Here is a 72,089-nt window from a genome sequence, read left to right as displayed (position 1 = left end):
ACAGCTCCATTACAAGCTGAAGAGAATCTTTTATTCTTATTTGAACTTTGCTGACAGCATGAGCTATAAAGAAAATAAGAGCTGTGTTGTAGAAAGCATTTTTTATTCTCTTCTAATTTTTTCATTGAATAGTTTGGAATAAGTTTCCATCTCACGTAGTTCGACCAAAAAATTCATCTGGATTTAAGAATCATTTCCTCACTTTTTGGTTAAAGCAGTTTTTCTGAAAATCCATCAGAGTGTATCAGTCATACAATCTGCATGAATGTAGCTAGTAATTTTAAAAATATTTTTCTTACAAGAAGAATAAAAGATAGCTAAGGACAATAACAATGAATGAATTAATTAGGAGCCTATACAGTAGGTTAGAAGTCTGTACTGGGAAAAGCAGTGCATAGTAACACAGATCTAGCTACTGACTATTAAAAAAATAGCAGAAATCAGTCCAACTGCCTCTTAGTAGGTTCTCACTGTGTAAAATTAAGGTGCAGATCTCCTTGTCAGAAGGCATTATGGTTATTATAAATTTATGGAGGAAATAATTCCCTCGATGACCATTAGAAAACAAAAATATAACTTCAGGCTTGTGAATTCGCAGATTGCTGGAGGCTTGCAGAATAGTCTGGGAAAATATCACTGCATGTGGGTCCTATCACTATGTTGCTTCACAGTAATCTTTCAGCTCCTGTTTAAGGCAGAATACTAGACTGATGGGCCTCTGGGCTGACATGCTGCGTGGCTTAGTCATTTGTATGATTGCTTGTAATTGCCGTTTTTTTGTTGTTGTTTTTTTTTTTTAATAATAATAGCTGAGCTGTCCTTAGAAACAAGAAGTTTTCTGAAAATGTATGCCTATGGATTCTGAAGACATCAGGGTAGAATAAAGCCATACTCTATTTTCAATTAAAGTTCCTTCCTCTTGAAGATTTTTCAAGTTGTCAGATTGGCCTTCTGCTTGGAAAAACTGTCTGTATTACATTAATTGCCTACTTTACATCATGAAGGCTTTGCAAATTTTAATCTGAAAAGGGCTGATATATTGCTGAAATTGGTGATACCATTCTATGTTCAACAGGAACAGCCTGTGTGACAACAGCCTCACACCTGAGGGTGGATTTTATTTTAGGGTGTATCAATTTCTACTGTAAATGTTTCTCCCTGAATTCATTTGCTGTTTATTCACATTCAAAAGACTGTGGGTGTCTCCCCTACTTATCCAGACCAACATGGAGGAAGTGTCTGTACACAGGCCAGCCCAACACAGTGTATAAAACCACATGAGCAGGACAAGAACCTTGAAGAGAGCAAGGGGCTTTAGGTGGGTTAAAGGCATGTGTTCCCCTCTGGTGACTGGATCTGCCCAGCTCTGTGGGAGTGAGCACATCATGAAGACCAATAATGGGAATCCCATTGTTACGGTGATTGAACTGTACATTGCAATTCCTGTATCTTGTAATTTTTGTTGTGTCATTGAATCACTCTGTATCACACATAAATCAGAAATACTGTGTAATATCAGCTATCTTTAAAATAAGTGAATTTGATATTAAGTAGTGCTCTCCATGAAGGATGAAGTACTTTGTCAGAGACTATTGGAGTCTGACATTGATGCTGAGGTCTGTTACTATTTTTTGTAATGAACAACATTCCTAGAAAATTACTTTTTTGGGACATGGAAATAAGTCCCAGAAAAGCAAAAATAAAAGAAAAATCATATGTGTATCTGTGTAGGCTTGTATATATATGTGTATATGTATGCATGCACATGCATATGTACACCATTTTGTGTACATTGTGTAGGATAGAGGGGAAGAACTAACTCTGATAGCTGTGTAAAAAGACTGTTTCTGACTTCTTCACAGTCTCTAGGCAAAAAACCCCCTCTGATATCTACACTTGGTCTTTGTTTACTGTCATTTCTATTCACAACACTTCCCTATCTAATCATGGTGTAGTAAAGAAAAACCAATGAGTCATTATGAGATAAACAAGTCTGCAAGAGCATCATACAAGTAATAGCATTAACATTAACTTTTAATTTAGCATATCGACATTAAGAGACAAAGTCTGCTTTGTGAAATTGGAAAGCTTGCAGGTTAAAATCAGTATCCGCCCACTAATAAAACAAGGTCACTGTAAACACGGTGCATTTCCCACACTTTGTCCCTTGCAGAATGATTTTGTTGTTCTTTGTTTTTTGTTTTTTTTTTTTTTCCTTTTCAAAATAGAAATGTAAACCTTTTTCAGATCCCTATGCTCAATGACTGTTTCCTTTCATAAAAATTGCCCAGCATTAGCAGCTTGTTGTGCAATTAATTATTTTTTAATACTGAACTGCTTTTATTATCTGTTGTCCCAATTACACAAACAATCTAAAAGTTTTTAAATATAGTTGGATATTTGCTAGTATTTACTACAGCTTCAAATTTCATGCTAATTTGAATGCTGCTTCCAACACCATTATCCAAGATCCTTATGGGGCATTCTTTGTAAATGTACATACCCTGTCAAAATATATTGTGGTATTACAGGGTTGCAAAACAAACACTTCCATGGATATAAAGTCAGTATAATTTTGTTTAGAAGAGACCTATGGACATCTGCTAGTCCAATTCCTGCCCAGATCAGGGTCAGCTAGAACAGGATGCTCAGGGCCGTGTCTGGTTGAATTTTGAGTATCACCAAGGATAAACTCCACAATGTCTCTGAACCTTTTCTGAGTTATGACAATGACATATTGAAAAAATTTTTCCTCTTATCTGTATCTTACCTATGTTTTATAGGAAAAAATAGTCCTGACTTTTTTCTATATATAGAAAAAAATCTGTTGAATTTCTGCTCAATTTTATCATATTTTTGCCAAAAAGGCTTCTATTTGTGAGGGGGGAAAAAAAACAAATAAAACATTAGAAGAGAAATAAAGAGGTGGAATATGAACAATCATATTAAATAAAACCTAAAAATAAAGCAATTTTTAGGTCTTGAACTGAAAGATAAAATGGATCATAGGCCATCTGGCTGGATTCAAGGAATTGTATTATCTTTTGTTAACAGATTAATTCTTTGGTACAAATCTATCCTCTAGCATAATTTTGTAATGATCCTTCCTAAAACTGCAGTAAATAAGATAGTTTATAGTGAATATTAAAAAAAAATGCTTATTGGGAAGAATCAGATAGGAGAAAAATAATAAAATCTTCTCTCAATACATTTTGGGTAGTTTTGCTTTTTTCTTTTTGGTTGCTTGAGGGTTTTTTTTGTTTTTTAAATTTGTTGTTTGGTTTTTACTTTTTTTTTTTTTGGTTGTGGTTTCTTTGTTTGGTTGGTTTTTTTTGCAATATGTGCAGCACTTACAAAATTACTTCAGAGGTTTGACATAGAAGCCCTGTAAATTTCAGTAGTCTAAATGCTGTGTTTCAAATGCTGTGTTTTGTGTGTTGACGATGCACATCAGGCTTCAGAAAGCTCAAAACTCAGTAAATTAATGCAAAGGTGATAATACTGTGCTTTTTAAAATAATTAATAATTATCCTCATCACAAAATTGCAGAAATAAATCAGTGTATACAGGTTTTAATGGTGTATGACAAAGGTTTTTGAACTCAGTTTTAACAATCATTTATAACTAATATTTTTGTTTATAAACCACAAACTTTGTGAGTCATCACAAGTAATTTATTTTATACCCTATTGTTTTATTTGTTGGAATAAAATACTATGTGTGGTTGAATGAGTAAAGCTCAGACCCTTAGTTTTACCTACACCTTATGATCGTTTTAAATACATTAAATACATTAAATACATCCAAGGGTTGAGAATTGTTATTTCCACAGTGTAGCCAACAAAATAAACCTAGTAGCTCTCAGCATTTCCCTGGAAGAGACTCACCAATATTTAGGCCAAAATTTAGACATTCTTCACTGATTACATTGAGACTTCGTATACCTGATGATTCACGGAAAATGAAATTTAGCCTCAGAATAAAAGACATAACTTTAAGGGTCTACAAGCTTCTTGTACATATATAATTGAAACACTAAGTATATGTTGCTTGCAATTATAAATGATATACATATATATAAAAAATATTCACCAGGATATCTATGTCTAACTTATTATGACAGTAAAACTATATGTTTGTGCCTAAATAAGTAGAAGACATAATATGCAGTAAAAGGTTATGTTCAGCCTATCAATATAAACCTATATGACAGTCTTAATTCCTTCAGAGGCAAAAAAAGAGTATTTTTGCAAGAAGAGGTGGTACTAAATTTTTTTTTAATTGAAACATATAAAATGCAGATTTTGTCTCTACATCAACATTCAGTCTTCTGTAAGAAACCTTAAAGGAGTGAAAAAAAAGTTGAAATACCTCATAGTGCAGAAGAAGTTTTGATTGATTAAAATTTTGGAATATTCCTGAGATTTCCTTTTGTTTGTACAGGTATTAAAACTTTCTGTCTATAAATAGAAATAGTTAAAATTACATTCTTCATCTCTGAACTAAATATGCCATTTATTTTCTAGATGCATAATACTCCAGTTATAATGACTATGGAAATACTTAAGGTAATACAGCCTTTCTTTTCTAAAATACCATTTATAAGCTATGCTCATTCAGTTCTGTATTTAAAAAAACAATTTAAACATTTTCTGACTGGAGAAAGGTGTGATTATTCACAAGATGAATTCAGACATTCAGATTCAATATTTCTACAGAGACAGAACCTCTCTACAAACAAGCTAGGCAAATCTAATTTAAATAAGTTCTGCAAATCATCTTCTACAGTAAATTCATGGTTCCTTATATCTATTAACATCCTGATTGCTTTAGCTGATTGAGAATACATGAATGGAATAATATATAAATATTTATTTGGAATATATATAAATATTAGTTTATTGGTTTGAGTCTCTGGCCATTTTACCTTTGGTATACTTATGGTTTATGTGCAGAAACTGCCTCTGCATTTTTATTTTTTTAGTTTCTCATATCTAATTTTTCTATTTGCACCTTTTTTTTACTCTATTTCCAACATACACAAACACATTTATGATAAGTATTTAAATAATTCTGAGATATATTTGTGTGTACTACAGGTTTCAAAGTGAATATGATTATGTTGGAGACGTGACTCTAATCCTCAAGTTTACTTCTGTCTCCATGGGAAGAACAAACTGCAAAACAGAATTCTGTTTTCATATTATGCAGGAAAGACACATGGATCCTTGGTCACCAAGATTTTGTCATTAAAACGTTGTAAATGGGGCTTTTTATTGAGTGCACTGTCTAAATCAGCTTTCCCATCAATTTTGCAGCCATTTGTAGTCAAAAGTAATGAGTGTCTCAGCTCATAAGTTTCAAAGTAATATATTAGAAAATCAAAGTAAGAGTGCACTCAATGGAAACTGCATTGAACTTCAGAAAGCAATATTGATAGTATTTTTCCTGCTGAGGCAATTATGGTGAACAGCAAAACCTGGTTTTGATGCTATTAGCTGTTGACAATTTAATTATTCCAAGGATTTTCTTAAGAAGTTTCTTCAAAGTATTAATGTGTTGCCCAACACAATATTAAGCTGCTTTTTTTTTTTAACAAGGAATTATAAATTGCTACTAGATTGCATTTAAAATGTAATATGTATGAAAGCTTTAAAACTAGGAATATGTTTTCTCTGAAGGGAGCTGAATTAATAATGCCAATACAAGGGGTCCAATATTTAAATATGTATATTATGTCCAGAAAATAAAGAAAGATTAGAAAGGGATAAATAGAAAGTCAGTCTTGTCAGTCTTGTTAGTGCTGTTGGAAAATCCACAGTGTCTTTTTAGACTATGATTCTGGAGATTTCTTAATGGCCATCAAGAATGATCTCTATTTTAATGAATGAATGAATAAATTTTAAAATGTCACCTTGCCATGATACAGCAATTATTATTTTCTGTTGCATTTTGGTTTTTCTTGTTGTAGTTATTTTACCTACAGCTGTCAGAGGCAGAAATACTGCATAAATCATTGTCTAGAAAAATGACCTGTATTTGCACAGAAGTTCATGAATGAAATGAAAAAAAAAATGTGCTGAAAATATCTTGAGAAACTTATATGATTTGAAATTTTCATTCACTTAAGATCTGAAATATGGAAAAGTTGGAAGAGTCTCCAGGTAGGTATCTGTTGATTGCATATACTCCTGTTCTGGAGACTTTGCAAAAAATTTATCCTTAGGTACCTGAGTGTAAATATACGAATGGTCTCAGAAGACGACAAATTTATTGTGTCCTGTTTAACAGTGAAATTAAGATACTTCATTATCTCTGCTGGACTCAGTTGGAAACTGATAACCTCTATGAATCATGTCACCCCAAAACCAAAAGGTTTAAAAAACTTTGTCATCAAATTTTGTCTCTTCTGAAGCTGCTTCCTCCTTTCTCTCAAGCCATATCAATTTTTACTGTTTGGTTTTGGTTTTTTTTTTTAAGCCTGCTTTTTCATCTAGACCAATGCCATTTGTTCATGGGATTCCTGCTTTCCAGACATGCATGTTTATGAATGATGTGACCCCGAGATTAGCTCAGTTGGTTAGGGCTGGTTCTAAAGGTGATGGGAACACCACGGTTGAGGGGTTAATCTCTGCATGGGCCATTTACTTAAGAGGTGGACTTGATGATCATTCTGGGTCCATTCCAACTCTTAATTACTGTGATTCTAAGATGATTAGCTAAGCATAATAATAAATGCTGGAAGGTCATGCTTCCCTGTGCAAAGCTATGATAGCAATATTCTTTGTGAAATTAGTAGTATCTTCCATCATAACAAAACATCAAGTCAGTGTTGCCACTATTAGGGAAACAGGCTCAAAAAATACTGTAACATTACAGAATACGAGCAATCTGTGTTCCAGGTGAGACATGAGGAAGGGTTTAATGTAACATACTTAAATGCTAAAATTATAAAAGGTATTCTGTTAAGGGTATTAGGCATTCTCCTAATTGAAGATGTGTTACTTTATGTAGCAGCTAATTAAAAAAAAAAAAAAAAAAGGGATCTGAGACCTTGAGTCAGCTGCTATCGAAGTAAAGAAACACAGAAATTTAAAAGCACTCACTATGTATGCAGTCCCAATTCACAAGCCTTAGAAAAAAAATTTCCTTTCTTCACAGAGCATTGGAAAAATCCTCATAGGATTCTGGAATCTATAGATAATAACTCTCTAATCACTAAAAAAAAAAAAAAAAAAAAAGAAAAGCACTTACAAATCTAATTTTTTTCTCTGATAATATTCTTCCTTTATTTTTCAGAAGTCATGAAAGAAAAGAGAATAATTTGTTTTAATGTGAATTGTTTTCAGATTGCTTAATTTGCCAAATTGTTCCAGTAAATATAAATATTAATTTATATGTGTTTTTTGAACTGTAAGTTATAATAAGTTTTAAATCTAAGTTCTTTTAGCAGGGGAGTTGGTTCATAGTTGCTGAATTTCAACTTAAAACCATCACTGTCATAAATATAGACTTTCACAGGACGTGAAGAAAATGTGCTAATTAACCTTTCCTTACAATAAAATCTAGATTTATGAAAGCATTAGTGTCGCTATGTTAAGCAGATCCACCAGGGAGAGCAAGAGCTAAAATATTGAAAATTCAAGTGGATCTCAGTATTAATTTCAGACCATACTTGCAACTGTATTAACAGTGGTAAAGAAACTTTAAGTTATATTGGCCATCTTCTTTAACATTCAAGTTTTTTTGGGTATTAAGTTTTTAAAAAACTCAGCTAAATGAGCCATCTCAAGGTTGAACAGTCTCAGCTGTCTATGACTTTCCTCACTGAAGGAAATGCTCCAGTCCCTTTATCATCTTCATGATCCTTTGCTGAACTGCCTCCAGTATGGCCATGTCTCCTTTGTACTGGAAAGCCCAGAACTGCACACAGGACTCCAGGTGTGGTTTCATGGGTGCGGAATAGAGAGCAAAGACCACCTCACTTGACCTGCTCTGCTTAATGTAGTCCAGGATACCATTTGCCTGCTTTGAAACAAGGGTACATTGCTGTTTCATGATCAATTTGGTGACCAGCCAGAAACCCATGCCTTTTTCTGTCAAGCAGTACTCCCTCTGGGTGGTGCACAGCACGTACTGGTGCCTTGGGTTGTTCTCCAAGTGCAGGATTCTGAAGCTTTCCCTGCTCAACTTCCCCTTGTTGAATTTCATTATGTTCCTGTCAACCCACTTTTTCAGCCTGTCAAGGTCACTTTGGATGGCAGCACAACCCTCTGGCATATCAGCCACTCCGCCTTGTGTTGTGTCATCAGAAAGTTTGCTGAGGGTGCACTCAGTTCTATCATGCAAATCATTAACAAAGATGTTGAATGGGATTGAGCCCATTATTAATCCCTGGATAGCTGCTGACTTCCAACTAGATTGTGTCACTGAACACCACCCTCTAAGCCCAGCCTTTCAGCAATTTTTAAATCCAGCTCAATCCTCATCCATCCCATACATCAACATCTTGTCTATGAGAATCTTATGGGAGTGTCCAAAATCCTTACTGATGTCAAGGTATACAATATCCACTATTTTCCCTTCAACTATCAACTCTGTCATTTGGTCATAGAAAGCTATCAGGCTACTCAGGCATCTTGCTTTGGTGAATTCATGCTGAGTATTCCTGTTGCCTGTCTTGTGTGTGGAAATATTTTCTAGGATTAAGTGGTCATTCACCTTCCTGGAGATCAAGGTAAAGTTGATAAAGTTCCTTGAGAACCATTTTTGAGAATAAAAGTGGTATTTGATTTCCTTCAACTTTCAGGCACCTCTCCTAATTACCACAACCATTCAGAGATTTCAAGAGTGACTTCACATTGATATCGCTCAGCTCCATCAATACTTGTGGGTGTATTCCACAAGGGATTATGGATTATATATCCATTTTGCCTGGTCCTTTTCAACCAAAGTTAAGTCTTCCAGCCTTTGTCCTTGGTGTCAAACCCTTGGGATTCCTGATTCCCTGATCTTGTTTGTAAAGGCTAAGACAGAGGTAGCATTCAGTATCTCAGCATTTCCCACATTCTGTGTCATGCTTTCTATTCAGCAGCAGGCCTACATTGCTCTTAGAGCCTTCCTTTTATCACCTATGCACTTATAGAAACATTTCTTGCTGTCTCTGACATCACTGGCCAGATTCAATTACAGGTCTCTCTGGTCAGGAAAGCATGCTCTGACAGTGCCTCTGTACTTTACCCTGGTAACTTATCTTTCCTTCCATCTTCTATAAAATTCCTTTCATATATTTGATGTTTTCTAGGATTTTCTTGTCCAAAAAGCCTCCTGACTTTTTTTTTTTTTTTTTTTTTTCCGAATTTTTTTCTCTTTTAGATGGAATAATAGTGAGGTGGTGATTACTTTGGGGTAAGGTGAACATGAATGGCTTTTCTTAGCCCCCTCTCTACTCTAGGGTCTTATCCCATGAGAGTCTTTCAAGAAGATTCATGAAGAGGAAGTGATCCCTCCTCTTCTGAAGGGATCCTTCATCTTCTGAAGTACAATTATGGTCTTGATGTTTGCTCTCACAGGATGCAGAACTCATTACTGAAACCAATGTTAACCATCATATCACCAACAAGTCTTTGATTTTATGGGGCACAAATGTTTCTAAATACTAACCATGCACTTGTCCTTTCTGTTAAATTTATTGATCTACTGATAAAAATAATTATTTTGATTACCTTAGAGAAAGGAAGAGAGCAGTTATGAAATATCTTTTCTACAAACATTATATAAATTATCAATGGAAATTGTAAACTAAGCATTAACTTTTCCTGATTGACATGAGTAAACCTGTAGTTCCAAAAGATTAGAGTTGGGGAAAACAGGTACATTTTGCCTCAAATTTTTATTAATAATATAACCAAGTGTATCCCTGCAGTTTTATAAGTGGTTAGTCTTGCAAGCATAGACTCATAAAATTATATTATTCCAATATCTACCCATGATAGCATCAAGCCTGTGCCATGTTAATTTCAGTAGTGCTGTTGAGTAGTAGTGTTGCAAATTTTTTGGGAGAGAAGATAATGGCTTGGCTGCACGCGGACTGGTAATATACAAGGTTGGAACCTTTGGTTCTGTAAGAGCCTGTCTCAAACACTCCTTAGGCCACAGAAGGACATTGCCAAGAGGTAAGAACAGAAGGGAGTGACAGGATGTTTCTAACCTGGCAGAGGCGAGATCTGGGTAGCAAATCCTGTTTAATGCATTCCCACTATGGAAATCTGTGTAAAGAAACAACTGCAATTCAAATATCACTGCTCAAACAAAGATTACACCAAGTTATGGGATAGATGACATCTAAGACCAACAATGACCAAGGAAGTTCCCCCAAATATGCCTCCCTGCATACCTGAAACTTAAATGGAAGATAAGCTACAGCAGCTGGGAACTTGAGATAAGATAAAGGTGGTACTGTTGTCAGGGTGTTATGTCAGACCTAGGGGAAGGTAACAAAGCTGGAGGAGAGAAGAATGGCTCAATGATAATGGACACAAAGAATGCAGAATTTATAGTTCATAAAGAAAGCCAACTCAGCCACTGTGCTGAAATCAGCTCTGTCTGGGTAAAGGGCAATCCTGTCAGGCAGAGATTCTGACTGTGGTCTCACAGCCCACTGAACCAAGCAACCCACAGACCTAGAAGAAGAGAAAGACTGAGCAGGGGGCTAATTAGCATTAGAAGTGAGGGAATTATTTAATCAATAGACTCAGAGAACTGTTAAGGCAATAGCATTAATTTATTTGTTTGCTAAAATCTATATATAGTGAAAACCTTGGGACCCCACACCACTGAGAAGCCCAGGGGTGAACACGAACAGGCTGGCACTGGATCCATAGATGCTCTATCTTCTGCTTGTTCTCTCTGTCTCTCTCATCTCTTTTCTTTTCAACTCTACCTAAAATTTGTTGTTAAAATAAAATCTATATTATTGACTTTGGCAATATGTCTCATTTCCCCCTTAATTCTAGCAGAGACATCTCTAAATAGTTGGATCTTAACAGACATCTTAATTTTTATCTGAATATTTTTCCTTGAAGAATATCACAGTGTGACAAGGTTTTACCCTGCATCTGTGTAAAGATATGTAATACCTGTAGTTTAACACGAGCCTTTGTGTTTTCTTTTAGACAAACCAATGTCCTGTTCTCCTTGGTGGGAATTTGACTTGGAGCAAAATTAGATAAAACTAAAGTTACATTAGTTAATACATAAGTTAAAGCATTCTAACAGAAGCTGTAACAGTAGTGAATCTATAGGATAAAAATACAATTGCTACTACCTGGATGGAATGTGATTTGCATGAATGGAGTCTATTTCATAGTGTTTCCCAACACACAGCCTGCACCCTCAAGCACAAGCTAAGAGGGATGAGATGGGGGATGGAGTGAAGACACCACGGCCAGGCTCTGTGGCAGGGAAGGGATGCTGATAGCACCATGTTGTGAATACCTGAGCACTGTATCCATTGAGTAAGCACTCCAGATTTTATTGACCACACCTGACAAGCAAAGTGAGAGAATTTTACACCAGTTAGTAACACAAGCATGTATAGATAGAGTCACTCAAGCTCCACTTAAATGTAAAAAAAATGCTGTAAAAGTGAGTCAAGACTAGCTAGAAATTAGAGGAGAGTCCACTATAACTTGTGGGATCAGAAGGGCTGAACCTGTACTTCTCTCCCATAGGGCCACCTAATGATAAGAATGTTATGAGCATTAAATTATTATCTTGTGTTAGCTTTCCTTGTTTATCTTGTTATCTACAGAACTTGTCTCTTTATTGCTTCAGTTTGTTTGTTTGTTTTTTTTGGGGGGGGGTTTGTTTGTTTGGTTGGGTGGGTTTTTTTTGTTGTTGTTTTTGGTTTTTTTTTTTTTTTTTGTAGACAGTTACTATCACCAGCAGTTTTCAAATCCTATCTATCATAATTGTCTATTACCAGTGTGGTTGTTAATAAAATAAAGTGTCTTACTCTGTAAACTGTTTAGCATTAGTCCCTCAAGAATGCTAGCCAACTGCAGATAACATATTTGACAAAAGCAGGGAGATTCAGGTCTCCCTTTCTAAACTGTAATAAAGGATTTGATTCTAATTCTCTTGGCAGGTATCCCTGAGCAAGTCAGTTGAATCACCTTCCAATACAGTGTAGTCACAACAATGGGACACTAAGAGACTGGTCAGGCACAAGGCTCTTGGCTTTCCCAGGGCACTGGCAGACTGAGCAAATATAAAGGGTTCAAGGAACCCCTCCAATTTTGTATTGTACTTATCTATGCTTCATATGATGTCTCTAATTCATACAGAAAATAATTTAAATTCAACTATCAAGAAGATGCTCTATAAAAGTGTTTTCCTTCACACAGCAATTTTCTTTAAACTGCTTCTACTTAAAAGAAGCCATGCTGAATGTGCATTATTTTTACACTAGGGATTGTGGGCATGTATGTAGGTCTGTTTGCTTAAAACCTACCTGTCAAATGTGCCTCATTGTGAAAGATGTCCCTTATTTTAGACTCCAACCTGATGTTATGCTAAATTTATTCCTTTAAATTACTTATATCAGAAATGCTGAATCAGTATTTTGAAGTGATTCAAAATGTTACGCTGAGTCTGCTTTCCTTGTAGGGACCGTGACAGTGGGCCTGACTACTGGGAACACATTCACTGCCAATACCCTTCCTCATATAGCTGACAACAAACTAACTTTCCCACATAAGATATGTGCAGGGAAATAATACTTTTCAGAGCCAAGTTAGAATAGCTAGCTGTTAACGCCATTGTCTTGAATATATGACAGTTCAATGAACCCTGTATTTCACTATCCCTCCTCTCCTATTTGCCTGTGGGATAAAACTACATGGGTTAATATTGAAGAAATTCTAAATGCTCCTCCTAAAAAAAAAAATTCATAATATTTTGGTTTTTTCTTCTCTGAGAAATGAATGTAAGGATGACCAGTTATACTATCAACACAAGTAAACAGCTATTATATGTTGTATTTTTGACATTAAAAATTACTTTTAAAAGGAATTTAAAACCCAATTAATTTAAAGATGCCAAATGCAGTCCTTAACCATCATATTTCTGTAAATAACCTTGCTATACTGTAGATGACTTTGCACAAGGTCTCAGTTTTTTCCATTGTCTATCATGTTTTCAATGTTCAGAAACCTAAAAGACAGTAGTAACTAAAATACTTTGTACAAAACCCACAATACATCAAGCATAGTATATTGAGGATTAATTAAATACTTTACTGTGTGTGGGGTTTTTATTTTGTTTAAGATGCAAGAGCAGTATCATTGCAGTATCTGATACCTGTAGCAGCCTGACCATTTTTTATAGCAGCAGGAAGATTAATGTGGTTGTATAATAGCCTAATTAAGTATAAATTTGGTTTCTCAGTTGTCTGAAAAGTCCTTGAGGTTTCTGAAACAGAAAGATTAGAGAAAGGATTATTTTTTCTGTAAGAAAAACTGGAAAATTGTTTCACAAATAATTTTTTTTTCTTTCTTTTAAGGAACAATCAAAAATACAAACAAAATGTCTTTAACAGAAAGCCTTTTTTTTTCCATTCTTAATACTGAGTATTTGAGATGCCATTGTGATTCATAGACACACCTTGGAAATTTTTCTACATTATTTCAGCAATAGAATATATAAGGACTGAAATTTTTAATATTGAATAATCATTAACATGTGCTTATAGTAATTTTTCTGGCTAAGCCATCATTTTCTGTGACAGAATGTGATTTATTGCCCAGAAAACTCAGAGGCATCACTAAATTTTTGCAAAACAAATAACAAATCATGTACTGAAGTGTAATGATTGGTAAGTAAAGATTCTTTTCATTCTCCACAGGAAGAAAAATTTGCTAACAAGAAACATTAGTTGCCTTATACACACAATTCTTTTAAAGCATGAGCTCTTAACTAATGTAATTTTCTTCCCAAGTAGAATCTTTAAAAAATTGTGTGCTTTTTTATGATCTCATTTTGTTACATTTTGTTTCCTGTTGCTCTGTCTTCTTTTTAAGTCCAGGCTACATATGCTTAACTTCAATTTTACCATGTGATTGGTTTGAGTATTTACAGCACTGAAGAAAGATTTTTTTTCTTCCTTTCAGCTTCTCTCTAGGAACACACCAATTATATTCACTTCAGTGTGATCCACTGCCAAGGAACCACAAAGGCAGGTTTTAGACCTGTCCATCACATAAGACAATCTCTTATTGGCTATGTGCCTGCATGTTTTCATCCTGCTTTTCTCTTTCCTACTTTCAGAAAGTTGTTTGGGTTTTGTTTTTTGTGGAGTTTTTTTTTGTTTATTTGCTTGTTTGGTTTTTTCAGGGTTTTTTTTTGGGGGGAGGGTGAAGGGGGTGGTAGCAAATCCACAGATTTTTTTGCAGATTTCTGTACTGTGCAGCAGAAACAACTGAAAATTTAGGTTTGCTTCACCTTTTTCCTCATGCCTTCAGTAAATTCTCCATTCTGATTCTGGATCCTTCTAATTTTTCCTTGGTTTCTTTTCTTGCTTGTATTTGGTTTTTTTTTTTATCATTACTACACTGGGAAAACAGATTTTAAAAAACAGGAAATCATGTCGTCAATACAGTACTCTTTTCATCATTTTGTATTAATTAGGGCTTGTTTCTTATTGATTGCCTCTTCCATTTTCCCGTGCCATTATTTCTATTGGCTTTTTGTGCACTATGCATGACTTCTTACCACAGAAACTTCTGAAAAGTATTCACAGTATATGTGCTTATTGTACTACATTTTTACTCTTGAGTTTTGTCCCCAGAGTATGAACATTTTCATTCTTCTCCTCTCTGCTTCTCCTTTCAGTGCAAATTTAGTACACAGTTTTAAAATTAATTTCACTTATAATGACAGTAAATTACTGAAAAAATTCTAACAAATAATAATCCTTTGGTATTTAATGCTGTTGCTCACAAAAAGCTGGCTACTGCAATTTGAAACACACTAGCTGTTTAACCTGCACTCCAAAAGCACGCATTTAAAATTATCTTTCATTTACATGGAAGATTCTAATAGTTTTTTTGCAAGACCTTTTTTTTTTTTTCTATAAGTCTTAGGAATGTGGTTTTGATATGAAACAGAAACAAAAGCCTTGCAATTTATTGCAATGTGAGATTACCTCTGGCCATATCCAGGTTATTAAAAAAATTATTCCTTCTGTGTCTTCAAAATGATACACTGCTATCAATATACTTCATTGTTTTGAGGAATGTGAACAACCTATCAGCATGCATAATTACATAGGCTAGTTTTCCCTGTGCTTACAAAGTAGAATGTAAAGGAGAACATTCCTTTTTTTCTTGCAGAAGAGCCCCTCTCTCAACAAAAAACAAACCAGAAAACCACACAAAACCCCAAAGGAAAGATTATTTATTTAAAATTATTTAGGCAAAATTATTAGAAATAGAAAACATGGAGGCATATAAGAAGTCCATGAACAAATAATATAATATTTTGTATGCCTGGTTTAGGCAGTCCTTTTCTAATTTTCTGACAGCTGGCTTCTCAAATTTGTTAACAAGTCATTCATTTGCTGTGATGAGCAGCACAGTTTTGGTATCCTTTTGACTAAAACATGTCTTATCCCAGTACTGGGAAACCTATCATCTTCCCCTAACTAAATCAATGACTACTATATGGACAGTAGTTTCACTATTGGAAATTATCCAGATCGATATTTTAAAGAAGAAACAGCATAGAATAATGTATAGAACTTTTATCCTAACACAGGTAACAAAAAGTGTTTGCTTTTGCATTCAGGCTTTGAATTTAACTGTCCCTCAGAGAAATCAGCAAAAGTTTCTCTGATGGGATATAGAACAATAAAAATATCCAGAAGAGTCTTTCCCCAAAGCTACATGTACTACAGTACTCTTTCTTTAAGTACACAGTAGGAGCTGCATCTGGTTCCTAAAACTGTACTTTTATAACTTAACAAAAGAAGTAAAAAATCATTTGAAGTTTATTACTGTAGCTAGACAATTCTTTCAATCAAATAATAGAAATTTAAATCCTGTTTTGTTTTGCTTTTTCATTAAAATGGTTTGTCTTTTGTCAGTTATCATCAAAACCTACATGGGAATAATAATAATAATAATAATAATAATAATAATAATAATAATAATAATAATGGAAATTGACCACTCTGCAGTCTTTCTGCAGTTTTTACAGGAAAAGGACCCCAAACCCCAAAACAAAAACCAACAGTATCAACATTGCAAATCTTGACTTCCTCCTAAATGTCATTTAAAAGGGCTCAAATAAGCATATGGCGTTAATGAAATATAACCAACTGGGAAAATATTGCTATTTTATAAGATAATGCAAATTACTCTTTTTATAATGTAAGTCATCCTTGACAAGTTTATTCAGAGGAATACAATTATCATAACCCATTGTAAATAATATATTATACAATTTATGTGTGTTTGGTCTTTATTATGTAAATTTTATGGTTTATGTTTCTAAAATTTGTCCCAGCCATTGCGTCAGATACGGAAAACTGCCAACATATGTTTTGGGAAAATATGAATTATCATGCACTGATTAACTTTTTTTGTTTGTTTGTTTTTGGGTTTGGGTTTTTTTTCTTCTATTTGGATTGTTTTATCTATGCTTGATTAAACTAGTTCACTTTTAAAATTATATGATGACTGCCCATAAGAATGTACCTATGTTTTCAAATATCTTAAATATAGGAGTGGTTCTGTATATTGGATTTAAAACAATAATACTTTGCTCTATATCTTTCATGAAAAATCAGACACCATAAAAATATAAATTGTCAGCATAAATAGCTTTTAATTTTATGAACTTGTACAAGGGTATGTTTTTCTATACTGCATTCCCTGATAGCGGTTTCAAAAAATTTCTCACAGAGACACAAGCACTGTGATGTGTATATTTTTATATCTCTCCCTTCATAAAGCTATGCCTTTATTCTCAGGTGCCATCACCTCCCTCAGCAACTATGTCATTACATTTTGCCATTACCCAAGGGATTTTACTGTTGCTGCAAAATTGTAAGTTGCATCTTTATCACTGAACCTGATAAATGTGTATACTGACAAGCCATCTTGCCACACTACAGATAAAAGTCCACTACACTCACTCTGGTAAAGACTATAACCTAAAATAAAGCTTAATCATATCAAATACCCATTAATAGTGAATGTGAGTCAGAAGGGGAACATCAAAGGTACTGACTATAGGCCAGATATTTCAAAACACTGAGCAAGAATATGTTTAGATTTAATGTTCACAGTACTTTACGTGAAAATACAAAGCTTAAGTCTTCCATTTGAAAGCCTCACTAAGAAGACATTCAAATAGATATCTTTAAGAGTCTGTAGTTTCCAGGTAAAGTCAGTTATACACTTAGTTTCAGTCTTTCAAATAATTGAGCAAAGCTCAGGTTTGTTTGTTTGCATGTGTGGTTTTATTTTTTAGGGTTTTTTAATCCAGTGGTGAATCTGCCTGCTTTTTCAAGTAGCTTTATGTTAAATAAAACTTACTTACAAAGAGTGAGATAGAGGTCCAGCTTCTTTCTGTGCATGAGTAGGTTAAAAACCATATTTCAATTTTCTACTTAAGTGCCCTAACCATTGTGTAAGCTACTAAGTCTATTAGGCTGGTTCCACTTTGCAGAACATAATTCAAGAATCATTGACTCATACAAAGAAAACATGAAAAGAAGCACAGCTTTGTAGCTTTAGTAGTTACAGACCTTACCAACCTGGGTGGAAGCCTAAACCTAGTGCCAACTCATGGAACAGCTTCTGTGTTTTAACAACTAGAATGTGTCTGTAAAGCCTGTGCTTTTTCTTCTGTTTTCATATCAGCTGTTATAATCCCTACATTTCTTCTTGATTTTTCCTTTCTCTATGATTTTTTTTTTTTTTTTGGTTGGGTCTTGTGCAGTAGCTCCAGAAGAAAAACTGATAGCAACCTTCGCTATCTTACCATAACATGTATGTCCATGGCAAAACCTCTTCAGATAGAAAAAAATACAAAAAACATTGTTTGCACCATTTTCTGAATTTCTAACTGGTGATTATTTTTAGTAATTAGAGTAGATCAACTCATCTTTGTATAGATGTACACACATATATATATATATATATATATATTTACAATAGCTGTTTACAAAAGTATCTCATACTAATATAAATTTTGTATACTTCAGACACATCAGGTTACTCACAGGACTGCTGAGTTCATAAAAAACCCCTGTTACATGCAGAAGCACATCTCAAAGAAACTAAGGAAACTTCTAGTTAAAGTGTCTCTCAATTCAACTTTTTTTGTGCTTAACTGTGCTTTACCTATGTTTACTAGAAAATCTAAATTTGGTCTTGTGGTAGTCTGTTATTTTACAGTTTGTTCTTCCGTAGTATGTTTTAGTATTCCTTGTTGTAAGTTTGTAGCGGTTCAGTCTCTGTACTCCATTTGGTTTCCCTGATGGTTCAGTCCTGAGTTGTTCACCACAGTTTTCCCCACCAAAATGTTTGTCAATCCCCATGTCAATCCGCCTGTACAGCTCCCTTGTTCCTTGTCTCAGGCCTGTCTGTCAAAGCTAGCACACTCCTTTGGTTCTGGAGAGTTCCCTGTCTCCCATCCCTTCCTGGAAGCAGAATTGGGTGTGAGGTTCGCTCCTCCCCGCGTTGGCTTCTCTTGGGGAGCCCTTACCCTGCCCCGCTCCCCTGATGCCTCCTGTCGGTCCCCGGCTGTGTCCTCCCCGTGTTCCCTCTGCCCTTGGAAAGCAGCCCCTTGGGGCTCAGATGTGTCACTCGCTGTGCCCGCTGCGGGATGAGCTCTCCGCAGACTCAGCCGAGTGTCCTTCCCTCGCTGCCGTGCCTCGGTTTCCCCGTGTCTGTCCGTGCTGCGCTCCCCGCCCGCAGCGCTCCCGGCCCGGCCCGGCTGGGCAGAGCCTCGGGGCGGCCGCTGCGTGTGGCCCCGCGGTGAGCGGGACAGCCGGGGAGCCCGCCCGGCACGGACACAGCCGGGCGCGTGGCCTAAAAGATCCACTGTATCTGAAATTTCTGTGGTTTTTTACAGTTTTGTATCAATCCAAGATCATTGCTATGTATATATAAAAATAAATAAATAAATATATATATATATGTATATGTATGTTTGTGATATCTGTTTACTAATAGCCAGTCATGCATGCATGTAATGCAATTTTGCAATAAAAACCATTTCAGAATGTATCAAATATGCTGAAAAGATATATTTAATTAACTTGAACAAAAATCTAAAGAATTTTGCATTAAAATACATACCTAAAAAGTGCACCTTCCATATAAAATAGTTAACAGCTGCTATTAAACAAAAAAACCAACAATCCTTCTAATTGTATATCACTACCTTGTGGGGTTCCTATATATGACACCACTACTAAGTTATTAAAATCTATTGGTAGAATTTAAATATGTTAGTAGCATTAAGACAAACAATTCAAATATATTTTGTACATTAAAAGATCATAGCTCATGCTGTTTCTATGAATTGTTTATGGAGCAGAGAAGAGGAATGCATGAGGCATATGATATGCAGTTTTAGATGAGAAAAGATCATAAAGGATTTATGAAGGTAGGTATGCTTGGTTTTGGGAGGAATTACACACTGTGGAGTACCATACTGAAAAATCATCCCTGATTGAACAGAGAATTGATATTCTATGGCAATTTATATAAGGACCTAGAAGACTGGGTTTTGTGATAAGTTTACAAATTCATGTTTTACAAGGACTTCTTTAGCAGTAGTTCTTAGATGTCTGCATAATAAACTTTTCAAATTCAGAGATATATTAATGCACATTTTCTTACAGCAAAATATAGGTAAAATATAGGTAATATATGTAATAATACTGGGCCCTTAGACACCCGCTCCATTAACAACATACAGGATTGAGAAGGTACCAGTACAAGTTAAAAAACTTTTGCTGCTACCTATTTGTACCTGGTTTCCACATTCTGTCAGGTGATCCATGCTTTTAGGCAAGTGTTGCAAAAATTCATTTTTAGCATCTACTGTGTTAATGTCTACTAAGTGATACATAAATTCTGTAAAATTGTAATGTCTAGTATTTCAGATATGGCGAGAGCAAAATAAGCTGAAAGTGGTTGTAAAAATAAAAAAAGTGTAGAACGTTTGCTAAAGCTAATTACATATGGAAATTACAGCTAGATTCTAGAACTAAAAGTAGATTCTTAAACACTTGTGTTCCAGGCTGCTTAATTATGGGCATGTTCAACTATGTAATCAATCAACTTTTGGCCTTAAACTTTTGCCCACATTTAAAGATGTGGTATTTCAAAACAGCAAATGATTATGCTTATCCCTAGACAAAAATTTTGTCTTTTTCTGTTAAACTATGTTTGCATGTTGTAAAAGAGGCCAGGACTTTTTTCCCTGTCCCCACAGGTATGTGAAAGGCTGACTCACATTTGTGGGGATAGATTGACTTCTATCTCGGAGCAGGATGGCCTTGATCACATTATTTGCAGCAGGTTTGTTATTCCCCAGACCACGTCTGAGCTCTTCTGGGAGCATGATAGCTGGTGTGGGACAAAGCACACTGAAAAGCATGCAGGCAGTCAGAGAGAAGTGTGCCAGTGTTCAAGGCCATGACTTGACATTTAGGTTTGCTGGGATAGGTACAGCCTGAAAGGCACAATCCTGTGAATCTCCTACTCTTACATAATAATTTTTAATGTACTTCAGGACCTTATTGCCTATAAAATACTATTTAATAGGAAGCAGTTTGGAGTCTCTTTGGAGAGAGTAGTTTAACAGGCACCAAAAAGTCAAAATATTCATCCAAATATATGAATGCAGAGCCTGAGTGTTCTTATCAACACCTCTTTGTATACCAATTTTACTGAAACAGCCATTGCATGTGTTGGGGTCTGGGACTCATTCTTCTTGGATCAACATTTCACTTTCCTGAAGAGTTACTGTTCTTCTCCACATATTTATTTCTTATTTTTCCCTTTCTTTTATGGGTGACAAGTCTGAAGAATATTTTAAAAATGAAAAGTAATTCAAAAAAGACTCAGAAAGCTTTAGAATAAAGCACTCAACTTCTTGAAATACTTTGAATTTATTATTCAATCATGGTCATGAAGTCAACAAATGTTCAAGTTCTATGCTTATGGATCTGTTATTACCATGGATCTACTACGGATCTGCTGCTGAAGATCTGTATTTTGTTAATCCAAAGAAAATCAATTTTTATAATGAGTTTCAATACTTATTGGAAAGACAATAGTTGCTTTCTTAAGTTAAAATCTGCAAGATCATCAACAAATATTTAATTGACACTTTATGCTGCAGAAAATTCAGGACAATGGCAACTTCCAGGACTTGCATGAATACTATCATCTCTGGTCTTTCACCAGATATTTCTTGAGAACTGCGGCTTCTGGGTCTCCGACCACTCTGCTTGTCAGAGAGCCGAGTCCTCGAAAGCCGGATAGCGTAATGAAATCTTCCTCTATGAAGGCGGGACGGCTCACAGGCGGCTTTTTTCCAGGAGCGTTTATTGAGGAACAGCAATTCAGGGAGCGAAGGGAAAACAACCACTCCGGGAGGGAGCTCGCTCTGAGAGCCTCGAACAGGGGGCGGAATCGGGATTATAACGGGGACAAGAGAGGGAGGGTCCAGGCATGAAGCGTTCAGTGAGGGAAGGCTTCGGGGGCAGAGTCAGGGTCGAGTGGCAGGGTTATAACCAATGAGGGTAAGGGGAAAGAGCGGTTTCAGGGAAGGAACCAATGGAGGTATAAAGAACAAAGAATTTTCTAGCACCAAGGGATGACAGACATACTGATTGATAACAGGGGAGGCAGGGAACTACACACCTGTCACCTCCCAGGGTAATTCGGGGGGACAGTTTCCCAAGTCCCCTCCCACATCTCCCCCGTTCTTGTTAATTAAATAAATATTTGCCAAAGTCTTGGTAAGCGTCTTTTTGAAGATGGTTAAGGCAACTGAAATGAGAAGGACAATTATGAAAATCCAAAAGAGTCCTTTTAAAATGGAGGCTGCCCACCCGGGAATGCCCCACTGCATCAATAGTTTGTGGACGGGGTCCACAGCCGAAGTTTCCGTTTTGATGTCCTGTACTTCGGTCCGGATCCGCTGGATGTTGGCTTGGATGGAAGTGCTCCGTGATGTTAAATTGAAGCAACACAATCCTTCGAAGTCCGAGCAGCAGGAAATCAATAGCCGCTCTGTTTTGTAATGTGGCTTGCCTGGTGGTTTGCTGGTCTGCCAGAAGATCGGAGAGGGCGGCAGACGAGGCGTTGGCATGCTTACTTATCCAACACTCCAGGTGAGAAAGCTCACCGAGGGCCTTAGCTGCTGCATACCATGGTAAAAAGATGGATACAGCGACCCTCTTTGTTTTTCCCCAATCGTAAATTTCGGAGTCACAATTTTCGTCGAATTGAGCATATGATCTTTTGGTGCGTGCCAATTGTCTTTCTTTTTTCCAATCTAGAATTTGAGTTCTGTTTGGAGTGAGGGTAGCAAGCTTGCCAAGGCTGCATGGGCCTCCCTGGAGCCGAGATGGAATTCCCGACCATACTCTGTCCCCACAGATAAGAAACATTCCCCTGGGCAATGTCTTGGGATGAGTGGATGAAACCGAAATCACCTGGCTAGTATAATTGCACCAGGTTTGGCTGTTATATTTTTTACTGATAGGTGCTACATCTTTCCGGTATGTGTCTTTGGCCAAGTCAATTCCGTGCCAATTTTGACTTGGCCTCCTATAATAGAATTTGACACAATATCTAGCTGTGGAGGACCCCAGTAAGTCCAATTCTTGGGGTTCCTCTTTGCTGTTGGGCAAAATTTTGGTCCACTCATCCCAAGTATCGACCGGGTTAGGCCTCCTACCCGTGGTTCGGAGCAGATCGGAATTGGATACCGGCCAATCATCAGCTACCAAGGGGACCCCTACCAGGCAAGTGGACAGGGGATTGTCCACGTTGCCCATGGCCAGACATAGGTTATCCTGCTGCAAGGACTTTGCCAGCGTGATCCAGACGTTTTCTTTCGGCTGTGGTACCACCCAGCCATCTGCTACATGCAGCCACAGGAGGATGGAAAGCGTGGCTGCAACCAGCTGGGCACAGTGGGACATCTTCTGTTGTTTCTTTTGGGTGAATGATGTTCTGGCAGCCATCCTAGTACTAAAATTAAACAAAACAATATTACCAACATACATTTGGTTCCCTCCCCTCCCCCAGCTCCCCCTTTTGGGTTAAAATAAAAATAAATTTCAGGACGGAGGGGTAAAGGGATGACGGGTTAGGTATGAGGGTAGAGGGAACGGCACAGGAGGGGATGGGGTGGCAGAAGTTGTTAAGTCTTGCAGAGGTAGGTATGTCCTTGTGATGAGGACCCGGGAGACGATGTTGGGTGGTCTTCCGGTCCTCTTCTTTTTTCTCCGTCGCCACGCCACTGCATTATCTGGTGGTGATTGTGATGGGGTCGCTGGGTTGCTCTTCGCTGGGGGGTCCGTGGTAGTGCTCTCCAGGTACGGTTTGACGTATTTTCCAGGAATCCATTTGGGACCCTGGGCTGTGGAAACACAAGCGTACCCTCTCCCCCACGTTATCAGAGGGTACGGCCCTGAGATGATTTTTGATTCTGGGTCTCTGATGAGGACTGGCGGACGCTCTTTCAAAACTGCCCTGGTGTTATTGCAAAAGTGTCTGAGTGCAGGGGGATTCGGCTCTCGGTCAGAACAATTTAAGAAATTAAGAACATAAAGTGCCTTGCATAATCTTTCAACTGGTGTCATGGCCAGAGCCGAATCGTGTTGTTGTTCTAGCAGCCTTTTTAACTCTTTGTGGGAGCGTTCCACTATTGCCTGTCCTGTGGGGTTATGGGGAATGCCGGTGGAATGGGCAATTCCCCATTGTTGTAGAAATTGTGCGAATCTTGTCGAGGTGAATCCAGGCCCATTGTCCGTTTTGATGGCTTTTGGGACTCCTAATGTGGCAAATGCCATGAATAGATGTTTGATGATATCTTTTGTTTTTTCACCAGTGTGGAGTGACGCGAACACGGCCCCAGAAAATGTGTCTATGGACACATGCAGGTATTTCAGGCGGCCAAAAGGATTATAGTGAGTGATGTCTGTTTGCCACAGCTCCAATGCTGCCAACCCTCGGGGGTTTATCCCCGTTGGCAGCGGTGGAAGGGCGAAGGACTGACAGCTTGGGCATGTGGCTAGTATGGCTTTGGCTTGTTCTTTTGATATTTTAAATTGTCGGGCAAGGGCAGGTGCATTTTGATGGAAAAACGCATGGCTGAGCCTTGCCTGTGCAAAGATGTCTGGTAAGGTTAATGAAAGTGCAGGTGCAGAGTAATGAGATGTCATTGCAAGGAGGTCGGCCATCCGGTTCCCCTCTGCAATAGCTCCTGGCAGGTCTGTGTGAGCCCGGACGTGCATAATATAATAGAGTTGCTCTCGGTGGGAGATCAGCCAGATTAATTCCGTGAGCAAATCGAATAACTGTTTGTTTTGAACTTCTTTGAGCAGGGCGTGTTCTGCCCGTTCTGCTACCCCGGCAACATAAGCCGAATCTGTTACTAGATTGAAAGGTTGCTGAAATTTTTTGAATGCTCTCACGACCGCAGCAAGTTCTGCGATCTGGGGGGAACCCTCAACCAGTTGGATGTCAGACTCCCACTTCTGACTCTCCGGGTCCTTCCAAGTGATCACCGATTTGTGGGATTTTCCCGACCCATCGGTGAACACCGTGAGAGCACCTTTAATAGGTGTTTTATTTTTGAATGACTTTGGGGCCAAATATAACGTGTCTTTGAATATTTTATGTTTAGGGTAATGAATGGAAATCTGTCCAGGGTAACTGTCTAAAGCAATTTGCAAGCTTTCGTTTGTCTGAAGCAGGGATTCCAATTGTTCTAAATTAAGAGGTAGGTAAATGCACGCCGGGTCACACCCTGCGAGGGTCCGGAGGCGTTGTCTGGCCTTTATTATTATCCTAGCTATTAACTCTGCAGGAGTTGAAATAGTTTTCGCTGGTTGGTGTGGGATAAACAGCCACTCAATGATAAGGAGTGGGTCCTTCCGCCCAGCGTCCCATTGAAAAAGCAGACCATGGAAGTTTGGGCACTTACCCAGTATGGCAAGGGTGACGGGAAGGAGCCGATCCACACGGTGGGCCTGACGGGATCGTATGGCCTCAGCGACTCTCTCCAGGGCTCCTTTGGCGGCAGGTGTTAGCTTGCGAGGGGAAGCTAGGTCGCCATCTCCTCGTAGCAGGTTGAAGAGCGGCGCCAGCTCCTCCGTGGTGAGTCCCAGGAGAGGTCGGATCCACGTGATGGTACCGCAGATCTGCTGGAGATCCCGCAGGGTCCGTGGGTCGTCTTTGACGGTGACAGATTGGGGCGCGACAGTCCTTCCCGTAATGTGAAAGCCCAAATACTTCCATGGCGCTGACAGCTGGATCTTTTCTTCAGCAATTTCAAACCCTGCAGCCTTAATGGCCTTAACAGTTTTGGAAAGTGTGATCTGCAGATAAGCTTGTGTTTCAGCGCAGATCAAGACATCATCCATATAATGCAGGATGATCGCTTCAGGGAACAGCTTTCTGATCGGCGAAAGCACCTGGGCCACAAAAGTTTGGCAGAGCACCGGGGAATTTTTCATTCCCTGGGGCAAAGTGGTCCATTGGTACCTCTTATAAGGCTCCGCCCTATTGATGGAAGGGACGGAGAACGCGAATCTGGGGGCATCTCCGGGATACAATGGGATGTTGAAAAAACAGTCCTTGATGTCAATGACTGCGAGCTGCCAATCCCGGGGAAGCATGGAGGGTGAGGGAAGGCCAGGCTGCAGGGGGCCCATGTCCTCGATTACCTCATTGACCCTGCGCAGGTCTTGGAGCAGGCGCCATTTGTCTTTGCCAGGTTTTTTAATAACAAAGACAGGAGTGTTCCAGGGGCTGGTGGAGGGTATTAAATGCCCCAGGCGGACCTGCTCCTCTACTAATTCATGGAGCGCTTTTAATTTCTCCTCCACAAGGGGCCACTGGTCCACCCACACTGGAACATCGGTCTTCCAATTCAGCGGTGGGGAGGTGCGCTCCGCAGTGGCCCATACTAAAAATCCCATGCAGGGCTAGGGATATCGAGGCGGGCACCCCATTGGGACAAAACGTCCCTGCCTAATAACATGATGTTAGATGAAACAACAAAAGGCCGAATGGTGGCAATCTGTCCCTCAGGGCCCTCCACACTTACCAGGTGTTTGCTGCGCATGGAGTTGACAGCTCCTCCCACTCCGGAGATTGTGCCACAAGGGGGCACCAACTCCCAGTCGCGGGGCCACTTTGACCGGGGAATGATGGTGACGTCTGCCCCGGTGTCCGCCATCAGGTCCAGTTTGATGGACTTTCCCTGAAGCGATAAAACAGTCTCAATCATTGGTCTGGATTTGCAAACATTTTGTGTGAGGAAGACAAAATTGTCTTCCCCGGAGTCATGTCCAGCGAAATAGTCCTGTGCTGGTGGATCGGTGAGGTCGGCCACGTCGAGGAGGTACATGGCAGCGAAGGGGAGCCCCTTGGTGATGGTGCAAGGTGGTTGATGGCAGACGACTGAGACGGTGACCTCGGACCCCGGCTGAAAACACACCACTTCAGGAACGACGGTAACACGGTCTGGTGTGAGCCTGCAATCTCCGAGTATTAACACTGTTACCTCACAATTACGGTAAGGGGGTTCCAGGAACCCAGCGGGAACTCTCACCAGGTCCTCATCCTGGAGAGTCACAGTGATGGAGCTTTTGAGGACCCGGTGAGTGTCTGAATCTAGGTTGCGGATTCTACGGAAGAGGCGGAGCCCGTCGTCGTGGCTCCGCCAACCCTCCGGAACTGTCCGCTGGGCCACCGGTCCTCCCGGATGGTGGGGAGGCCTGGGCGCTGTGAGGGGCCACTTGTTGTCCTTGCGCGGCCCCTCCCCGCGCTCCGCGACCCGTTTCCCGCCTGCTGATGGTAGGGCATCGGGTTCCTGGGTATTGGTCTTGGGGAGGGTGTGTACGAGTAGTGTGGTTGCTCCGGGGGCCAGTATGGGCAGTTGGCTTGTATGTGGCCCATCTGGCCACACCCGAAGCACCGGATGGTGTTCATCGTCAACATCGCCTCCCCAATCCCCTTACTTACTGCAAGGGCGACAGTGGTCTCGGTGGAGGCGGCTTTCGTGCAGGCCTCCACCATCTGTGCGATGGTGGGTTCGGGGTCCTGAGGTAAAGTCCTTAATATCTTCTTTGTCTCGGCTGTCGCGTTGGTCATGGCCATCTTTCTCAGGAGCTCTTCCCTCGCTGCAGGATGGTCTATCTGCCGGTCGATGGCCTCCCTCAGCCGGTCCACGAATTTTATGAAAGATTCCTCTGGGCCCTGGGTAATAGCTGAAAAGTTCTGGAGCGGGGTTTTCCCATCGGGGATTTTTAACAGTGCCGCTCGGCCAGCCTCCTTGATGTCATCTAGGACCTCCGTGGGTAACAGTATTTGGTCCTCTGGCTGGCTGAACTCCCCCTCCCCTGCCAGGGCTTCTATGGCTTCCTCTCCCTCTCCAATTGCCTCTGCTAAATTGTGTTTTTTCAGAAGAGGCTTGAGGAGCTTTCTCCATTGAATGTCCCACAATAAAAGCTCGGTGGGAGTGAGCAGGGACTTGGCAATATATTTAACGTCATGCTGGACCAATGTATGGCCCGAGAAAGCGAGGTCCAATACATTCTTAAAGAAAGGAGAGTCTCGACCATAGTCTTTGGCAGCCTTCCTCAGTTCTTTAATCTCCACATATGGGAGTTGCTCCCAGTGTGGCCGCTGCCCCCTGGTTCTCACCACAGGTGCTGCGAACAGCCCCAGATCTTTTGCGAATTCTAAATCCCCATCCTTAATTGCCTCTGCCCTGATCCGGGCCCACCCACCTCCCGGCCTAGGTGTGGGCCGGGGGCTGTCGCTGTCCTCATCCTCATCGGAGGATGAGGCAGGACGGGCAAGGGCTCGGACCTTCCCCTTGGCCGGTGGGCTTCGGTGGCATGAAGCCCGGCAGGCCAAGATGGCCTGCTTCCGGCCAGGCCGACCTCCGGTTCCGGTGGCGTGGGAACCAGAAGAGGCCTGAGGGGAGGCGTGGCCAGGCTCACCCACCGGGGCGTGGCCTTCCGGCAGGGGGTTCCCTCCCACCGGGGCGTGGCCTTCCTGCAGGCCGGTCCCTCCCACAGGGGCGTGGCCTTCCTGCAGGCCGGTCCCTCCCGCCGGGGGCCCACCCAGGGGTGTGGCCATGGGGGCTGGAGGGGCGGGTCCCGACGACGTAACAATCGACGCGGTGGTAGGGGCGGGACCCGACGCAGGGGCGGCACGCGACGGGGGTGGAGCCTGAGGGGGACTGGCAGGGGCCCGAAGGGAGTGAGGAGGTGGAGAGGAGGCGCCATTTTGTCCCTCGGTGGCGGGCTGCTCGGCCATGTGGCCGGCGCCATTTTGTGAGGTGTGGTGACAGAGATCAGGAATCGAATAACATGGTTTTAAACTGGGTACAGGGGTTTGAGGGCTTTGGGGAGAGGAAAGAGTCGCACTGGGATGGCCAGTCCCAGGACGAGGAGAGGACAGAGTGGGGCGGGGAGCAGCAGGGAGACGGCAGCAGCCCTGTGCCTGGTTATGGCAGGATCTGCTGCCCGACCCACCCTTAGGGGAAACCGGGTTAGGAGTGGGGGGGGCGGAATGAGGGTTAGGAGAACCGGGGACCCAACTCTCACCCTTTTGTTTAAATAAAGTGTAAATAGAATGAAAAAGTGGAAAAAAATGCCCCACAGAAAAATTCCCATTTACTTGTAATGCGTATAACAGTTTCCCAATATTTCCCCAGAAAATAAGAGAAGAAAAATCATCCCTGGAGGTGTCAGGGAAGTTATCGAAAATAAGATTAACAAAAGCCTTAAGGTCCCTCTTTTTAAAAGAAATGTTACCCAAAACAAGGGAGGATTTAACGTGGAGGTAAAAATCCCGCCGGGCAGGAGACAAGCGGTTGCCCATTCTCACTGCAGAAAAAAGGAAATCCCCAAAGAGACAAAGAGAGAAACGAAAAGGAAAAGAGACAGGGTCAGGTGCCAGACAGGGCACCAGGAACTCACCAGAAAGAAGACCGCTGTCAAAACGAAAAAGCCTCTGAGGGGGAGAGGAAGCACTGCAGGTCTCGTCCCGTTCGGAGTCTGCTCCCAAACTCGAAGTCGAACCAGGACGAGGTGTCTGCAGCCCGCGAGGTAGGCGATCTTCTTCAACGAAGAGCAGCCACTCGTGGAACTGGCGGCGAACGGCGCTTTCAGTCCTCGGGCAGCCGGATCACAGAGCCGATGCAGCCGAGGAGACGCTCTGCGGCTGACTCCTGAGAGGGGCCAGTCTGTTCGGGCGCCAGTTGCGGCTTCTGGGTCTCCGACCACTCTGCTTGTCAGAGAGCCGAGTCCTCGAAAGCCGGATAGCGTAATGAAATCTTCCTCTATGAAGGCGGGACGGCTCACAGGCGGCTTTTTTCCAGGAGCGTTTATTGAGGAACAGCAATTCAGGGAGCGAAGGGAAAACAACCACTCCGGGAGGGAGCTCGCTCTGAGAGCCTCGAACAGGGGGCGGAATCGGGATTATAACGGGGACAAGAGAGGGAGGGTCCAGGCATGAAGCGTTCAGTGAAGGAAGGCTTCGGGGGCAGAGTCAGGGTCGAGTGGCAGGGTTATAACCAATGAGGGTAAGGGGAAAGAGCGGTTTCAGGGAAGGAACCAATGGAGGTATAAAGAACAAAGAATTTTCTAGCACCAAGGGATGACAGACATACTGATTGATAACAGGGGAGGCAGGGAACTACACACCTGTCACCTCCCAGGGTAATTCGGGGGGACAGTTTCCCAAGTCCCCTCCCACAGAGAACCTCATGAATTTCTAAGACTTCAATAGTGCCACACATCAATCCTTCCTTTTTTGACCTATGTTGTAGCACAGATACATTTTTAATGACACTTTTGAAGGTTTCATTTTGCTTCTCTTCATCCTCCTATAAATTAAGTGATCTACTGAAAAAGTACACCTGCAAATGTCTGTTCTTTCCTTGTGTCTTATAGTCATGTATCTTCAGTCTCTTTTCACTGACTCTGAAATGGAATTAATCAACATAGTTTGTCTTAGACTACATATCAAATTTAAAGACAGTAAATGTTTGCCAAGATAAATCTCATCCTGAGTCAATGATAAATGGAACACCTTAGCCATCATATTTCTTAGTAAAAAGTGTGAACATTGATTTAATATGTGCCCATAGCCTGTAGAAAGTTATATATTTTTATTCATAAATAACTTTTTCATGTGAAATACAGCACATCCTGTAGCATAGTAAAAGGGAAAAATAATTGATACAATTGCAATTTTTTTTGCTTCTTATTAGGATTTGGAATATTACAAAGCGTACAATATAGATCTAAAACAATTACCTATATTTACAGTTGAATTATTCAAAGAAGTCAGAGAAAACAGTCTTTATAAAGTTTGATTTATAACAAAAAATTCATACATCAAAAAATCTGTAAAATTATACTATTTTCTAAAAGATTAAAAAATCCTCAGTTGAAGACAGAAATAACATATTTCATTATATATGAATTTCTGATATGTACAGTACAGATACATCTATAATGTAACTATTTCAAAGAACATAGTGGAACTGAATATTTTTCTTTATAAATGACCAACATTCATCAAAATTATTTAATCTTTTGAATGCTGAGAATATATATACTGCTCACTTAATCATTTATTTACTTGTTCATTTTCAAAACTCTTGACTCCACTGTATTGTCATAGGAATTTTAATTGCTCTATTTTTTGATACAGACTGAAAAAAATCAGAATTAATTATTAAAAATCTGAAAGATATGATCAGTTTTTGCAACCCATTTGCTATCTTTCAAAATAAAATACCCAATCCAACATTCTAGTGAGTTTCACTAAAATTATGTTTAGCATGACCATTTGCTGTCTTACTTCCATAGTAAAGCCGTTATATACCCCTACATGTATTGCAAAAATTCACAATACCTAGTTCAACATAGCACGACTTCTGTCAATTAAATATTTTAATTTTGCTGGAAAACAAATGCTTAGTGAAGCCCTTTAAGTTTGCAATAAATGCAGGGGGAGAAACTGATTTTCTGATTGATTCAGGTAATATGAATAAATTATTAATCCTTATGGTAGCAAAGAAAATTAATCTTTTGAGCACAATAAAATTAAAAGGTTTTGGCTTGCCTGATCTCAACAAAGTAAGATGAATTTTTAATACAGCAAATTAATTAGGCACATAATGAGGAATAGAATGCATAATAACTCTAATTCTGATAAATAGCAAAATAGTTCAGATCCTCAAAGAAATAAATATCATCCATCACAAACACACCTTAAATTCTGTTTGTTAGGGAATATTAATGGTAAGAGAGCTTGCACAGAAGAGTTAGATAAATTCTATTTGCTGATTTTGTTCAGCGCAATTACATTATGTGCTGACCCTCATCTGTAACTTTTTGTGAAAATGATTTTAGGACATTATTCATTTCTGAAGGTGGTAATGTACCATAAAGGATTTGTATTATCATTAAACATACTGTCTATGCCAGGTGTTACATGTTATTTGCTTCTGCCCTGAAGATCATTTAACAGCTTATAAATCTTTATGGCCCCATGATGTTTTGCTACAATAATTTGCATCTTTAAATAGCTTCTGAATTATGCATTCCAAAAATAAGTAAAAAACAACATTTTTGTTATTAAAGAACATATATCTTCTGTTTTACAATAGCCTTAGTTACAAATGTCAAGCAATACTAGTATGGGAAAAAATAAAGTTGATTAGGAGTGCAAAATCAATTTTTTCCTAACTTGTGACAGTATAAAGGCATTTCAGTGCAGATTAAGTAGTTTATCAGTTTAAGACATGTTCTTTTATGAGAACTCTCCAGGAACATTAAAGAATTACATAACTGAATAACTCTATTTCAATAGAATGTCATGATGCCATCTATAATGTGCTTTGAATTCTCAAAACCAAATATTTATAAATAAAATCTAATATAATGCCTTCTATTACATAAAATGAATTTGGAATTTAAAAAGTAACTTATTTGATAAATTCATTATGACTTCTTGTTACTCTGTGTATCTTTATTTTAATAGATAGTTTTATGCACCAGAGAAGGTTACTGCAAATGCAGGGGCTTGTCTCTAAACCACCATGGGAGAGAGAAGCTTTGGGAAAAACTGGGCCTATATTTTCAAAGAGCATTTCAGAATAGAATGCTTACAGACCAGTAGAAACGACATGGATTTTATGCCAAGAAGGAAGCTTCCTCAGGGAAGCATGAAGAGAACAGGTAATAATCAGAATTCATAAAAAAAGATTTCCTATGAATGAAGAACAGAATTTTACTTTGCTACTTTATCCTCAGCTCTGGTCACCTTGGACCTCCTTTTTATAACTTCCAATGTCTTGATTTTTCTGATGTTTCTGTCTTAGTGGTCACTTGGTGGTCTGGGTGATTCATGTGCCTACTTTGAACTGTCTTTTCCGCTCCAGCTGAAATTCATGGGAGACTCTCCACTGACTTAATTTTGTACATCTGAGCCCTCCCTTTCCAACAGAAGGTAATGTTAAAATCTATAATGTTTCAGTTGCATTTTTTGAACTTTCTTACACAGCATTAGTATGTCTATGCAGATTATGCCCATATATTGTATATGATAGCTAATAGATATTTATTAGTAAAATAATTTGAAAATAGATGGCAAAACATACACTGACTTTTAGCTTAGTTAATATAAAGCCATTATCATAAACTACACTGTAAAACTTACATTACTTTCTCCTGCTCTTATTCACTAAGTCACTGTTTTATCTATATTGTCAGTGTTATTTATTTTCTTTACAAAAAATATTCTATATAGTCACAGTAGTAATATTGATTCTCTCATCTGTAATTTAAAGTTTGTATTTTTTTTTAGATGAAGCTTTCACAATATTCTGACAGGCTAATTTTTTAACTTTCTATTAAAACTTAGAGACTATATACTGCACATATGATTTTCTTTCATAATTAAAAAAGAAAAAGCAAAAACTCTGTGCCCTCAGTACCATTAGAATAGCATATTTATATAATAAAATATGTATGTATTCTAAATAGGAGATATGTATTCTAAATAGGAGATGGTCAAAGATGGTGATATGGACATAGGTCTAAAATTGCTGAAAAATAATTTAGATGGGGTTTAAAAAATTTACGAATTACCAATTTGATCATCATAACAAATGTGATACACATCATTCCAGACAATCTGCAGAATGCAGTTTATTAGGAAATAAATTTATCTATTTAAAAGTATGAAGGTAGGGCTGCTATATACATTTTATGAGAGATAACAGAGGCTATTCCTTGTATAGTGTTCTTCATACTGCTTCATAAGGAGTAAATATAAGATATTGTTCATTGTTGACAAAAAAGTTCTAAGAAAACAGTATTACAAATATTTGGTGTTAAAATAATGAAAAAAAACCCAAGCTATTGAAAATTTTATCATATAGTGTGTAATACTGCTAGTCATGGTAATAAAAATGCACAAAACTGAAAAATAAATTCAAGCCATTAGAAAAGTTCTGTTCTGTAAATCCTAATTCTCTGATAATAACCTACTATAAAAGTAGTTTATGTATATACCATATACCATCTCTTACATGGCATCTATCTGTTCATATTCTAATTACAGTAAAAGATAAATCTAGTACACAAAGAAACAAAGTTTTTGATTGATTTTCTCTTTTTGAACTAAAGGCTAATTGCTTGTTCTATTCAAAACATATTTATGAAGCTATTTCATATGAGCTTTTTGTGCTTTTAATGGAAAAATGTATTTAATATAATAATCAGGAATTCTAATATTTTGGAGTGGGAAGGTACAACTGTTCAAATATAACTGGCACTATTAAATTTTTTATTAGTATGCTTTTTCATTTTTTCTTTATATATTTTCTGTAAAGGCATCATCATTGTTTAAAGTTATGTTACATTTTTTAAAATTTCTTGTTTATTTAAAAACAAAACAGTTATTTTATAAAACATCTGTACTGGTATAAGATACATTGGCAAACAGGCCTTGACAAATGTAGCCTTTATCTAAACCCTATAACTCAGAAAAAACAACTTTTCTTCCTTCCTTGCCCAGATAAAATTTCTCCAAGGCTGTTTTCTTACTAGTATTGAAGTGCCAAGAAAGTACGATTAGAGGATATTCTTAAATGCGGTTGATCTACAAATTGCAATATCTAAAGGAAAGTAGGGAAGATGTGCCATCAATTTACAATCAATTTCCTGCAATCAATATTGCTAGTAAACTTTCTATTTAGTGGGCTGCTATAGTAACATAGTTTATATTAATTTTTATTGGTTGCATTCTGTTTTTTCCTCCCTAAGTTTGTTCCATTTTGGCTGGGTCAATAACAGATGGTCTCTTTGCTAATATTTTTTTTTTTTGTCTTTTCTCTGTTCATTGTTCTATATGTATTCCTTATTTATTTTCTAACTCTATTTCTCTCCAATAATTCTTTCTTTTGATCACCTTTCTTGTCTTTCTCCAGAAATCTGACCTCAGAGGGGATTTATCTCTTCTTCATTTGTCCAAAAATTTAGACATTATACAAATAATATTTCTGGATAGTAATTAAGGGGGAAAGGTAAGGAATCTGAAACACAGGTCAGAGGCTCCTATACTCAAGTGAATTTCTGAAAATCTGAGACATTTATCTTCCTCTCCTTTGTGAGAAATGAATATATATATGTATACTTGTATCAGGGAGTTGCATATTGTTATGGAGTGTTTAGAAGACTGACAGATTTGATCAGTCTTAACCTGTAAAACTAAAGTTTGCTAACTACATTCATTAGCAAAATATTTCTTGCAAATGATGAGTCCTTGCAAGTTTTTTATGATCATTGCTGCTTATACAAAACTCTCACTTTTTAACAATTATATTCTAAATTATATGTAATTTGTGATTATACATTTCCATAGATCTGAAGTTGAACATTTAGCACTGACAGCTATCTTGTTAAGTCTTATCCTTAGGGTCCAACCTGAGAACTCATCAACCAGATGTTTTCCTTGCTTGCTCTTGCCTGATGGTTTTATGCTACTTATTGATCATTTATGATCAGGTCCTAAGCCAAGACAGGTGATTTCCAAAAAAACAGCAACAAAGCTGGTCAAAGATCTAGAGAGCAAATCCTGTGAGGAAAGGGTGAGGAAACTGGGATTCTATAGCCGGGAGAAAAGGAGGACCAGAGAAACTCTTATTGCTCTGAAATACCTAGCTGAGGTTATGGGAAGATGAATGAAAAAAAGTCTCTTTTCCCAAGTGACAAGCAATAGGATGACAGGAAATGGCCTCGAGTTGTGTCTTCACTAAAATGGTGGTCAAGCGCTGGACAAGGCTATCCAGGGAAGTGATAGAAACTCCGTTTGTGGTGTGATGAATCCAGTGACTGTTGTGAGGCTATCTGTGACTACAGGCTGTTCAGAAGGCACAGGCAAAGAAGGAAGGGTAGAGACATGCTCTTTTCATCAAGACATGGATAGTGTAAAGAGCTCTCTGAAAATGGGGATAAACAGGTTGAAAGCTTGTGGGTAAGAATCAGAGACTGAGGCAGCAAAGGGAGCTTTGTGACTGGTGTCCACAACAAGCTGCCTGCTGCTGAAGCCTCCTTACTCCAGCTCCAGGAAATAACGTGCTTGCAGATACTTCAATCAGCCTGGTACCTGCTGCAAATATATCATAGCTAATCTTGGAATGCATGGAGGGTAACTTCTTACATGAGGTAACAGACAGCCCTACAAGCAGGGATATGATACTGTACCTGATGATCCCCAGTGCAACTGAGCTAATTGGTGATAACAGGAGTGGAGGCAGCCTGGGCTGACCATAATCATACACTGGTGGAGTTTATAATCTTGAGGAATATGGGTCAAGCACAGGGCAAACTCAGGACCTTGAATTTTGGGAAAGAAAATTTCCACATGTTCTATTTTCTGGACTGTTTCTCTGACAAATAAGGGCAGCTATTGGGACAGATTTTTATATTAGTTGTGCATATTCTTTGGAGCTATTTGAACAAATAGAATTATATACAAAAATAAAAATGCTCCCTTTTCCTTGACAATCTTAATTACCCTGGTAATTCATTACCAATTGCACTGCCTGGAATCAGAAAACAACACAAAATAACTCTCTAGTGATTAGTGTATAAAAGTCTCATGCAAGGTGCAAATTACAATGATGAGATGAATTACCTCTGGGATTACAAAATAGACTTGACAAAGCTACCAGTTTGGATTTCCAGTAGTCCTTATGCCTCCATAATTGCATTTAATCTTTTTGGCCATTTTTATTTCCGTATTGATGAGGTCTTAAGGATCATTCAGCTGAATAGTTAGCTTTTCCTGGAAAGAAAGAAACAGCTTAAATGTCTTCACTCTGAAGTTATTCCTTCAGTCTTGCTTATTAAACTCAACAGATTAAATCTCTCTAGGCTGTACTGCCTGACTAGATAGGGATACCAATCCTCCCCTTCAACACATACTTGCCTCTCAACTTGCTACAGCTGCGCATATCAACAACCTAGTTCTAAAGACTTAGAGCAAATCTACAGGACTCATGAAAAAGGGTTATAAACCATGACAGCTCTACTGCAGCAAGAGTAGAGAGTGCTCCTATTTCCCGCTCAGGCATTGACCTCTCCTGTTTCATGAATAAAAGCATATGTGCAGTGGAGTAGATCCCTCATATTTTCTTAAGCATTTGAGTACATATTCTGGGACTTGATTGATATATTCTCCAATTTAGTGAAACTCCAGAAATCTAAAGAAAACTCCACCTAGATAAAGAAAACTCCACCTAGATAAGGGACTGAAACTGGACACATTGTTTTTCATTAATAGTAGCTTCCTATGTCTGACTTTGGCTTTTTTTCCTGAGTTAAAAATTCTAAAGTTATATATATATATATATATATATATATATATATATATATATACTTTAATGAAGTATCCTTCTCTACTGGATCTTCAGCACTTCAGGTTGGAGGTGATGTTGATGATCCATAAGTTTTAAAATCTAGCTAATTTAAAACTCAGCTAATATAATGCATTGCTATTATCATGTGTAAGTTTAAGTTCCTAAGGTGTTAAGAAGTATTACAGAAGACTTGTCTTTATGTGCAATAAGAAGAAACAGTTATATTCTCCTATGTTAGGAATAATGTTTTTCTTAAGTATTATCAGGAAGATGCTAACTGTCATGAAAATAAGTTTGCTTTCTAGGAAACTGAAAGCCTATTTCATCACACAGAAGTAATTTAATGCTAAAGAAAATTCAGACTCAAAGTTCTACTGATTTTCTGCACACTTTTCATTGCTAGTTTTGTTTTTGCAATTAAAAATAATGATGGACTGATATAAATATATTCAAAAGTAACAAGAAAATGAAGTATCAATTTATTATTATTCCTGCAATGGGAAAATAAACTAAGCTTTATTCGAAAATTATTCAAAATTATTCAGTAATCAACAGTCTTTTACACTGAGCATGAGTTGCCAGTGACTGACAGAGATAAATGATATTTATTTTTGTTATTCAGTTGATGATAATGTGCTATTCACATATGAATTTATCTAACCATTATATTTTCCAAGTTATTTTATTGTTTAACTATTATTTGTTAATGGATGGTTCCTGAATAGCATGCAAGAGTCACTGAACTTTTCTCCCAAATTCAAAGAATGCAGAAGGTCTTTCACTTTTCTTTTGTTCAAAAAGTGACCCTCTAGTGAAAATATTACAGATGTACAGTAAAGCATTCTTCTTTTTATTCCCTTTAAGATATACATGTTTTAACTGCTGCTGGATGACAGTGAAATGTATCTGAAAAAAAAAGGTGGACAGACCTATTACAGGCATACCCACAAGCATAGATAGCACATATATAAAAATAAACATGAGCAACAGAAATTGGGCAAATCCTATTCCTCTTTAGGGCTATCCACTAGTAAATTTGCATATCGGAATGTTCGCATACCACCAAGTCACATGCCCAGACACATTTACTGATCCTTCAAACAATGACTTTCAGATCATCCAGTTTCTGTGCCCAGAGTTTTGGTGTTTTACCTGGTCTCCAGCTTAGAGGCTATGTCTTTCCAGATGCCTGCTTCCATCTCCTTCCCTGTTAATCCTGAAGTTTAGTAGTGAACCACTTACTGTGCCCCAACACAAACAGAATAGAAAGTAGTTAGGAATAGAGTCTGATAAGAGGATAGGATGAATTGTGCCAATCAGTTACACTAGAATCTTGATTAAATAATTTCCTGTAAAAAACTTTGTTAAATATAAGTATTTAGCTGACATTATTCTGTGTCTTCCCAACGGTGACCAGTGTTCATCTGCAATCTCTTGTTTTACACAGCAAGTGTACAGTTTTAAGATATCCACTAACCTAATATTTGGTATGGGAATAGCAATGAAATACTTGACTCTCTCTAATTAAGATTAATTTCTGTATGACAAAAAGATTAAATTATTGTAAAAATAACCTCCAATTTCCTATGTGTGAGCGATTGCACTGCAAATTCTCTTAGGTAGCTGACTTTTTCCTTATGATTAAATGAGGTTGAGTGCCTTATGGATAAGGTGCAATGCTCATCTGAATCTCAGGGACTTTTAAACATTATTTCTAATATGGATGAATTTAGTCTTCCAAAACTGAATGATGTAATATACAGCTTCACAACATTCACACTTAGAGTGGGTTAACTCTGGCTGGATGTCAGGCACCCACCAAAGTCACTCTTCCACTTCACAACTGGACAGGGAAGAGAAAATACAAGGAAGGGTTCATGGGTTGAGATAATGTCCTAAAGACATATCACTCACCAAATACCATCATGGACTCAAATTGGTGATATTAATTTAATTTATTACTAATAAAATCAGAGCAGGATATTGAGAAGTAAAAACAGATATTCAAACAATTTCACCCAACCCTTCCTTCCCATTACAAATGAGTGTTTTGTTTTAAAAGTGTGAGCACAGGAATATTACATTCAGGCAAAAAAATTTAAAAAAAAGCTTTCAAGGCTGTTAATTAAAAAAAAAAAAAAAAAATCAGGCAGGGGCTCATGAAACAGCACAAGTTTCTGGGAGCAACTCTTGTTTCCAACAAACTCAAAAGCACAGCCCAGGTGCTGTTCATCAAGTGCCACACCTAATGAGCAGTTCTTAGATCATAATGTGAATGGCCTGAAAAGAAAAGGGAGTGGTGGGGAGGATACTCCGCTACACCTCCTTTGTAGCTCTGCCTTCTGACCCCAGAGGCGTAGTAAGGCAGGCAACAGGGGTTACAGCTGGTTCACCACACATAGTTTCTGTGCTGCTCAGGGAGGAGTCCTTCCGCTGCTAGAGCATGGATTCCCTACATGGTCAAAAATTCTGACAAAAAATCTGCTCCAGGGTGGGCTACTCTCTCCACAGATCTGCAGACCCCTGCCAGAAATCTGCTACAACATGTGCCTCCCATGGGTTCACAGCCTCCTCTCAGGCATCCACGTGTTCTAGAGTGGGACCCCTCCATAGGCTGTTCGTGGATCTCTGCATCCCTGTGGTCCTCCATGGGCTGCAGGGCCACAGCTGCCTCACCATAGTCTGAAACACAGGCTACAGGGGACTCTCGGCTCCAGCACCTGGAGCACCTCTTTCCCCCACTTCTTCACTGCCCCCGGTGTCTGCAGAGTTGTTCCTTTCACATGTTCACAGTCTACTTTTCTCTGAGCAATTGCTTATGCACAATAATTTCTTTTTCTTCTTAAATACTTTATCATAGAGGTGCTGCCATAATTTTTGATTGTCTCCAGCTTTGGCCAGTGACAGATCCACCTTGGTGCATCAGCATAGCTGGCACTGGTTCTGCTGGACATGGAGGAAACTTCTAGCACCTTCTGTAGACCAAAACCTGGCTATGCAAACTCAATGCAGTACTCAAAGTCTGTCACTAGTTAACATATCTTAAAACATAAAGAGGCACAGGAGAAAGATGGTCGTACCTTCCAGTTCTGTCAGTTAATTCTAAAGAATATTATCAAGGTGGCTTTTGAGACCATGTGACAAATTTCTCTAAATGCCTGCTTCAAAGGGCAGCTCATTAAAAATCTCTTTAAAAATCAAGAAGTGGGAAAAATACTTTACAACTCGTAACTTTAAGGTAAGCACATGATACAGACGACAACACCAGGCTTAAAAACAAACATGACAATCTTTTGATACATTGTATTGAAATAGAATCAGGAAGACTATAGGAAAAAAATAGGTTGGTGGGCAAAGTCCTTTTCTGTTGATCATTATAAATTTAACTCTCAGAAAATGTGGACTATTTAAAAGTTGAAGCTCACCTGTAAAATCAATATCAAAAGCAACAGGAACATCAGAAATCAACACTTTTAAAAAATATTTTGATTCTTTCTTAAGTATTAATTGATGGGCTTTCTGTTTGTATGTGTATATAAATATTAAAATGAAACATCTCTTCCAGAAAAGATAATGAAGGTGGTCCATTAACAATAACTGATGACTTATGACACAGAATAAATTCACATGTTTTCTAAGAAATCTTTTCTCTTGCATTTCATTATTTTAGATACAGCTCACTCTGAATCTCCTTTGTTGTTGGTGGTTGTCATCTCTGCAGACTTACTTTAAATTCACTATAAGTGCATCTCACATACTCTTCATCAGATATTACTTTGCCTCTACTACTATGAAATCTTGATTCAGTTGTCCTGAATATAATAAAATCCTTCTTCCTCCCCTTCCTACTCTCTATTTTATCATAACAAGCCCAACTGGCTTCAACATATGTAAGCCTTTTCACTCCAGGATATGATGTCAGTGACTGACAAAAAGGTTTCAAAGAGTAAAAGAACAGTTTTTCACTTCAACTTAAAGAACAACAACTGAAATGAAAAAAATACTAAGTGAAATGATAAAAAAATAAATCCATTTATGCACATAGCCCCTGGATACTTGCCTTTTACATTTATTCCACATCTGACTTAATCACATTTCTATTTGGAAAAGAAAAACAACCCACACTGTTTTTCTGTGACAGTGTCTCATTGACTCTGTCTTTTCTCTCTTTCATATATGGGCTTATTAATTAATTCACAGCTATATATATATTAGTTTCTGTACTTCATCTTTCCTAATTCAGCAATGCTGAAGTTATGCAGTTTCCTTTGATACTAGCTTTAGTCTTGGGAAAAAAAAAAAAAAAAATCCTGTTTTCCAGATTAAACAGAGAGGTATATTCAAATTAACCATTTTTCCATGTATCTATCAAAGACTTTCAAAGACTTTTAAAAAGATATCCCTTCTTATGTCTGTTGCTATTTCATTTTGTGTTAATCTTGACCTAACAAGTTCTGTTTGATTTAATTCTATGCAGTCAGAGTAATATCATTACTTTAAAAAAAGATATATGAAATATAAATTTTCTCATTTCTTTTATGAAAGAAAATATTTTGTGCATTTTTTCCCCCCTTTGACTGGCTTTGCTACACTGGAGAGGAAGGAAAACATAGCTTCCACTTACTACTTTGAGTTCCATTTTTTCCCCACTTTTGGAGGTATACTTTCCAAAATAACTCTTGTTTCCATATTTTTCTATCCTACTTACTCATTATATTTATTTGAAGCTGAAAGCTAACCTGTCTTGATCTGAACTGAAATATAAAATGTATTGTGATATTTTCTTTTTCCTAAATTTTATATCCAAATTTGGTTAATTTCATCCATTTTTGTGCTTCACAGATACAGAATTAGTCACTTAGTTAATATTACTTCACCATGGTTACATAACTATACTTTGCAAAGGGTACTTATAATGGTATAGTATATGCAATTTTGTCAGGAAAACTCCTAATTTTTTTGGCCAGGAATAAAGTCTTCAATTTTTCTTAAGACATATTTAAAATAATCTTAAAAGTAACTTCTATCTTTTATTTGTAATTTTTTAAAGGGTAAATAGTTCTTATTTATGACTTCTTCTGTAGGAAACCAAGGTACATTCCTTACACTTTTGTCTGAGAGAAACTTCTTTTGCCAAGGTCAAACTATAGTAAATTGAAAATATATTATGAACCTTGGAAACCAGAATATTATTAAAATTCAAGTAACCTTCTAAAATGCAGGGGTATTATCACTCATCTCTATTATAAAATATTTTTGATTAACAGGTTAAAGTAAGATGAAATGAGAAGTTCAGAGGTGTAATCATGTAATTATACTATGGTAGATGAGGTTTTGAAAGATTATGACTTTGTCTCACACATTTAGGTAGCTTATGTGTTGCAGAATGCCTCACACTGCTGCAGTTTGTGGCCCATGTTAAAGATCTTTGTGGGCTATTTCAGAGAGAAACAGCATAATTTAAAAAGCATAATTTATCCAAACTCAGATTTCTGGACTACTTAATTAAAGATTCTGAGTGTAAAGCAAATTTCATCCCTTGATTATTCCTTTTTCTGAGCTACATATTCAGACATTAGATATGCCCCAAAATGGTTATGGTTATGCTCCAAAATTTTGATAAATTCTCAGATTTCTATATCTAATACTTTTACACACTTCCCTTTAGATTTTGTTTAGCAAAGTATATGGTTGACACATTAATTGGCTACTTCCTTACATCATTTTATTCTGTTCACCTACACTCAGATGAGCAAAATAAGGAAAATACCTGGTGTTTTTCTAGCTATTTTCCTCCTTCATGTAGGTGGTAAAAATAATAATTGTAAAATGCCACTCATTTAAAAAGTTTGTCAAGGATAACAAAGTAAAGGAAAAGTCAAAGCCCTGTTTTAGTTTCCATATCAATTCCTACTTGATGCTGTATTGTTTAAATATATTTTATAAATTTGTTTTATAAAATATATTTAGGAGAATGTAGTAATGTAACAATTGGAGTACCCTTTGATGCAGCTCTAATTTATTACTTCATACTTATGAAAGTACATACACATACTCCAAAAATTACTAATTATACTGATTTAATACTAGATCACAGGATTGGGCAATTATGACAATACATATGTCAACACACCAGTAGTCAAGGAAGGACTGGTCTGTGGACTCTTGCAAGAGCCCAAGCCACACAAACTTGTGTCCCTGAACAGAATTCCCCCTAGGGTTTAAGACAAGTGACTGATTTGTTGCAAGGTCACTGCCTATAATATTTGAAACATCCTGGAGATGGGGGAACATTCTCATGACTGAAAAAGAACAAAGGTCATCTACACTAAGAGTCCAAAAGAAGACCTCGGAAACTACAGCCCATTAATTTTACTTCATTCCCTAGAAGAGTATTGTAAGGAGTCTTCCTAAAAACTATTCCAAATCAAATTATTCAGGTGATAGGGAAAAGAGAGCACTGTTTTACTAAAGGAAAATTATGCCTAATTAATCTGATTTGTCAGGAAAGTATGGATGTTGGTTACCTGGACTACAGCAAAATGTTCAACACTTCTTCCCACAGCTTTGTCCTTGCCAATTGGCAATGTACAGATTGGATGACTGGACAGTGATATATTGACAAAGTACAATGTTCTGCATCTGGGATTTCATAACCAAGGAAGGTTATGAAATACAGGCTGGATCTGTGTGTATGGGGAGCAGCCTTGCTGAGAGGGACCCGGGGGTCCTGGTGAAACAGGTGAAAAGGAGTCAGCAAGTGTGATGCTGCAGCAACAAAAGGCAAGTCAGATGATGGGCTATATCTACAAGGATATTACTGGCAGAGAGAGAGACTCAGCACTTTTCAAGCCACACCTAAATTACCATGCCCTGTTCTGGTCCCTACCAGTTCAAGAAAGATGGAGACAGCCTTCAGAGAGTCCAAAGTGGGGGCTGAGAAGGTTAACAAAAGCCTGGAGAACACTCTGACAAGGAAAGACTGACGGAACTGCAGCATTTCACCTCGTAGAAGAGAAACTTTAAGGGGAGCCAGTACTTGAAACTTTCTACAAAGAGGATGGTGGCTCTCTTTTCACAAGGAAACACATAGAGAGAACAATGAGTGATGGGTATAAATTGCACTTGGAGAGGTTTCAGCTTGATAAAAAGTTTATAGTAAGAAAACAGTCATTCACTTGGCCTTGCATGGGATATGGCAGAGTCTCCATTACTGTAGGTTTTCAAAATGCATCTAGACAGGGAGCTAGGTGATTTCATGTTGGCTCCTTTTCCAGCAAAATATTGATGGAGGGTCTCTTGAGGTCCCTTCCAACCTGAGCTGTTCTATGATTCTGTGATTCAATGAAGTAGAAACCAAAGAAACACAGACATTTCTAAAAGACAAATTATTTCACTTAAGTGCTTATTTCTTACAATTAATCACATTGAAGACACCTAGAGCCATTTCTTAGATTTGAGAGTTTTGAGAGTTTTGGGATTTTGTTGTGATTGGTTTTTGTTTGTTTGGGTTTTTTTTTTGGTTGTTGTTTTGGTTTGATTTCATTTGGGGTTTTTTGGTTTTTTGTTTAGTTTCAGAGATATCTACTCTTGTGGTATTAAACTCTTTTACACTTTTTATTTAGCGGACAAATAGGAGAATCCTAAAGGAGCTTCTTAAGCTGACCATATGTTTACGTTTGAAAGGCCAGATTGCTATCAAAGTTTCATTAATATATGTCACCTGGAAACCCACGCCAAGATATCTAATGTCGCTGAAAGGCCTCAGCACTTTCTGAGGCTGCTGCTTTAAGGAGTATCGCACTACTACACATCCCATGTCTCTGAGCCACTCTAGTGCATGTGTCTGATGCCTTAGGGTTCCCAGGTGGACCTGCTTTTGTGTGGGCAGATGGAGTCAGACTGCTCTCCTGCAGGCAGGAACTATAGGCATCTGTGTTTGCTCAATTCTTAGGCTGAATATCACCCATATGAATCTATGCCCCAACCAATCTCAGGTTTACTAAATCACTTATTTATATATGTATTTTTCCTTTCTCTAGGTCTTTGGTAAAATTTCCATAGCCTTGTTTCAATTTTACATGAATAAAAATAGGCATGCAAATTAAATATCCAGTGCATGTCGTAAGAGTAGTACCTGAAGCTCATAATTACTAAGGAATATTTATTAATTACTTCCATTCATATCTTTAAGCTTAAAAAACAATAAATATGTTCTGGTGATAGTGATGGCTTATATAATTACATTAAGAAGATAGTATTGAATAGATAAGAAAGATGATTAGATGATTAATTTTCTTTAAAAACAGCTTTAAGAGACTTTTTTTCTTCTGGGTTTACTTTATTCTATATTTTCTATTTTTTTTTATGATGAAAAAGGGAAAAATCTGAGCTGGTGTACTGAACAGGTGCTGTGAAAAATGAAATCAAAATATATAATGTTATTTAATAAATATGAAACCATGTTACTTTGAGATTTGCCAGATGTTCCTTATATATTTAATTTAACAAATTCTGTTACACTGCTTGCCTATGGTATTAAGCTTTGGAGAATCACAGTATTTGCTGTAGTCCAGTCCCTTAGGCAAATGTTTAAAGGAGAATCAAAGGGGAAAAGAAAATATTCAATCCAATATGACACACAAAACAATAATAAAAAAATAATCAGCAGTAAGATATTAAGAAGATGAAGGAAAGAAGATCATAGAATAAGGTAATGAGTGAACAGAAGTTTCAAGAATGTCTTTGGTGACAGCACAGAAAGGTATATTGCTTAAAAACTATCTAATGGGAACTGTGCATCTCTGCATCTGTGCACATGCACATGCTTGCTGGGGCAAGAATAATATCCCATAGTTCTGATTTGCATCCTTTTTATCACTTTGAATACAATTTAAAGATTACTGGTACAATAAATACACTATTACCTTAATCATTTTGTCCTTTGTTTTAATGCAATATTGCTAATGTCTGAATGCTAATATGTCTGAAATTACAGTATGAAATTTAATTGAATGCATCTTGTGATAGTACAGTTATTTACTGTTACAATAGTTAAATACACACTAAATACTGTATCAATGTACTTGAAAAAAGGCACAACATTTTATTTTTTTTCCAAAGTATTTATGCGATGAGTTTCAAACCTTATAGGGAACTATCAAGTTATGAATGCAGGTAATAATAAGAGCTTTCACAACAGACCTAGGTCAAACCACTTTCATTAAAGTTTTAGCAAGTCAATAGCTAACAAGCAAACAGAAATAAGTCTCATTCAAGATCTATTGCAATTTGTGTTACATTAGTGTTAGTAATGCTCATTGTCTCTGTCTAATCAGGTATTTAGCAACAATTCTAGGCATCTCCCTTTTGTAATAACAGGTAGGAACTATGACAAACTGTGCTGTGCATATACAACATCTCCAGAACTATGCCTTTGAAATACTTTAATATATGTATTATATCTACCTACTTTTTGTCTTAATATTCTTCAGTTTAATACCAATTTAAACCACACTTAGAAATGTTTGATGACATTTACATTATTGCTCTTGGTTTCTTGAAACAGAAAGTTACCTTTCAATAGGAATCATAGAGCAATGATCCAGAATCAAATATTCACATTAAAGTTTAAAGGAGTTAAGAGCAAATTATATGTTCTTTTTGTTACTTGATTTTAAAGGAAAATCTTCAGCTGATCAGAAATAACCTAAAATGCATTTCACCAATAATTTTTAGCCTATATATTCAGCATGAAGGAAATAAATACAGAAAAGAAGATTTTTAAAAACACAGATAGCTTCATAAATTTAATGTATTTTTCTTACTTTGATGACACTTTAGAAGTGTTTTTTGTTCATGTTTTTTGAGTGATTTTGTTGTATATATAGTTTATTAAACAGTACAAAGGTACTGTTGCTAAAATATACTTTCTGTCTCCAAAAATAAAGTGCACAATTCAGTCTAAAGGCAATTAGTGAAAGGTTAGCAAGTGCTACAATGTGACTATTTATTTGTTTATTTATTCTGCATAGCTCAGAATTCAGGTCAGAAACAGCTGAACACAAGCTTCTGGTGTTGTGGAAAATCAAGTCAGGTCTGAATGCAATTAGTAATTCAATTGAATGCATTGGATTGACTTTTTTCATTTCAACTACCCTCTTCTTCCTGATGGAAAGTTCTTTTCTTGACACAGATGAATTTTCCTTCAAATATCTTTGAAATATAGGACTATTATGTAAATCCAAAGTAATAAAGAATGACAGAAGATGCTAGGAAAACATTTAGCACAAAGCCAGCTATGGAAATGTATGTGAAAATGTATAGATGAATGATTTATGTTTTAATTGGGAGAGGAAAAAAAGAACTTCTAGGAAAAACTTAGATATTCATCACTTGATGTAATATTTCTAATATCAGCTGGCAAGAGTGATACTGAAATCAGAACTACAACTGCAAATCACTGTATAACTAATAAGACAAATATATTTTGGTGTACATTTTGAAAGTCTTGCAAAGTACTAAAAAATGTTGTGATAAAAAATGAAAGCAGTCAACTGAATTTTTTTCCTTGAATACATCACTTTATGCATCTTTTAATAATACACAAGGGAAATCTCCAGAGGGCAGGTGATGTAAGTTTGTCTTGATTACTTTCTTTTAATGCATATGTAACAACTTCAGAAAACCAATAAAGGTTAAATACATGTATATTGCTAGAACCTTGAAGAACTTCAGCCAGTTGTTTTTCAGCATTTCTTCATGAAGGGACAGAGATAATACTTAATTTTTAAATTTTTGTGTTTCCCCTTGAAATTTGAAAGAAAAAAAATATTCAAACAACTAAACTCCAATTATTTTCTGAATATACAGGAGGTAGTTTTGAGAATGCAGGATTAGCTTACATTCGTATTTCTCCCATCACAGACAATTAATTGCAATGTTTATAAAAAGATCTGAGCAAAGAAAGTGCTCAGGAATACACTTACTCCTTATTTAAACAGTTAAAACTGTAAAACTTAAAGAAAAACGCTGTTCACCAATAAACACTTTGAAAATAGTTCCATTGTTTGGATTCTTTTTCTGAAATGCTGCCTTCTTGCATATTTTTTTTTTGTTGTTGTTTTCAACTTCTGTTTCTTTTATCTTATATTTTACTTCAGCTTTTCCTTCTAAATTTATGAAAACTTGTTTGACACTATCTATGAAGCAGCAATGTTACTGAGATGCGGTCAGTTTATCAAGAGGCATTCCAGGGTAGAACAAGCACTCCTCTGAAGGGACTGTCACCCATGAGTAAGAACTTGCTTGAGCTGGTACACCTCTGAAATTACTGCAGCCTGTAGAGAACCAATCCTAGAGCATAGGAAAAATGCAAAAAAGGAGAAGACATAAAAAGAAACTGTGTCCTGACCCCGACCCACTGTGTTGCAGATACTGAGAGAGTTGTTTGCAGTGAAGCAGAACCTGGGAGTGAAGCTAAGCCTGGAAAAGCAGCAAAAAAGGTGTTTTATTGTTTGTCTTCTTTGTTTCCCCAATACTCAAATCACTAATTATTTACAGTAATACAATAAATTAAATTATTTTTCTCTTTTGCCCATAACACCAATTGCTAAATATTCTTCCTGTTTTGTCTCCAAACACTTAGTTTTTCATGTCAGTTTCCTGTTGAGGAGGACAAGTGGGAGAGTGGCTGGATGGAATACTTCAGGGGAAATTTGAGCCTGCAATGAGTGAGTCTGAACTGATGAGAGAAGTAAGGGAAAGTTAAAATCAGTTCCCAAAAAACCTACATAAACATAATTAGGAAAAAGACTAAAAGTTAAAACAAATGCAAATCAGGAGTTCACTGTGTAAAAGCGAGAAGGATGAAGCTTATAAAAATTAATAAGAGCATAAGAACACAAGACCTTTTGATATGGAGCTCGAAAAATAAAAATTAAGATATTGAGATTAGAGGTGAAAAAACAGGACAGGGTAGGGTCAGTCTTTGAATCTTTTCTCCTAGTGGGATTGTTCATGTTTTCCATATCAGTGACCTTTTATAATCATTAAGTTATGCTTGTATTTTACAGAAGGTGAAGATGAGGAGCAGGCTCCAGCAGGGTAAATAACACTTTATGGTTACTGGTTGGAGGCCAGAGACATTTCAGTGACTGACACCACAAGGGCTCAGGGTTTGCCTGAGCTTGTACTGGGCTGAGCTGGTTCCGGCCTGTAGCAGTTCTCATGTACTGTGCACGCTATGATAGTATGGATGTGGTTGTGTATTTTCTGTATCATATTCTGTCTCTGGTTAATAGCAGTGCATCAATAGCCCCAAGCTATTGTGAAGGAGACTACTTTGTGCCTTTAGATGGATCCCATGAGAAGGAAGATTATTGTTGCAGGATCATTTAAAAAGAAAAGCAAGCTAACTATAAGATTACGGAAGACTCTACTACTGTGGGCATAAAATTCCTCCCAGCAAGAAAATGGTAGTGCTGATGAATCAGAATTCCTGCAACTACCTCACTTTCTGAGGAAGACCAAAAGTATTGACATTAGGACCAGAAGGGACTATGGGAGAATAAAAGTACTACTCACGAAAAGAGGAATATACTGGGGAAGTTCTGACAGTAATTTTTGCCTTTTCTTATAGGTTTTTTTCTATAATAATTAGGCAAATGTAGACAATCAGATAATTCTAGACCATTAAACATTAATTTGACTATCCACTTTAAAAAATATGTTTGTGTAGCAAATACCCTCTTACCCATAATCTCATTTTAAAAATAAGTAAGTAAAAATCCACCAGTAGATAGTTTATGGTATATATAAGACCTCTATAGAACAAAGAAACATAGAAACCAACCCTCTAAGAAGCATGATTATTTTATTGGGAGATCACACCAAGTTTTCTATAAACCATTACATGTGTGTATGTATATGTTTACATATATATGTAAATATATTTCTTCCTCTAAGGGAAAAATATTAACTCTTCCATGTAGTTGTTGTGACTAGCTCACATAATAAACACAGAAAAGCTACTAAAAGTGTCTTTCTGTTATTCATTCTAAAATGTAAAATTGATGAATATTAATACTATTGATAATGTTCACTTATTTACAGTTTTATTTTATGAACTAAACTGCATTACAGTTATATTAAAATAGTTGTCCAGTAGTGATTTTGTCAATAATTGAATGTTTGGAGCTGTCCATGGGAAATTATTGCTGATTATTGAAAGCAGACTCTATTGAATTTTACCCTCCCAGTGGATTTCTGAGCCTGTGCAATTTCTCTTTCATAAAAAAAAATCAAGTTGATTTGGAAATTGCAAAATATGTTTTTGTTTCTTAATGACTAGGATTTTTGAGATTTAAATATACTGTCTGTGGAAAATATTTCATCCTTCTGGAAAAATCAGTTAATTGAGATGAAACTCAAGTTTATTTAAAATGTTGAGACTGAATTTTCTGAAGCATTCATAACCACAAATAATATATAATAATGCTTGATCTTGTATTTATGCATGAATGTATTATTCAAGATGCAAAATTTCTTCAAGCAAAATAATTGCAAAATTTTCTTCCTCTTCTTATCACATATTTTTTTTTAATTCTGGCTTATTTCTGAAATATTTAGATGGGGATTTAAATAACAGAATATTCTTTAGGCTTAATTAGGTTAGCTGAGAGTTAGATTGTTTAATGTTTTCCTATCTGAAGGTAACTGAGCTAACACTCAAAACTATAGAGAACTGTTCAACAAAAACCAGAAGACCTGGTTATGATTTGGAAGGTTTGAAAGAGGATAGAGGGTAAAAGGCTTCATAAAATTTAACTCACTAAGAACATTTCAAGTGTACTTAAACTAAAGAAGATGTATTTTTAAAGAAAGTAGCTTTCCCATCAAGTTCTGGTTTAAACATTAATATTTTCAAACTTGATTATTAATAAGATCTCTGAGAAGAAGGAAAAATATTTCAGAGACTATTTGGCTAAGTCCAAGACCTTCCTGCACACTCATTAATTCAGTGGGATTTTTAACATATGAAGGTATTCTTATTCTGTTTCTGTAGCATCAGTGACTATATATTTTATTTCTGTTCTTTTCCCATGTGTTTTTTTTACATTATACCATTTAGTATCTCCAGTACCTCGTACATACTACATTAGTAAGTTTTTTGTCTAAAGTTAGAAGACTTGTGCTGTCATTTCAAATTTGGGTAATTTTAATTCTTCAGAATTTTAAATTATACTTTGTGACATCCAAGACCCCTTTTAAATGCTGGTATTTTAAATATTTTCCATAGAGTGTTCTTGCATCCTACCATTTCCTTCTTTCTCTTTCAGTGACAATGTCATAGGTTTTCTCCTTCAAATTTAGTCTCCTTTGTCTCTTAGGAAAAGATAAAGCAATCTTTATTGGTGATCAATTACTAATCACAGAATAAAATCTAAAGGGTTGACTTTACAATAAGAACATTGCCAACTTTTATTGCTTGTGTCTAAAGCAAACCAATGGAAACAAGGAATAAAAGACATTTTCTATTACAAGTCTAAAAGAGCAAGCACATAATGAATAAATCAATAGAATAATCAATAGATTCAGAAAAGGATGAAATAGAGTAAGTTAGTCTCATGATTAGTAAGCAGATGACAGTTCATAACAGCATCTCTAAACAAAACACAGTCAGTTTTCTGTATATTTTGTGAAGGAACAAATCTGATAGTTGAATGAACATAAACATAAAGAGAACAAAAGTAATGGCTTATGTGACTGAGGACATGGGATAAGAACATTTAAAGTTGACTAAACCCACACATGATACTTTAGATTATAAGCATCTTTTGTATGACTGAAGAGAAACAGAGTGGAGAATATTTAATCTGATTTTATAATTATTAGAATTGTAGGCTTATTTGTAGTGTGATAAAACTGGTCATTCTAGAAACTAAGCATACTCAGCAGATAAAATATGAAAAAGTAGCTCCACAAATTTAATAGAATTCCAGCTAATTTTGGGAGGAAAACCTGCCATTTTCAACACTTTTCCCCTTATGCACATCTTGCACATCATTATAGATTGCATCCCTGAAGTCTTGTGTTTTGATTTGGTTTTTCTTAATATACATGTAATACTAAATGTACTTATCATACAAGTATTATCAGAGTGATTTGGCCATTATTGATATGATTTTAAACTCATGCTAAACTGTACTTCCTTCATTAAAAAAATATCTTTTTCTTTTTTAAGTGTTATCATAGATCTCTACTCTTGGAGAAACTATTCTTAATCAAAAAAGGGAAAAAGAATTTGTTTTACATACAGTGAAACTAATACAGGAGAAAAAAAAATTGATGTGATATTTTTGTGTTAATATTTTACATGCATCATGGTGGAATAGCACCACACTGCCTCTATTCGATGAAGCAGATTTTTATGAAAGAGCATAATACATCAGAAAGAAATATTTCTGTCAACTGCACGGCTGCTTTCTTTCTATTCCAAAGAAAACTTTCATTTGTATTGCTTGTCCCCCAAACATAACACTCTCATGGCTCACATCTCTGTACACAGTGCGTTAATTCGTAAACCAGTACTCTCCCTGTTGCATCCAGCTGTATGAATTTTCCTTCTCTCTGGATTCTTTGCTCTGCCATCATTCTGCTTCTGTTGTTTGCTCTCTGTTTTTCTGGCCTTTACACTTTCTTATTTTCCTGAAGAGAAATGTTGGTCAACACTGCAGGTAATTTTAGATTCATTTTTTGAAACCTCAGACCCCATATTCCCAAACTGGTATTAGGATTATCTCAAGTCAGCAGTATGTGGCAGAATGTGTGGCTTGCTGTACACCTTTTTCAGTGCCTATAGTCAGGCAAATTTCCAGTGCTTGCTATGTGCCTCTGTCAATAACTGCAGGCAGGCAGACTCAGAATGTATATGCTGGTTTTGGCTGGGGGAGAGTTAATTTTTGTCACAGTGGCTGGTATGGGGCTATGTTTTTGATTTTTGCTGAACACAGGGTTGATAATACAGAGATGTGTTTGTTATTGCTGAGCAGGGCTTATGTGGAGCCAAGGCCTTTTCTGCTTTTCCTACTGCCACACCAGCACAGGGCTGGGAGTGCACAGGATGCTGGGAGAAAACACAGCTGGGACAGGAGACCCCAGTTGACCAGAGGGATATTCCAGACCATTTGACATCATGTTGAATATATAAAGTGGGGAAAGAAGGAAGCAGGGCAGATGTTTGAAGTGATGATGTTTCTCTTGCCAAATCACCATTACCTGTCACAGGTCTCTGCTTTTCTGGAGATGGCTGAACAGCTTCCTGCCCATGGGAAGTGGTGAATTAATTCCTTGCTTTGCTTGTGTGCTGCTTTTGCTTTTCCTGTAAACTGTCTTTATCTCAAACAATGAGCTTTCTGTCTTTTACCCTTCAGGTTCTCTTCTCAATCCATTCCCACTGGTGTGGAATTGAGCAAGTGGCTGCATGGAGCTTAGTTGCTGGCTTGGATTAAACCATGACAATATATTATAATTTTCCTTTGTGATCTTTAAATTAATGTATAGCTTAGGGTTTAGTTAACTATGGATTAGTCAAATGTTGAGTGTTTCTTCTTTTTGAACAAGTCTGTCAGAAATTCACAGCTTTTACATGGGACCGAACAGTAAGAAACATATGATGGCATATCATGGTATTTGAATTCTACCAGAAAACAAACAAATAAAACTACATAATAAAAACAAACTATACATCCTCCAAATTATAGAGAGTTCCAGTAAAACTGAGTATAATATAGAATGAAGACAATTAGTAGGCAAATGTTTTCAACCTGTTGTGAGATCTGCAGCTGTACCAAAGGAAACCAGAGTAAGAATATGAGCAAAAACTGAGAGCTATAGGATAAGCTTTCCACAACACAAAAGAGAAATATTTTGAGGAATAATCTCTATTTCCTGACTGGAACTGTCAGGAAATATAGAAATATAGATGTGAATATTGAAATAGTATTTTCTAAATTTTCCTGGAAATAATGCAGTTGATTCATTTTAGGTTTCATGACAAATTTATTAATGTTATGCACAGATCAGAATTAATCATAGCCTTGAAATATTCATTTGTATAAATGTATAAAAGTTTAGTGTTCCATAACTTCTGAGTATTACTAACTAGAAAAACACCAAATTATGGATATTCTGGTAAAATTGCAAATAGTTTTGACAACATGATTTTTACACAGGAAGTATGAATGCATTTGTCTAAATCATCAATGTTTTTTTTAAGATACAGCTGTCACAGAGTCAGCACAGTAGTTTCTCCTTTGCTACATATTATCTTGATGTTTGAGAGTCCAGCACCCGTTGCTCTCAGAAAATTTACTCCACCCCAGCCAAAACCAGCACAGTTTGCCAATGTCACTCACTCTTTTTAATCTGTTGGGCAAATAAGGACATAAAGAAGCTAAAATTACCAATTATTTTGTTTATTTGTGTTTTCCCTTAAGCACTTTATACCAAGCATGCTTGTGAGAGTGATTGCTAAGTTACATGTACTTTCTTAGTCTTGAAAGATAACTAAGCTGAATTATTCCTTTTATGTGAATAAATTCCATCTAGTGGAACTCCAGCTAAAGGACTCATTATAATAAGAATTAAGCCACAATATCCTTCTAAGGAAAAATAACTAATCAACCAAGCAAACAAAAAAACCTACCAACAACAAGAAGAAATCCAGACTAAGGAAATAAATTACATCATTAATGCCTTGCAATAAAAATAGCTATGTACTCATTCTGTTTCCTGTGTTTACTACCATCTGATTTCAGAGCAGCTATCAGAAAAGTTCATATCAATTTGTATTCAACATCAAGGGCAGTGTCAGAAACTACAGATATGATACGCAGTGGAAGAACTGACTGAGACGTGAATCTATAGAGATAGATCTGCAAAAAATACCTCGGTAATGACTATTCATAAGTGCAGTCAAAAGCTGAGCTGGCAAGTACTATGTTACAAACAAACCTTCCTTACAAAGAGGAGTCATTCCATAGGGTAAAAATGGCAGACTGGAGGAATTATTTTTCTTTCTTTTATTTCCTTTCTTTCTTTCTTTTCTTTCTCTTTCTTTCTCTCTTTCTCACTTTCTCTCTTTCTCACTTTCTTTCATCTCCAGCCATCCATTTCTAAAATATATATATTTACATTTATAAATATATTTTTTTACATTTATATGAATCCATTTTACTGTATTATCTATCTTTCAGAGTTTATATTTACCACTAAAATATAAACCCTATTATTTTTTTTTACAAAGTTCTTGATTCGATTCAATTGGAGAATAAAAATGACCCCATTTTCATGCAATTTATAGAATAGAGAACTTTTCCTAAAATATTTCTGAGATCTATCCTAGATTCTAAGGTTTCTTTCTAATGCATTCTATCAGGAAGGACTCTGAACACACCCTTTGGTGTTGTTAACTAATGGTAAAAAGATTATAGCAGAATTCAGATGAAATAATGCTTACAACAAACCAAGCATTTTATTCTAAAAGGAGTAAAATTCAAGGTTGTAAACACAAAATGTGATAGGAAGAAACAATATCCAATATTTTGGCTTCTAGTATCTAATATACAGCAATAATTTTTTTTTTTTTTTTTTTTTTTGGTATAATTCTTGAACCAAGGACCTGGCAAATATTCAAAACTGTGCATTGGAAAGTCATGGTCTCTTTTGCTTCTTGTCCTCACCAAACTCAAGTATTTATTTTTCATTCACAAAACAGCTTAAAAAAATGGAATAGGTTCAAAAACTCAAAACCTACCTACCAATGCTATTCAAGAAGAGTAGTAGCCAAGGTAAAGAACTGTTTTGTCCTGGGAAAAATGTGGACCAAATCATTTAAGAAGAAAAACCCCGTATGTGATCTTTCTACATCTGAACCAATATCTTCATAAGACCATATTTAAAGGCTTTCCAGAGTTTTACCTATGATGTAAAGAACATGGATAGCTAAAGAGAGTCAGTAATACTATTTTCCATCTCTTTGGTAGGAATGAAATCTATTTATGAGTTAGTAATTCTGCTTTCAGTTACAAAACTGTAAAAAGATAAGGGATTTCTTGCATATTTGGAACTTTAGCTATTGCCTTGATACAATTATTTTTCTTGGCCTCTAGTAAAAGTTTTCTTGACATTAAGGTAGTTTAAAAAATTACATGTCTCAAAGTGTATACTTAGATACATGTTGGTAGATTAGAAGGCTATTTCCATTTTACAAACAATACTTTAATCAGCAATGATCTCTGTATGATCCAATGTTAATACAACTGCAATTGATAGCAAAATGGAGAAGGGAAGTAGAAGGGGAAGGGAAAAGGAAATATGTGTATTTAATCCTGAAAGTCTTACATGCAAGAAGTGAGGTATAAGATCATTCAATCTGATTTTATTAATGTAATTTTTTCCAGTTGCTGTGTCTTTATTAGTCACAGAAGTTGAGTGACACAGAATAATATTAGAGTTGTTTCTTTCCACAAAGTACTTTCAATTAAATGTTGTCTTCTAATAGACAAGGACCTATCATTTAATATACCTAATGAGTAACTACAGATAATTCTGTGTACTATCCATAGAGCATAGCACTTAATATCATAACCCATAAAAATGTTACTAAATTAATTGAAGAAAATATTATATTCTTGCTGTATTTTGTTAGTGCAAAGCATTCAATAGATCTACAATATTTTCACTTTTGAACTACTGCTTATTGAAAACAATTTTCTTGAAAAAAAAGTGCTAAATAGATTGACCTTTAGTCTAAGCACTTCCACTGAGCACATTACATTGATATTTTGTCATGAAACCTAAAGACTGAAATTAAATTATTTTCTGACAGTGGTTGAACATATTTAAATCAGTCATTGTTCATTACTCTTATTTATTAGTCATGGGATGCCCTACACCACCTGGATATTCCTGGAAATAATACAAAAATGTTGGACGTTTCCTAGGAGGCTATTTTTTCTTCCTTCCCCTTTCTCCTCTTAAATGAAAAATCCAGCCTGTTTTCCTTTGTATTGAAAGTTTGGCTAATTCAATCTGATAAGGGAAACATAAGCTATGAGAAATTAATGGTACCAATTTAAATTGCTTTATAATGTTTAATAAATGAAATGTACATAGATTTCTAACAGTAGAAAAATATTTCTGATCACTGCGTTAATGTATCATTAAATGTTGTGTTAAAGTGAGTGAAGATAATTAGCATGCACAGACCTAAAAGATCAAATCAATGCTGGTAAATAGCTCATGCCTTTTAAACCTCCCCCCTACCCCCCCAAGAAATGGATGGTGTGTGAAGAAGAAAAGACCTGTTTGTGCTGATACTTTATGCATTGTGCACATTGCTCAGAAGTGGCAATGAGGGAGAATGTTGTGGTACTCCTCTATGGAATATTATGTGATACTGTGTATATTTCACACAAGGAGAGTATGAAGGCCATCGAACTGGAAAGAAAGGAAATAGCAACGCATTCTTAGTCACAGGCTTGTGATCTGCTTTCCACCTTGGCTGCTTACTGCTGGATCTCCATAAGCATTGACCTTGATTTTAGCTCTTTTAGCTCTAGACCTATGTCTCTAAGAAGCAGCTACCCAAGTGAGCTACAGACGTTTGACCCATCTCCTACTCTTCATAGCACTGTCGCTCAATCAAAGGCATCTGGCCTAATCTTTTGCACTAAAAGGATTCAAACGTGACTTGTCAGAATGAAAGAAATCACTGATCTGTAGAAGGATTGGTTATACACCCTGAAGTCTATAATTGCCTAAATTAATTGAGTGAAGAAGAAATTACACACATTAACTCCTGAATGGTTTTTGAATTAACAAAATTTTAGAAAGTGTATTAAAATTTAACCCTAAATTTAAAAAAAAATATATATATACTATTGATGATCCTTAATTTTTATAGAGTTAAAACTCTCTAGAGCTTTATCTCATTTCAAAACTTTATCTCATTTCAAAACTGAGGAAAGAGCAATAGGAGAGTCAAGACCAAAAATTGTATCACCAAAAGTGATACAATTGGGTGAGATTTTAAAAAGTAAAATTGTTCATGAGATAATGTACCATAATAATACATTTTGTATTTGTGTTATGTAGATAGCTGCACCTAAATTCTATGTGAATATTCCTCTGTTCTTGTACTCCATACATTTGATGTCTGGTTCATTGTGTGGTTAATTTTACATGCATTTAGCAGTAGTTAAATAGAGTATTAAAATACTGAATTACCTCCCCTCCCTCCTTGTCCTCTAAACAATAAATTGAGCTTTGAATAAATAATTCAGATAACATCTATAAAACCTTGTTTGTTTGCTTGTGGTCTGACTTAGGCTTTAGTCATTAAAATTAATGTTAATGTACCTTCAACACCCTCAACTGTGCTTTAAGTTTATCAGAAGACACTGCTGATGGAATGTAGTTTTATGGTAGCTGTAATACCACTCTATAAAAAGAAGATCTATTCTGACTAACTTCAGCATCTGACTTCCTCTTACATAGTGGGCATCCTGGGTGAAATTTGTTTAATCTTGGGAATGTCACATCAGGATAGCATTTATCTCAGTCCAAATGAATACCCTAAGTAGAGCAGATGAAGTAGCCTCTGGAGAGTGCTATAAAATATAAGTATATAAATATATAAGTAAATATAAGTATATAAATATATAAGTATATAAAACATTCTACGCTCATAGTTAAGACCATGTATATAGAGATTTATATTTTTAAAGCTATCCATCTCTTAGAGATTTGAGGTTTGTTGATAAAACTTTCACCTCTGCTATTTTCCTTTTAATAGATGTTTAAAATGAGAAGTGTTTTCACTCTGAAAATCTTCAAATCTCTTCAAATCTCATTTTCATTGACTATATAGTGAATGCAGGCACTTACTTTCAGAAGATACATCTATTCTACCTTATATGTTTAAGCTGTGATTCAATAATATAACATTTCCTCTGTGCATGTGTGTGCATATTTTTCATTCACTGAATTGAGTGACTAAGACTTTCAGCATTTGCTTGTACATTTAACAAGTCATAAGAAAAATAAGCTATCACAAACACTAACCCACAGCACAGTGGAATCTTGGTGCTGCATCTGAGGTCCCCATCATTACAAGTGTTCCAGAATAGAAAATGTGGAAGCAGCAATGTTGATGTCTGTTGCAGATAGGTAAAACCTTATAAAATAAGAGCCTTTTTACTCTTGTAAAGTCACGGTTCAGGACTGCTTCTTTGGCTAAATAGATGAGGACTATGGGAAAGTGACTCAGCTGAATTAGAGGTAGAAAAACAAGTTATATAACCATCACATATTCACATCATAGTGTACGGATGGTGGTTGGTTGAATTATGTTGGTCGTGATTTAAAACTATGTAACTGATAAAGGCCTAAATACTTAAAAAGGACTGTTTTTTTGCAATAAAGGGTCTTTCCTTTGAACTTGCCTGGGGACTCTGTGTCATTTTGCTTTGTACAGATGTCCTGCCATGACCCACTTGGCACATCCTTTCCAGTCCCAGTGTCCCTGAAACTGTAGGCTCTGCAGCTCTCTGAACCCTGACCCTAATGTATTATTGGTGCTGCAGGTTAGCTCCCAATCAGAATGGGTGACCAGACTGGGAAGTAGTGGCACACTGCTCAGATGGGGAAGGGCTGATCTCATCCAAGATGATCCAGTTGCACCCTTTTTGGGTTTCATTGCTATTTCTCAGCTGTTTAGATCAAGAATGTGCATCTGCATCTCTCTTGTTATGAAAAAACAAGTGGTCTAAGTTTTTCATATGCTCATAGGAATGGAGTGACACAGCAGTCACAATTGTGAAGTCCACTCTCCTAGTGCCAGGCCAAGGCATCCCCTAATTGTCACTCTGATGCCCTCTTCGACATTCTTTTTGGCTCTTCCCTGGATCCTCTCCCATTGCCCCTGGCGTCTCCTGTGTTCAGAATCATTCCATCCGTCTGCAGTAGTACCTCTCAGAACTACTTCCCATGTGTCTCACCAAGACCCTCTCTACCACATGTCCCCACAAGAGTCTGATTTTGTGATTTTCTTTACCCCTAGAATAAAATCTATCTCCCTCAGTCAAACTCTTCAATTAAAATCTTAATTTCACTCTGCTGAGTAGCAGTGTTCTGCTTTATTACCGACTATCAGTGTCTGTCCATGCTTGCTGGTACTTGTCATTCTTTGTGATATTTGAAATTATCTTCTTGTGACAATGCTGGATAGGAAACTGAGGGTCAGGTCAAGCTGAATGCTGCTGTGGCAGACCAGTGTGGTTTAAGGATTCAGTCTCATTTTCTGCTTTCAACTTATTGATTTTTCCAGTCTAATTTCAGTTATTTTCATAATTGAGGAATCAAAATGTAGCTGAATGTTTCAACTCTGCCAGCTAACAGAAAAGGAATAAGCCTTCATTTAGTTGCCATTGCTGTTCATATTTCAAAATAAACTTGATAATATAAATGAGAATTGCTTAAAATGTCTCTTAACTCTCACCAGTCAATAACTGGTACTGCCTAATTTGTCTTAAATTTCTATTCTGCATTACAAGGCAACTTATTGCAAACAAGCAGAAAGATCAGAAGTTTGGGGTGTTTTTTTTTTTTTTAATATACTATCAAAAATACTTTCTTGGATTTATGCCTTAAAAACTTCAAAACTTCTCTCAGTGTCAGAAGACAAGGGCAGAATTTTGGAATTTGAAATCTATTTAATATCAAGTCAATTATATGAATTGTTGAAAAAGTGTGGTTCTTAATAAAATTTTCTTCTTATATCAAGATAATTTTTTATCAAGAGCACTCTATACTAGATTATGCTCAGAGAGAAGAAATATAAACTTGGTTTTGTCTTACATTCCCTTACTTTGTGATACCTATTTTGAACGGTTCTAACCTTATGCTGGTTTATAGTTATGCAATATTTTGATATTAACATATGTGCTCATCCTTCTTTTGGGAATGCTGGTAGTCACTTCTATCCATTGAGAAGAGGCAGTGGTCTGTTTTCTAGACAAAGCAGTAACTGCAGCAATTTGAGGAGTTACCCCTTACACCAACACCTACAAATGGAATTTCATTTTTGTATTGCATGGGTCAGACTTACTAAGGTTTTCCTTTTTCCAGAAGGAAAGTACCTTTGATTTTTCATTATATCAGTAGCAATGTGTGTGGGGCCTTTTTTTTATGTTAGTGCTATTTCTGGTAGTAACAGGGGCTTCTGATTCAAAAAATCCTTCAGCAACTATTCTATCCTAGTAAGGGAAAAAAAAACTTGAATAAAACCACTTTAATAGTTTATCAGGGATAATTTTAGGTTTGTATCAAAATAAAACATTATCATAGATTTACAGTGTTTACAAATAAGGTATAATTTAAAATATATTTCATAAATATTAACCAGTATCCACAACACTCCATTACTATTAACTTTTTTTAAAAAAGCTATTTACATAATTTAGGCAAAATTTAGATGTTCATGTGGAATAACTTTAATAGTTTCATAATATATTTCATGCTGCAGACATGTTAAACAACCATTAATAGCTGATAGAAAATGCTATCAGTGTCATGTGAAATTAGTTGGAAAATGACTGTCAGGTGATGTTTGTTTGCAGTTTGCTATCCAAAGAGTGCATATATTTTGTAATTCTCGAACATGCGATTAGCAGCTTCACAGTCAAAAAATTTTTAATATTTATTTTCAGTTATACATGAGGAATTGTACATAGCTTAGGGAACTATATATTTTGTTAACCACTGAAGGGTTATGAACCATGGATGTTCTTTCATGAATGTGCCTCAATTTTTATGTAATATTTATGATTGTGTATATAAAAAAATTAACTTCCAGCATCACAACCTTAAAAAACGTCTTTCAAATCTTCTTGACTTGCTTTCAGTTCACTGTTGTTCTCTGTAATAACTCACTCTTTTTTAACATGTACCAAAGAAACTGACTGTCAATCCCTGTGTAAAGAAATTCCATATTTCATAAAAAAACCAAAAAGCTAAACACAAAATCTGTCTGGTAAATTACCAAAGAAACATTAGAAGCATTGTATTTGTACAGGAATATTAGTAAACATTTTGTTACAAAGCCAGCTATTGATTTTTCCTGGAAGTACACCAACATTTGTGGATGTTTTCTGAGACACTCACATATATTTATTGAAGAGCAGCTTGCTTAGACATACAAGAAATGGGCAATTTCCTCACCCAACATTAATCAACTTAAAATCATTGCCTTAAAATCAAGCATCTAATCCAGACTACTCATCTAGGTCTGCATCTCTAGTCAATGTACGGATTCTAGTGTTTAGTTTCTTTTTTTAAAAAATTTAAAGAATCTAATTAAGTCACATTAAACTCAAATTGTCAATTTGGATGGCTTTTTCTGATCAGTTTTCTTTTCTTGGTCTTAAGCAAACGGTTTAGTCTATGCCTAGACCAACACCCCTGCCTGCTAAACCCTTTGGGTCCCAAACAGCACTAGCTTAGACCCCTTCTTTGTCTCTGTTAATATAATGAAAAAAACTAGTTGCAGAATTGAATAATGAAAAATTTTGGTGTGTAGTACTGCAGTTATTTCCTCATAAAGAAATAGACTTTGAGGGGCAAAAAAAGAAGGAGCTTCATGAAATAAGTTAGCAGTGCTCACAACTTTATGAAAAGAAATAGAAAGGATAGTCATGACTGATCCAAACCTGCTTGGATATTCAACACATAAAAAATATATTCTAATCTAGAATGGATTAATCTCTGAAAGATTGAAAAAAAAATGTAGCTATTTATTTTCTCCACCTTACTAATAGTAGGTCAGATATTTCTTTTTGCTAAAAGTAAAAAAAAAAAAAAAAAAATTTATAGTAGTTGCAAGATTGTTAAAGCACGTTGGATTTTAAAAATTATTATTATTCTCTTAGTATTGTGCCAAAATTCATCCCTGTAATCTTCTGTTAAACCAAAGTGTTTATACTTTGATCTACAGGTACACACACAAAACAATGAAGAGAGTTGACTGGTGAGAGTTGCTAGAAAGTATTTGCTGGAAGATGCAGTTCTGCCACATGTAATGTATCAAATAACCTCTCAAAATATTGTTGTGAATACATAATTTAATACCTCAAGAGAAATTATTTCATGTATTATTAATGTATATGATGGTATTCTAAGTCAACCTGCATTAATTTCAACATTCTGTATTATGTTATATGTATATGTGTGTGTGCATACATTTTATTTTTCAGCATCCAATCTTTCTTCTTTCAGTAATATTAAAAATCACATACAAAATACTGCATTCCGAATCAGGTTCAAAACAGTCTGGATTCTTTCAAAGTCAGAGCTTGTTTCTAAACACAAAAAACAAATAGATGAAATAGACACATAAATAAAATTTATGTTTAGTTCCTGGAGAATGATATAGAAAAACACTGTCAAACTTGCTTAGTCACTTGAAGATACTTTAGACCCTAAAACTGAAGATTGTGAGCGTGCACGTATTTACCTCTGCAAATGTCTAGATAAAATACAACAACATGCAAAAAGAGACTTAATGTATTCAGTATACTGAGAACAAGCTGTACTTTGCATTTCATATCTCTGTGCTGTTATTTCAGTTACTTCACTTAAAATGAAAGGCTTTTGAATAAATTTTCAAGGAGAACATTTTCTAGGAAATAGGAAGACTGGACTGAAATTTTTGCAGTGGCATTCTTCACATCCCAGGGGATTACCACAGTCACCAAACCACCAGATATTTTCTTTAAAACTATGCGTTTCATATCTGCCACTGAAAGCAGGTACTGTGAAGCTGGGAGTGTTAGAGAGACAGCACCAGAAGCAGAACAGGATAGAGAACAGCTGACTACATTCAATATGGTTGCCAGAACCTCTTGTATGTATAAGGTAGAGGTAGACTAAAGGTTAAATTAATATTTGTCTTACATGTGGACATCAGCAAGCCAAACCAGCACATTAAGCGATTCACAACTCTAAGACAAGATATATAATGTCAGCAGTATATAAAATGTTATTGCAAAGGAGAATAGGCCCACAAGCATGGTTCAAGAAACTATATGCAAGCATATAAGTAAAATCTAAGTAAAATCTATGAAGGAATGTAGAGTAAGAAGAAAGAGTACTTGACAAAATGCTAAGAAATACAGGTACTACAAGATCAAGATCAATTCTGATGACCTAAACAGGTAAGATCACCTCGTTTCAGTTGAAGAGAGAACTGTGGAACATAAAACATCAGTGAAGAGAGACTCAATGTGGGATAGAATTAATATTCCTGCTCAATTTCCAGCTTCCCTTGTCAAAGAGTTGCCAGACATGGTCATCTTGATGTCAGAGAGCTAAGAGCTGTACCTATAAATTCTGACTACACAGTACCATTTACATGTTGCTGCTCATTTAAGTTCAAAATCTTAAAGACACTTTTATATATGAAGTAATAATAATTGGCAATGACCCAGAAGTAGGATTGTCAATGTTTATTGCTAATTAATAGAAACACAACAAGCTATTATTCTGAGGTTTAAAATTGGCCATATCTCTCCATCATCTCTATTCAGAGTGATTTCTAATTTCCTTGAACATTTGCATACATTATACACATACATAATGTCATAACACATGTTTAATGCATACACAGTTGTTACAGGTAAAAATTTGCAGCATATATTCAGTTTTAGGAATTTCCTTATCATTTTAGAAGCCAAGCAGATTGGAATCCAAGATCCAGGACAGCCTTTTCTGGATACAGCTCTAATGCTGCAAAGGATGAGTACATATGCCACCTCTAGATGCTTCCACCATGAATTCGTATTCAACACTTCATGAACTAGTGCCAGTCACAAAACCAAGGTCTTATGATGTAACTGTGGCTTTCTCTGTCCTACATGGCTAGAGATAATAATCTAAACTTGTCTCAGGAAAGACATGGATGCTACTATAGTGTTGCAGCATATGCCACAGCCAAGACAGCTACAACACACAGAGTATCACTAAACAATTTCATAAAGCTTTAAGCATTCACCTATACAGAGTAACACCATACCTTATCAGAAGACCTCATGCATCTGCCCTTCTTGTTCTCTAGCCCAGCCTTTTACACCCCTCATTGTTCATACATCGCACTTGTGTGCCCTGTGTTCCCTTTGGTGGTTGGTCAGTGCACCTGGGCACTCCAGGTCTCATTACCTGCAATGCTGCTCACCTGCCCTGCACAGCTGTACCCACTGGGGATGAGGCTCGGCCACAGCCCCACTCCCAATCACCACAAACTCTGTGCCTATGCTATCATGCTGCTGTAGGTATCCAAGTAAATTTCAGACTGAAATCTCAGATCCTCAGGTGTGTTGGTGTACCTCAAAATGCTGTGTTGGGAAAAGGAAAATGCACTGTTAATATGAGGGATTTACTGTTAGTTCAATTAATCTTATAACAGTGTTTTAGTCAAAATTATATAACCAATGTAGAAAAACCACACCTGTGCCAATTGAGTTGGATTTTTTACAGAAAAGTCTTCTTTGTATCCACTCCTTCTTTCTAATGTTTTATTCACCTTCTCAGTGTACCTGTGTGTAAAAGAAAAAGCCAGCCTCTTTTTCCTGGGAGGAACAAGATGGTTGTGGTGAATGAGCTCTTCAGTGACTTCAGCTCTTTGCTTGCTAAGTTCTCCTGGTAGACACAGGGAGAGAGAGGAGAAGGCTGAATGAGGTTCCACAGTGGTGTATTTATTGGCAGATCCTGTGAAGGGTTTCAGTGAAGTTCTTCTGCCTAACTGGGCAGAAATGGGGGTTTGTATAGGGTCCGGGGGTTTTAGGAAATGGTCCAATAGTGAGGGTTGAGGTGAATCTGACCTGTGGTCTTAGAGAGATAACAAAGGTCTGAAGGCGGAAGAGGGGCTACTTTGGTCCAGTCATCATGACTGGGCATTTCTTATCTTAGGCAAGAGACCGCCAGGGAGGCCTTGCAGGGCCTCTGGCTGCTACAAAAATACACTTTTAAGCCTTCATTTCTCTGTCAGTCTCTGCAAACTATTTAGGTAGGTCAAAATCACACAAATAATAAATTGCAATTATTATTATCATTCTTTTATTCAGTAACAGAGTGACTCAGTTTCCTTAGGTGAATTAGGCATATGCTAAAACTGTTATGATTGCTTTTATTAATAGTACGTTATTCTACATTAAACATCTATTTCCTCATTTAGTAAATGTGATGGGACACAGAAAATGGGGCAATGGTCAGAGGAGATGGATGTGTCATCTGATAAATGTTAATGAGAACACTGATTGCAATGAAATAAAGGTAATAAATCAAGAATATATGTCCTCATCTTGGCAAGTCATAAGCATATGTTTAATTTTAAGTAAGTAATTTCACTGATTTTAGAAAGTTTAGATTACAGCCTCTTTTCTGCACCTTCCTTACTCTTCTAAGGACAGGAAAAGCAGCTGACTCCACTTTCTGAAACTTATCCTACATTTTGTTGACAGCAGCAGTGATTTGCTTGTCTTTGAGACAACTAATCCAAAGGCTTCAACAATGTCATATAGAATGCAGAAAAGGCCAGTGTTGTTCTGAGCTCCAGCAGTAATTTTGAATGTATTGGCTTTCTACCAGCTCCTAGAGACTCAATGTTTTCATTTTTCCAAAGATAGGTTAAAGGTTTTGATATTTGAATGTAACTGAGTATGCCTGCTGGGACATACCTCAGCTTTCAGGTGATCTCCGTGCTTTACATTTAGTGCATTTTAAACAGCAGTGTACAAATTTATGGATTAAACCTGGACCTTGGCCTGGTTAGATTGCAGATATTAAATGAATATGAATAAAGGAACTAGCCAAGTAGTCAAATAGTCAATTAGTACTTAATGGCAATTCTTTTATGGCAGTACTTTTAAATAATGCTCAGTCCTGTTGTATTCTAGCTCTACATTCATTTTAACCAGAACTAAACATAGTTTTTGAAACATAAATAAAGCAAAATAATTTTTTTTTCTTCTTTGCCTCTAGATAAAAAATTTTCTTATGTTTCTGTGCAAGTAAGGAATAACTAGCACTAGAAATTTAAGTGTAATATTTGTCCAAAGGAGATTGGAGAATGGGTGGAAAGCATGACTCTGCTGTATTGATATTAAATGTCTCGAGTCAAGAATAACAGTGGGACATAAAACTAATGTATAAAGAATAAGACTTAACAGTTACTTTTTTCTTTATTTATGATGGCCTTTTTTTATCTTCCCAAAGTATTCAGGATTAATATTTTTAATAAAGACAAATGTTTATATTTGGTACTTAAATAGTGTGCCTGAAACCAACTTACTTTTAGAACTCTAGAAGTCAGTAGATATATAAATATTTATATATTAACATATTAAAAATTTATGCATTCATATTTAAAAACTCTCATGCACATTTTGAACAAACAAAAAAGCCCAACAGTTTTCCTCAGTTTCTGGATCTCCACTAAACATCTCTAGAAACTCAGAAGACAGTCTCAGTCTTGGGGTATACTGCATGAAAACTGCCTGAGGAACTATCAGATTATCAAAGGGGTACACATCAATATGAGGTTTTTCCATAATTCTGTGGTTTTTGAGTCAGTGTCGCCTTTAGTTTAAGTACTGAAATCTAATATTTATACTGTGCCCAGAGCCAGCCATACTAACACTTTGCTGAGCTCATACCTACTATTTGGAAAACTGGAGTCTAACTATAAATCTTCTCATCTCTCTCTGACAGTGTATTTCAGTAGGAAAAGTTCTTCCTACTTTTTAGCTGTACATATCATGAGTAAAAATTCAGGATTTATTTCTGAGAGAATTATTATATAGATGACTCTTTTAAAAGTTGATTACAATTACAATTTAGTTTTTAGCATTTTCCTATCAGTATTAAAATTGATACTTTTCAGTATGGTTTTTCATTTTTAACAAATCCTTCTACCAGAAAATAAAACTAAATCCTTTAGAATTTTTATGCTGTCAACTTTAGAGCTGCCTTCTAATAACATTAAACATATTAAAACAAAAAATAAACTAAAAAGAATTTAACTTTCACCATTAGGTGCTCTAGCATCAAAAATGCCTAGCCATGGAATGCAGGAAAAGGAGCCCCTTCTGATAAAGGGTGAAAAAAAAAAGAATCCAACCTTTGCACTGCCACTCTGTATTAAATGTGGGTGGAAAATAAGACAATGGAAAATAGAGGTTTGGTCTTGCAGAGGTCTGAACAGCTTCTAAAGGTGCTGACTATGGCCCTTTGGCCATTCAACACAATGGATTTAAGAGAGGTCCTATAAAAGGGTTCTTGGTTGAAAATATTGTATTTCTAAAGATTAATGGCAAGCCAACTCAAGATAATGATTTTTTTCTTAATGCATCTGTTCCAAAACAGCCTGTATTTGATTTCTGTTATTCTCAGAGCCCCATGAACAACACAAATCTGTGCCCAGGGTATTCATTCACAACGAATACTCTAGCCACAAAAATGCATTGCAAAAAGTAAATTTGTTTTTGTTATTTTGTTTTCTTTTCATTTTTCTTCCTGTTTCAAAAGAAAACCTCATAGGTATGAACACTAAACAATGGCAAATTTTGTCCCCTCCCACACAGAATCTCAATCACAAAGAAATGTTTGACTCTTGCCTTATCACCACAAATAGAATATGGCTGAATGCAAAGACAACCAATGCAAATATTTTCAAAACTTCTTTCTGAACTGTATCAGTGTTTTCAAGTCTAGCAATGAGATCAACAGGAGGAGCTATAGTAGTATCATAAACAATGTCAATGATGACTGATTTTATCTCATCATCACAAGTAATCCCCACATGCTTTTCTAATTTTCCCACTCTTCACGAGTGTGTAAGGTTATAGGGTCACTTGCTCTCAAAATTCCTGCAGTAATGTCGGTTTGTTTGGTTTTTCCTATATGAATATAATACTTGGTAGGAACATCAACAACCTGTTTTTCCTTAGTTATAAATGTAACATGCAAAGACGTGTATTCATAGCTAGGATTTTTAATCCAGGTAGTGCAATTTATTATTGTTTCACAATAAAAATTGGTAGAATTTGTTTGGTTTTGTTTTAATTTTTTAAGCAATGTCTATATTTCTTTAGAAGCAAGAAACAGCATGTCTGTAGTGTTATAGAAGAGGTTTAAGAGGTTTGAATTTTTTATTCTGTTTTTATTTTGATCTTTTTTCTTTCTTTTCACAGAAACAGCCTTTAGACCAGAGTTTACAATTAGTGAATATATGTATTAGCAGCAATTAGACCCAACTAATTATCTTATCACAGAGGAAAAGGTTAGAATTAAGTTTCTTCATTGGACACCTGCTGTGGAGATAATTAAGTATCTCTATGGTTTCTTTCATTACTGCATTCAATAATAGCTAAATACCAGGGAAACTAGCCATAATCAGACATGATTTGAGGAGCTATGAGGCAGAGAGAAAAGACAGAGACAAACAATATATTCAGAAGGAGGTTCTAGGGCCTAGATTTTTTGTCTTAAATGCAAACTCTCTTGGGTAGAGCTCTGGAGATAGCCAAATAATAACATCATCAGGTAGGAGCACCTTAAAACACGGAGACAAAAATATTCTTTAAAGGGTTACAGTGGGGGGGATTTTTTTTCTGTCATGTCTTACTCTATTCCTCTGTCCTTTCCTGATAATTAGTCCAGTTGCAGTATCATTGTCCATACTCTTGTGGTGTTCTTCCAAAATACTTTTACTTCTTGCCTATCTTTAGATTACTAGTTTCTAATTAAGCTTACCATTTTCTCTGGAGAACTGAACTGAGATGAAATTTGCTATAAAAATATAATTTGCCATCTATTATAGACTTTTTCCAATCCCATGGTCATCTAATATGTATTGACTTTAAACTCTTCAGAAAAACACCAATCTGCTATACCTACATTCAGCTATCCAAGATGATGCAGGTCTCACCAATTATAAGATTCCTGAATGGCATATTGAGATAGGCAGAAGTTTTTTTCATATTTCTAGAAAGTGAATCTTCATGCATTAACCCAAGCCTCAAAGTTAAATAGCTGAGGTATTTTTCTGATAGTTTTCAAAGGGACCAACGTCTTCACTTTTCCTGAGTAATCAAAACATCTGTGATAGCTTGCTTGCTACACAAAAAATTAAAAATTATACACCTAAAAATTGTTGAAGTCAAGTTTCTGAAGTATGTGTACTGAAACTTGCCTAGAACAGTGAGAACAATGTAGCACCATTCTAAGTTGATTTTTATGTCTCCAGCATTAATATATATGAAAAAAATAATAATAATAATTCACCAAAATTGCTAGAAAAAATATTTTCAGGTAACAGTACTGCTATGTGATAGCTTCAGATTGGATTCTGCTTATTTTACTTCCTCATTATTATAACTATGTTCTTAAAATGAGGATAAAATCATGGAATATTTTAGGCTAGAAAATACCTTTATGGTTATTGCATCTAAATGTAAACCCAACACTGCCAGGTCCACCACTAAACCAAGTCTCTCATCACCATATATACATGTCTCTGAAATACCTCCAGGGATGGTGACTCAACCACATTCCTGGGCAGCTTTTTCCAATGCTTGACAAACCTTTCCATTAAGTGATTTCTCCTCATGTATTGTCTAAAGCTCTTTTGAAGCATCTTGGGGTAATTTCCCCTTGTCCTGTTGCTTTCTATTCGGGAAAAAGAGACACACCCCCACATCACCACAGCCTCTTTGTAACTAATTGAAGAAAGATTGTTGAAGAGAGTCATAGAGTCCCTGAGCCTCCTTTTCTCCAGCCTAAATAACCACAGCTGCCTTAGATGCTTCTCATAAGACCTGTGCTCCAGACATTTCACCAGCTTTGTTGCTCTTCTTTGGATCAGCTTCAGCACCTCAATGTCTTTTTCATGGTGAACACCAAGCATGGGATTCAGTCCAAACTGAGTAAAGAGTTCCGGAAAAATCTGCAAGTTTCAGGGTACAAGTGAATGTAGGATTAATTAATTATACTTCTCCAAATATAAGACACCAAAGTTCAGTTCTATAATTAAAAAAAAAAAAATCCCTCTAATATTTTTTTATTGTCAGTCCATAATAATGATTTAAAATGAATAAAAAGGAGAGACCTTTGGAATTTTTCACTGTTAGTTAAGGATAACTTTGCATAATGCTTAAAAAAAAATCACAACCCAACATAATCTCATTAGATTTGCAGTCAGAAGCAATTCCTTAAAAAGATTAAATATAGCCAGAAGCTAGAGTGTGATATAAATTCCATTGAAGACAGATAAAAACTAAGGTCAAAACTTCAAATATTAGTTTCTAGGACAGATGCCTATAAAATTTTTACATCCAAAAGAAAGTTACTTGTTTTTCAGTACTGCTCCACTAATTTTCCAAATTCAAAATAAAGTGAAATGACCGGCTATGATGTCAGTTAAGTTTCTATTCAGAGTGCATAGTTTTAGTGGCTCCTTTTTGTAAAAAATCACAATAATACAGCATGATTTTATATACTATATAAATTAGACTCAAAAAATAGGATATCAGTTTAACACCTTATCATCTGTGTTTAATGGCCAGCACCACTACTACTTCTTAAAATTGCACATTATTGAGTTTGATAATCACTTTGATAAATATAAGAGTCCCAATTATATTCTCAGTATCAATCTTTCTATCCACAAAATCTTACATAAATTTTGAAATTAAAAACTCCATATAATTGGCCTAATGTTCCCTCTTTCTGAAATGGTAACTGGTCTGGAATCA

General features: G+C 36.5%; 1 protein-coding gene across 1 annotated transcript; it reads right to left on the bottom strand.

The window, feature by feature from the left end:
- Positions 1–26,409: 26,409 nt before the first annotated feature.
- Positions 26,410–38,420, bottom strand: LOC146768682 (uncharacterized). Its single transcript, XM_085588390.1, has 3 exons — positions 38,374–38,420; positions 27,294–29,454; positions 26,410–26,810 (listed from the first exon to the last, which is right to left on the bottom strand). Exons 1-3 carry the CDS (start codon positions 38,418–38,420, stop codon positions 26,553–26,555), a joined length of 2,466 nt encoding a protein of 821 aa, XP_085444516.1. The 3' UTR covers positions 26,410–26,552.
- Positions 38,421–72,089: the final 33,669 nt, after the last annotated feature.

Source organism: Lonchura striata, chromosome 1 (genome assembly GCF_050655825.1).
Source record: "Lonchura striata isolate lonStrDom1 chromosome 1, ASM5065582v1, whole genome shotgun sequence".
Lineage (NCBI taxonomy): Eukaryota > Metazoa > Chordata > Aves > Passeriformes > Estrildidae > Lonchura > Lonchura striata.
The sequence above is the reverse complement of the archived record's forward strand: the minus strand, read 5'-3'. Positions and strand labels throughout refer to the sequence as shown.

Bases quoted from the DNA above. Each gene is read 5' to 3' on its own strand.
- LOC146768682 (XM_085588390.1), bottom strand. From the start codon at position 38,420: ATGGAAGCAGGCATCTGGAAAGACATAGCCTCTAAGCTGGAGACCAG. The intron at 29,455-38,373 runs GTAAAACACCAA...CGGCTGCCCGAG, and splicing joins GCCTCTAAGCTGGAGACCAG to GACTGAAAGCGCCGTTCGCC. The intron at 26,811-27,293 runs GTAAGTAAGGGG...TAATACTCGGAG, and splicing joins AGACCACTGTCGCCCTTGCA to ATTGCAGGCTCACACCAGAC.